Genomic DNA, 72,089 nt, shown 5'->3' on the forward strand with positions numbered 1-72,089 from the left:
CTTGTTCTGCAGTAATGGAGAATATGTTAGAGTTTTGGAGATGCTTTGTCTTCTGAATCTCTGCTTTCTCCCTGTCTTCTTCTTCACGCACGCAAGGTTCCTCCTATGGCAAGCTGTGTGTTGGTGGATCACCGTTGTCAATGGCTACCATCCGTCCTCTCAATGAAAAAGGTCTAGGTGCGCTGTCACCGCACGGCTAATTGGTATGCGAAATTGTTACTCAGGTTGTGAATTATTGTTCGAAATTGATTCCCTGGCGATGGCACCAAAAACGGATGCACAGAACCATGGTCTAAACATATCTTCACAACTTCGCATAACTAACCAGCAAGTGCACTGGGTCGTCCAAGTAATAAACCTTACGTGAGTAAGGGTCGATCCCACGGAGATTGTTGGTATGAAGCAAGCTATGGTCACCTTGTAAATCTCAGTCAGGCGGATATAAAATAGTTATGGAGTTTTCGAAATTAATACTAAAATAAAGATAGAAATACTTATGTAAATCATTGGTGAGAATTTCAGATAAGCGTATGGAGATGCATTCATTCCTCTGAACCTCTGCTTTCCTGCTGTCTTCATCCAATCAGTCTTACTCCTTTCTATGGCTGGCTTTATGTAAGGATGTCACCGGTGCCAATGGCTACTTTCAATCCTCTCGGGAAAATGGTCCAAATGCTCTGTCACAGCACGGCTAATCGTCTGGAGGCATCACCCTTGTCGTTGGTTGCATCCTATTCCTCTCTGTGAAAATGGTCCGATGCGCTGTCACTGCATGGCTAATCATCTTGGAGGTTCTCGATCATACTGGAATAGAATTTACTATCCTTTTGCGTCTGTCACTACGCCCAGCACTCGCGAGTTTGGAGTTCGTCACAGTCATTCAATCCCAGAGTCCTACTCGGAATACCACGGACAAGGTTTAGACTTTCCGGACTCTCATGAATGCCGCCATCAATCTAGCTTATACCACGAAGATTCTGATTAAGAGATCTAAGAGATACTCATTCAATCTAATGTAGAACGGAAGTGGTTGTCAGGCACGCGTTCATAGGGAATGATGATGATTGTCACGTTCATCACATTCAGGTTGAAGTGCGAACGAATATCTTAGAAGCGAAATAAGATAAATTGAATAGAAAACAGTAGTACTTTGCATTAATCTTTGAGGAACAGCAGAGCTCCACACCTTAATCTATGGAGTGCAGAAACTCTACCGTTGAAAATACATAAGTGATAATGGAGTTCATTGGTCTCGGCCCCAGAGGGGAACCGGAGTAACCAAGACTACGAATACAATGATAAAAAGTTCTATTTATAATAAACTAGTCACTAGGGTTTACAGAAGTAAGTAATTGATGCATAAATCCACTTCCAGGGCCCACTTGGTGTGTGCTTGGGCTGAGCTTGAAGTCTACACGTGGAGAGGTCATTCTTGGAGTTGAACGCCAGCTTTTGTGCCATTTTGGGCGTTGAACTCCACTTTGCAACTTGTTTCTGGCGCTGGACGCCAGAATTGGGCAGAGAGCTGGCGTTGAACGCCAGTTTGCGTCATCTAAACTCGGACAAAGTATGGACTATTATATATTGCTGAAAAGCCCTGGATGTCTACTTGTTAACGCAATTAGAAGCGCACCATTTTGAGTTCTGTAGCTCCAGAAAATCCATTTTGAGTGCAGGGAGGTCAGAATCCAACAGCATCAGCAGTCCTTCTTCAACCTCTGAATCTGATTTTTGCTCAGCTCCCTCAATTTCAGCCAGAAAATACCTGAAATCACAGAAAAATACATAAACTTGTAGTAAAGTCCAGAAATGTGATTTTTAATTAAAAACTAATAAAAATATAATAAGAAGTGACTAAAACATATTAAAAACTACCTAAAAACAATGCCAAAAAGTGTATAAATTATCCGCTCATCATTATCCAATCATACGCTTTTTTCAAATCAATAAACACCATATGTAGATCCCTTTTAAACTACGATATCTCTCTATCATCCTTCTTAACAGGTATATCACTTCAGTGGTGGATCTGCCTGCCATAAAACTAAATTAGTTCTCTGTTTCTTATGTAACACCCTCACTACCAGAATGTCACGCTTCCGGCTGTGCTACTCTGATAGCAAGAAGTATTACGACTATTTTATATACTTAATATTAAAATAGGAGCCTATGACTCGACACTGTATCACTGATTTCTTTGAAAACCGGAAATAAATACTTTATCTTAAAAAAACAAACAGGCATAGATTCATATACAAGATTTCTTACATAATAGCTTTTAATATAATATACATATAAAACACCAAACTCCTATCCCTCTTACAAAATTGTAATAACAAAGACGAGGGAAGAAAAATAATCTAATTAATACAACATCATATAAACCAAAACGCAGTATAACTCTTCATAATGCTTCTTCATTCGATTCCTGAAAAGGTTAACCTGTAGGGGGTGAGAACCTAACCCCACGGTCTCACCACGGAGTTTCAGAGTTGTCATAAGAAGATACTTAATGAGAAAACTGTTTTCAAACTCAGTGATTATCATTGCCTTATGAATCTTTTAAAATCAAAAGCTAATCATTTAAAACCTTTTCAAAGAAACAATATTTAATCTTTCAGAAATCCAAAATCTTTCTTCTCTTATAAGAAAATCTTAATCATAGACCAACCACGCAATCAATCAATAAAATCATCAATTCAGCACCAAAGCTCATTCCCAAAAGTAGCACACCAGGACAAACACAGGCAAAACAGACAAGAAAAGCACAGGTTTAGGTAGCAGTTACAGCAAATAGTTCAGGTAGCAGTTAAGAAAAGTTTAACAATTAGACACACCAAAACACGTTCAAACCCAAGCAAAGCATACAAATGCACATGATACATGCCTGTCGTCCTATGGCTAATGAGCTCATCTGTCGGTTATCCAACCAACCCGACAAGTCCGAAAACCTTAGACTGTCCTCCGACGCGCATCCCCATGAGTCTATGCATAGCTTTTTCTCATGTATATATATATATATATATATATATATATATATATATATCAAATCGCTCAATGGGGGTACCATTCCCGGGAATTTATAAGTGCCCGGTCACCCTTACGTCGTAGGGTCAACAGAGTATCGAGTTTCAACCTGGAGCAAGTGGTGGCAAGCCACTGCGTCTACCCAGGGAAACTCGTGTCTCAGATAATTCAAATTCATAAGCAATAGGAATAAATCATTCATCATTCATCAATATCTAAGTCATTCTCAATTTCATCATCATTCGTCAATCCATATCTCATTTCCAAATTCATTAAAAAATCACATTTCAAAGTCAATCCTCATTATCCTTCTTTCCATTCCATTAATCAACGATCCTAGTTCAAAACATAACTCTTTCTTTTTAAATAAATCAATCTTAAAACATATAATGTTTAAAACCAAATCTTTTTAAATAATTAAACGAAACTTCCAATTTTATAAAATTTCGGCAGCATCTCCTCTAAAACTCGGACCCTGCCTCCCTTTTCGGGTCCCATCCGAAACATTTCTCAAACCTTTCTCAACCATTTCAAAGTCTCAAATATTTTCCAAAATTCATCCATTTTCAATGTCAAATTATTTTCAAATTGAATCACTTCCATAAAAATCAAACCAGCTCCAAATTTAAGTAATTTATAAAATCAAACTAATTTAAAACCAAACTGCTTCCAAAAAATCCATCCATTTTCATATCTCAAACCATTTTAAAACTGACTCAGTTACGTTAACAAACTAACTTCAAGACCAGAAAAAAAAACCACATTTAATAACATTAAATCAAATAACTTTACAAACCACTCTTTTATCAATAACCACACATCACTGAAGCAATTAATAATTCAATACAGCAACAGCCACATCCATAGGACAAACATAATCACAGAAATATATTTTTCACATTGATATCTATTTATAACAACTCTGTAAGATGAAATTAAGTTTTAAGAAAAACCCTACCTCGATAAGTCGAAGCACATAGCCCAAACGCCTCACAGAGTTCCTTTCGCCTCAACCCGAATTGACGGCAACCAAAACCTCGGCTCTGCTTGCTCTCTCAAAAGCAGAATTAGCTTCAAATGCCACAAACAAACCCGAATTCTAACTCCTAAAACCATTAACATTGTAAATACTTTATTACACGGAACAAAATACTAACGCATGGACTTTTGACACATAAATACTTACTGAACTAGTGAAACAAAGCAGCTGCAAACTCCGAGCACGACATGCAAGCATCGATATACAACCCTATGACAGACAATGCCACAACACCTCAGCGTAAAATAACAGAATACTGACTGAAAGGCTTTTCGAAACAAAAATGCTTACCGCAACAAAGGAAGAGCGACTAAACCCAGTAGCGGCAGCTCCGATGGTGGTCCCAACAACACCCACGCCACACCTGGTGACCAGAACGGTGGCAACGATGGTGCAGTAGTTTAGAACAATAAGCAGTGGCGGCAGACGACTGAAATAAACATGCAGCAACGATAAAGGTTTCCGGAATCTAAAAGAACAGAAACCAAACTTTAAAACCCTTACCGACAGTGCGTTCTCCGGTGGCGGCAGCAAGGTTTCGAGCGGTAGAAGCGGCGGTGGCTGGTGCAGGTCTCTCTTTTCTCTCCTCTGCTCCCGTGCTTTCTCTCTCTCTCTCACTCTGTGCGATCCGACGGCTTCCCTCTCGACGACACGGTGGTGGCAAACACAGCTGGAGGATGCGACGACTGCGGCTGGCTTCGCGTTGGACGGCAGCGACGGGAATGGCGAGCAGCGGTGGTGAAGACGCAACGGCTCCAAGCCCGCGACCTCCCCTCACTCGCAAGCCATCTCTCTTCGCGATCTCAACGGCGACGGCTGTAAGGTCCCACATCGGTTGGGGAGGGGAACGAAGCATTCCTTCTAAGGGTGTGGATACCTCTTCCTAGCATGACGCGTTTTGACAAGTGAGTGTGGGGGCTTCGGCTATCATCCCTATCGTCAAAGGCAAAACCGTGAGGCCTTGCATGTCAAAGCGAACAATATCGTGCTAGCGGGTGGTCTGAGCCGTTACAGATGGTATCAGAGTCGGAGCCCGAATCGATGTGCCAGCGAGGGCGCTGGGCTCCCTTAGGGGGGTGGAATGTAAGGTCCCACATCGGTTGGGGAGGGGAACGAAGCATGCCTTATAAGGGTGTGGATACCTCTCCCTAGCATGACGCGTTTTGACGAGTGAGTGTGGGGGGCTTCGGCTATCATCCCTATCGTCAAAGGCAAAACCGTGAGGCCTTGTGTGCCAAAGCGGACAATATCGTGCTAGCGGGTGGTTTGGGCTGTTACAACGGCAACGTGGTGAGGACGAACGGCGATGGAAAACAGAAGCGGTAGCTTCTTAGATGGCGGCGGCGGCGCAAGTAGCAGGACGTAGCGGCAGCGGCGGTCCGCGATGATTGCACGACCTCCTCCACCGGTGCTCCCCTCTCTCGAATCTCCCTTCCTTGTTTCCCTCTTTCTTTCTTTTTCTTTCTTTTTCCTTGATTTCTTTGTTATGTTTACGTTTCTAGAATAGGAGAAAGGGGGAGCGTAATGGCGGTTGGGGAAAAGGGAAAAAAATTTTAAAACTAAGGTTTTGTTGTGTAAAAATTAAAATTTGTATAAAGTAAAAATATTAATAAGATAATAGGGTTAAGTAATAATTTAAATTAAAATTTAATATAAAATTATTATCTTTGAAATACCATTTTATCAACTTGAAATCTATTTTCGAATAAATACTAATTCAACGAAAATCGATGGTAATTAGATTAATTCTCCTTCATTTATAAAATAAGGTTAAGAATTTATATATTAAAATTAAGGCATATAAAATACTCATTATTTTTCAATTATAAGAACTCTAAATAATAAATAAGAGTTTACTCAATTTTTATATAAAAATATTTAAAATGTAGTCTTAAATAAATATAATAAATCATAATAATTTATTAATAACTTTTAAAAATTTAGGGGTCTTACACTTATGTCTCTTGTCTCAGCCTCTGTTCTATCACCCTTTTCCATAACTTCATGATATGGCTCATGAATTTAATCCCTCTATAGTTTTCGCAACTTTGTACATCCCCTTATTCTTTTAGATAGGTATCCAGGTATTCTTTCTCCACTCATCTGTCATCTTCTTTGACCTTAAAATCTCATTAAAAGGCTTGGTTAACCAACCGATACATTTCCTTCCAAGGCCCTTCGAAACTTCAATTAGAATATCGGGTCCTACTGTCCTGCTATTTTTTATCCTCTTTAGAGCCTCTTTTACCTCGAATTCTTCGATAGTAGTCGAAATTTTGATCTTCTTCCCTCGTGCATAACCGACCAATTCTCAGAAGAGTCTTCTATCCTTTATTAAATAACTCGTAGAAGTAGCTCTTCCACCTTTCATTGATCTTCTCCTCTTGAGCCAAAACATCTCCGTCTTTATCCTTTATGCACTTAACCTGATCCAAGTCTCTCGTTCTTCTTTCACGGCTCTTTGCAATTCTATATATACCTTTTCCTCCTTCTTTTATGCCTAAAGACTGGTAGAAACTCTCATATGCTCTTGTTCTTGCTTCACTTATAGCCATTAGTCTCTTTCTTAGCCGCCTTATATTTTTTTCAATTATCTGGATTGCAGCACAAAGACCACTCCTTAAAACACTCCTTTTTTGCCTTTATCTTTTCTTGTACACTCGCATTCCACCACCAAGACTCCTTGTCTCTTAGTCCTATCCCTCTAGATTCACCAAAACTTTTTTTTGCTGTTCTTCTAATAACTTATGCCATCTCCTTCCACATCTCCTCCGCGCTTCCATCCCCATTCCACATTACCTCTTCTCCTATCCATCTTAGGAAACTTCTTTGTTTCTCACCTTTCATCCACTACCACCTCGTCTGTAGATTCTTCATATGATGTCTTTTTCTCAACTTTTACTCAATGTGAAAATCCATGATAAGTATCCTATGTTGTGTTGTTAAACTCTCTCCGGAATAATTTTACAATTAATGCAAAATTTTCAATCGAATATTCTCAACAAGAAGAAGTCGATTTGAGAACTTGTCATGCTACTCCTATAGGTTATAAAATGTTTGTCTCTCTTTTTAAAACATGTATTTGCGATGAGAAGGTCAAATGTTGAGGAAAAGACTAAAATAGTTTTACCCTTGGTATTGACCATCCCAAAACCATGGCCTCCGTGAATACTTCCATACCCACTCACTTCCAATATGGCCATTTAAATCTCCTTTTAAGAAAAAATCTTATATCCCGAGGGTATGTCTTGGACCAAACTCTTTAGATCCTCCTAAAACCTTATCTTCTGTTTATAGCCCATAAAAGATGTGAGTTTGTTGATAGAGTTGAAGCTCTCAGTTCTCAAGTTTATTGTTCTTCTTTTTTCTTTTTTTCTCTGTGAAATTGGATTTTTAGTTGACATGATTAGTTTAAATTTCATTGTTAATTATATTGTCAGTTGAAAGATAAAGTGTCAATTTCAATAATCACGATGGTGTGAAAATTCTGAAATCTGAACTCTCCCTAGATTTTCCTTATGAACCAGATTCTAGTAGCAGTAACTATAACTGCCTAAGTGATCACAATATTAAACTTTGTAATCTTTTGAATTAGGTGCAATAATGAAAAAATGTGGGTATTAATTTAGAAAAATTTGTTGGAGCCGATAGAACTTTTACTGAATTTTCCTAAAAGTAGTGTTGGAATAAGGTTGAATTCATCTTTTTATTTTTGTATCATACAAGTGAAATTTAGGCACAGTAAAAGAGACCATTTGTTTAACTAGCCTCACTTTTAAAATTAGATGAGCTTAACATCACAGCTCATGGCCTATGCAATAGGTGTATGTGACCTATGGATATGATTCTCAGGAACTAAAGTTGTATCTTTGTCAAGAACTATAACTTTTGGCCTAATGATAAATGCTTGATCTAAATAAGATTTTTTTTGGGGGGATCTGAAATGGTTTTTGCGCCATTTTAAAGTAATTTTATTCGTTAATCCATGCCTCTAGAAAGTGGTTGAACCTTAACTTTTTTGTAGTAATGACTAATGAGGTAAAAATTTAGTACGTAAATGGGTCAATTAAGAGCTTTTTGTTGCAAGTCAAATGAGCACGGAGGCAAAGCGCCAAGTGCCAAACTCAAAATTCAATATTGAATTTTCAACTTAAAAACTTTAGGGTATATGAATTAATTGTGACTGCCGTGACCAACTTCATGTTCTTTAGAAGAAAAAAGGTTACAACACCGGTAGTTGGTTACCAAAATAGGACAAGGTAGTTGACTAGCTCTTGGGAGAGCCAACCTTCGGTTTTGCAAGTCAATAATCAGGTCCACGCTTGAGGTGCCAAGTCAAAACACTTTCTCTAGTTTATCTATTCCCAGAAAAGATTCACGGATTTTATTTACAATCAAAACTTTCACTTGTAATTTTGAGCAACCTTTTGGTGTCTAAAGAGTACATAGAAAGAAATGTTGGATTTCTAGTGAGATAGTTGAATACAGTGATAGAGGGAATAACTGACATTGATTCGTATGGGAGGCATATTAATTATACTATGCTCAAATTGGTCAAACTAAAGGGGCAATAAAATTAATATGACTGCAAACTCGGAGTATGATAATTGGCCAATAAACCAATCAGTGATTGAAAATATAGGTATGTTTTGTTTTTGTTTAAATTATATTTAGAATCCATAAACCTGCTAAATCTAGCTTCTGAATAGATAGGTAGTTGAACAAACACAGCATTGACATTTTGATCTGGTTCATGAAATCTATAAGCAACATTTCAAAACTGCAAAAAGTTAACTACAGAGCTAAAACTAAGCTGTAACTATTTTTCGCGGCCACTCTAATTGCCCGCGATCTTCTCTGTTCTGTGAAGTCACTGGTTGCAAACAGAACTTGAAGGGAGAAGATTCTTGTCCAAGTAAGTGACAAGGGGAGTATGGAAACTAATAATGAACAATGAACAATGTCTACAGTCTACGCCGACGATGCAATATAAATGACCAACAAATATGGTTGATTCAATATGGTGAAACAACAGGACAGTATCTGCACGAATTTGAATATCGATCCGTAGAAATGAAACCCAAGTGATCTCACTTTACAGCAGTAGCAAAAGGAAGAAGCTTCTTGAGCTTCTAGCAGAAATGACAGTAAGATTGAATGAAGGTGAAAACATGAACAAGTGTAGAGAATGAATAGAAGAAGTCATTCTGAAGAGAAGTACAATTACAGTTCTAACTTATGTTACAAACTAACCAGACTGATATGTGCCAGCTAAGCAAAACTTAACCAACTTAACAAACAGACTTTCTTTAGAAACAAAACAAGAGAAAGCTAATAAGTAACTATTTATAGCTGAGGGCTTGAGGCTGCTCTGGTGAGTCTGTATAACTGGGCTCGATAGTCTTGTGACCGTGTTAGTGTTACTATGCCTCCATTGGTTGAAACTTGAATCATGTACTGGCTAGTCTAGTAACAGCAGAGGTATAACTAATTAACAACAATTGAACAATCTACATTGATAAGTCAGCGGTTTCTATCGCAATTTCAATAATCCTTATAGGAAACAATCTCAATAACAGAATTCTTGACCGAACCAATAAACATATATGTTCAGTGGGCTAACATAACATCTTACCTTGGCAAGGCCTAAATAGAGTCAAAGGCATCAACAATTATAGTGATACATTAAAATGGAAAAAGAGTTTTTCCTAATTATTACAACGTTTGGTCTAATGTTAAGCACTTGACTAGTGTTATAGATATGGCCTGGGCACAGGATCCATTGCAGCATTCATCAACTAAATAGACATATTGTATATAACTGCTTCAAGTGTAAGAGATTGAGGTAGAAATCTATGCTATCTTTGGCAAACCGTTATTTCTAATTTATACAAAAACTGATAAACAAATACCTTGTTAGTGCTCAATGAATTTGACTGGTTTGTATTCGTCACTTTGGCACTCAGGTAACAGTTACACAAAACAGACGGAAATTCCTTCAGTAGCTGCTAGACCAACAATGCCACTCTTCTCTCCCTGTTACAAACTGATTTGAATGCCACTGATGCCAAAACAAGGTGAAGAAAATTGAAGCATGTATATTTAACAATATGGATCTAATTTATAGACAATTCAGTACAAACATCAGATATAAATGAAGTCATTGATCTTTTACAATTGCTTGGAGAAATTTATTTCAGCTAGAATAGACTACAGGGGAAATGCAGAACACATGAAAACAAGAATGAAGTAGCAACTGAAGCAGTCCAAAATGCAGTTAACTCTACTTCATACATTTTAAAACTATGGTAATGCGTGACGAAGAGCTTGAAATTTATCTAGCTTCATCGATTTTCAACTGAGAAAAAACTGAATCGTCTGCTGTATCAGACCGATCACCCATTGCAATGGACATGTCATCCACTTCGCTCAAGGTGGACAGAGAAGGAAGACGCCTAACATTGGGCAACTGAAGCGATGCAGAAGCACTGCTAGAACTATCCTCATGCGGCTCTCTGTGTATTGCGCCGCGCTGAAGCTGCAGTGCATACTCCAAGTCCCACAACACATCACCCATGGTTGGCCTATCAGAACCATCTTCTTGCAAGCATTTCTCTATCGTCTCGCTAAACTTCCTGAACGAGTTTTGATCTAATTGGCCTTTGATGGTGGGATCAATGATGTCTTCTAGAATCCCTTTGTTTTTGCAAAGGATTCCCCACTCAGCCAAGTTCACTTGCTCCCTTGGGAGCGAAGGTTCGATAGCCGGCCTGGCACATAACACTTCCAGAAGAACTACACCAAATGAATAGACATCAGATTTTTCTGTCAGCTGCTGCGACCGAAAATACTCCGGATCAAGATAACCAAAAGTTCCTTTAACACCTGTGCTGACATAGGAATGCTGGTCAAGAGGACCTGTTCTCGAAAGGCCGAAATCAGCAACTTTAGCCACAAGATTCTCATCAAGGAGAATGTTTGTGGATTTAACATCCCGGTGAATGATTCCCCCGGAAGCGCCTTTGTGAAGGTACTGAAGGCCTCTTGCGGCTCCAATGCAAATTTCAAGCCTTTGCTTCCAAGTCAAGCTTGGCAGTTTTGTATTGTACAAATGATCCCTTAATGTCCCTTTCTCCATGTATTCATAAACCAGTATCATCTCGTACCTTTCCTCGCAGTAGCCGATCAAGGAAACGAGGTGCCTGTGGCGAATTTTGGACAAAACCATGATCTCAGTCTGGAACTCCGGAAGGCCCTGACCGGACCCTGGCTCACTCCTCTTAACTGCTACTTTCATGCCGTTCTTGAGAACTCCCTTGTAGACAATTCCAAAACCGCCCTTGCCAATTATCTGCTTCTCGTCGAAGTTCTTGGTTGCCAATTGAAGATCCTGCAGAGGAACCTTCAGTCCTAGATTAATGTTGCGAAGCGGAGAGCCTTGAATGGTTCCATCAGTCAACCGGCTTGTTCTGCTGTGAGAACTTCCTCCTGCCGTGGCAGGAATTGGCAACCAATCTGAACCCTCCACCGGCTTTTGTTTGTTGGTCTTAAGACGCCAAACTAACACAATAACAACCAATGCAACCAGGACCAAACCTCCAATTACTGAGCCCAGCACCACCGGAAGAACACTAGCCTTTCCATTGGAATGGTCTTGCAAGTAACTCAAATCTGATGAATCAACCATTCGCATTATTTCTAGACCATTCAAAAAGGCTCTAGGAACCAAAGCAGAACTATTAGGCTCAACAGTGATCAGAAAAAGGCCAGAGTTATCAGATTGGACCACAAGATCATAATAAAAAGGCGCCGGCAATTGTGAAGACACATTCGTGTCGTTATTAATGACCAAAGCGGGCAGGTCATAAATGTACAGGCCAAATGTGGTAAGGTCACCCTGTATAGACCAAAGGTCACAGAAGTGAAACCGAATTAGGTGGTCTACATTCTTGTCTACAGGAAGACTCCAGGTTATGTTGGAATCATTAACCACTTTAGCTGTTCCATAAACATAATCTAATGGCGCAGTATACATATTAGCATTTGGACCATCAGAATCAGGAGTTACCTTGGACTTAATGCTCCCATTATATGTAAAATTTTTGGCATTTTGACTATTAACAAGGTAAGTATCATCAAAAGACCAGGTTCTCCACAAGGGATCTACGCCACTTGTGATATTAGTGCCACCGACGTTGAGCCTGTGTTTGGTCTCCAACGCTCGCGTGAGTACCCCACTATAACTAGACAAACTATTTTGTCCAATGGCAGGTTGTGGATCAAAACCTGAGACCTTATCAGCGATTAAGAAGCGGGGGAGTAGGAAGACTTCTATGGCATTCACAAAGGCAAACGAGGAAGGGAGAGGGTCGAAAGTGATTCTGAATTTACCAAGAGATATCTTCACGTAATACTCTTTAACCAGAGGAGATTTTGTATAGTTCTTGGGCGTGAAGTTTTGCAGCAGCATGAAATTAGGAACCGAGACATTGAACGTTGCAGAAGAGAGGTTGCTAGGCGAAGTGAAAGCAAGGAAATGAAGGCGTATTATGGAGGTGCCAGCGGTGTCAATTGGGAACTCATAGAAAGATTGACTTGGGAAGATTCTTGCGGATTGGTAGATAGGTGAAGGAACTGATGATTGGTTGGATTCTGTTTTGCTCCCCTTGCTATAACTGACCTGGCTTGAATCCCCAACGTAAGTTTTCCCACTCTCGGTGTCCTTAGCATTGCTGCTCGATCCGCAATTGATGAAGTACTTTGTTTGGGAATCATACCCATGGGAGTGGAACTGAAGTGATGAGAGCTGAATAACAAGTAGTAGCAGTAAAGGCAGAGAGTGTTGAATTGTGTAAAACTGATGATGAATTGCCATGGAAAATTGGTGCGTGTGATGAACAATTTCAGCTACAATCATGGCATCTGTGACTATGAACTATGGATAGTGTTAGCGAAGACGACTTCAGAAGAGGTCAAGTCGTCAGCTTTGATTTTTCTTCATTTTCATTTTTTTATTTCTATTTTGTATTTTCTGGTGTACATGTGATAGTTGATTTATCAACTACCCTGAGTCTCAAACTATTTGATTTGAGCCTTGAAAAATAATTAAGTCTTACTCACGGTGGAAAAATGATTGGTTGCATACTTTTGAAGTGCCCACCAAGTTGGCGTGCCACTTCAGATTCATTAATGTAATAATATAATAAAAAATAAATAATTGCTCCACGGAATGAATAATGAATTAAGAAGGCTGCAAGTAATAAATGGTCTAGTGGCATGACAGAGTAGAGGACAAATGTCTCAACATATCAAGATTTTAATAAGGTCGAAAGGCATATAATGACGGGAATTCTCTTTTTTTTTTTTTTTTTTTCATCTTTCTCCGGTACCCCGTACCCATATGTCTTAATATCTTATTGTAAGAGAATAGAACTGAAGTTATTTATTATTCAGACAAATATTTTGCATGAACTATAAATGTCACTCACTGCCAATTGGACGATATGTGAGTAAAACTAGCCTGATAGATCAAATTCACCAATTGAGAATAATTATATAGATGTTTCGGTTAGATTTTGATTTTTCGACTTTGACATGAGATATTAGCCAAACTTGTATCAAGATTTTAATTTAAAAAACAGATATCATTTCTTTTAGAATTCGACCTCAAAACTTATTGATTATGAATGTCAAAATAAATTTTGCAAATAGTGAAAAGAGAATATAAATATTAGGGTAAAATATTATAATAAGCCAAGGAAAACGAAATTTTAAGCAAAGAATCTAAATGGAAAACTGGTTCATGAATCCACCAATGCATGTTACTATATAATTCGAATCAGTATGTTTCGAACTAGAATTACATGTAATTCGAATCAATGTGATTCGAATTACTCACACACGCAGACACACTATAATTCAAATCAACCTGATTCGAATTACAACCACAGTAATTCGAATTACACTCACACACTCTGCATATAGTCATTCGAATTGGTCAGATTCGAATTACTCATTATTTAATTCTGCCCATTTTTTATTAAAAAATTAATAATTGATTAAAAAATTAATAATTTAAAAATTAAAAAAATATATATTTTATTTCATGCATTAAAAAAAAAGCTAACAAAATATTTAATTACGAGACTTTTTTAAAATATTAATGAGCTATCAATTCAAATTTCATAAAATACTCTTTTGCCCATTTTTAATAGCTCATGAAAATTTTTTTAATAAATTTATTTAAATTATACCACAAACAAATATTTCATTCTTTACAAAATAATTTTAAAAAATGGCTTAAAAAATGTTAGGAGTACTATAAAAATTTGTAATGTCCTAATGACTTAGGACATTAAAGAAATACTCTACATAGTCAATAATAATTTAAAAATTAAAATAAATATAGTTATAACCAGTATTTACCTAAGTTACTAGAATATTACAAACTTTTATAGTACTCCTAACATTTTTAAGTCATTTTTTTTAATATTATTTTGCATAAAAAATGGCTTAAAATGACTTAAAATGGCTTAAAATGCCCTTTATTCTATGCAAAATAATTAAAAAAAATGACTTAAAAAATGTTAGGAGTACTATAAAAGTTTGTAATATTCTAGTAATTTAGGTAAATACTGGTTATAACTATATTTATTTTAATTTTTAAATTATTATTGACTATGTAGAGTATTTCTTTAATGTCCTAAGTCATTAGGACATTACAAATTTTTATAATACTCCTAACATTTTTTAAACCATTTTTTAAAAATTGTTTTGCATAGAATAAAGGACATTTTAAGCTATTTTAAGCCATTTTCTATGCAAAATAATTTTAAAAAATGGCTTAAAAAATGTTAGGAGTACTATAAAAGTTTGTAATATTCCAATAATTTAGGTAAATACTGGTTATAACTATATTTATTTTAATTTTTAAATTATTATTGACTATGCAGAGTATTTCTTTAATATCCTAAGTCATGAGGACATTACAAATTTTTATAGTACTCCTAACATCTTTTAAGCCATTTTTTTAAATTATTTTGTATAGAATAAAATATTATTTTGTGGTATAATTTAAATAAATTTATTAAAAAAATTTATAAAAAAATATTCATGAGCTATTAAAAATGGGCAAAAGAGTATTGTATGAAATTCGAATTGATAATTCATTAATATTTTAAAGAAATCTCGTAATTAAATATTTTGTTAGCTTTTTTTTAATGCATGAAATAAAATATATATTTTTTAATTTTTAAATTATTAATTTTTTAATCAATTATTAATTTTTTAATAAAAGAATGGGCAGAATTAAATCATGAGTAATTCGAATATGGCCAATTCGAATTACTTTGTGCAGCGTGTGTGAGTGTAATTCGAATTACCCTTATTCGAATTACTGTGGGTGTAATTCGAATTAGGTTGATTCGAATTATAGTGTGTCTGCGTGGGTGAGTAATTCAAATCACATTGATTCGAATTACATGAAATTCTAGTTCGAAACATACTTATTCGAACTATATAATAACGTGCATTAGTGAATTCATGAATCAATTTTCCATTTGACTGATTTGTATAAAATTTCGTTCTCCTTGACTTATTATAATATTTTGCCCTAAATATTATATTACTGATTGAGTGAGATCTTATATATGAAAAAAAAAATTCAAAGTTGAACAATAAAAATCAAACATGTAACTTGAAGTGAAACTAAATCTAAAGTTAAACAAAATTTTTGGATACTAAAAAATAGATAAATAAATGAAGACAAAACTTAAAGAATTGAAAACAGACAAAGACTAAAAATAAAATAAAAACATAAGAAAATACTTCCAAACACTTATATACACCATTCTATTATTATTATTTTTGGTGTCTTCGTCAGAATCTTAGTGTATAGCTGAGTTGCAAAATTGAAAGTCTTCCTTTTAGACTCAAGAATTTTCTATCCATAGACAACTTTTATTCTATTTGTTAGATTCAAGGTTATGAGAATCGGATCGGTTATCAAACGGTTCTAATCATTAATTTATTAGTTTATTGGTCCAATCGATTCAATCGGTAGTTCAATAAAAAAATTGCTTTACAATAAAATAATAATTAAATTATAAATATGCAAGTATTAAATTGAGGGTATAAGATAGCATGAAGTTTTTTCAATGGAGTGGTGAATTACTCTTTTAGGATTTTCTTTTTTTTAATAGTAAATACAAAATTGCCAGATGAAAGCATGATACCAAGCAAGTACAATTCCTCATCAGTACACAAAATGTTAAAAGAAATATCTGACAAGAATAGGAAGAATATCAAATGAATTATCATAAATCCAACTGAAAAATATAAACATAGTACTTGGATAAACAAATTTGATAACATTATTAATAATAAAGTTGGCAGTGGACTAGTGCTAGAAAGGCTTCACTAAATAAAGGAGCATGCAGGCTTTAAGAGATAATAGACTTGGGTTTGTGCAGCAGCATTTTGGATGAGTTGCTTTGAAGACCATTTGGTGAAACTAAGTGCTCATAACAAACAGAAACAGTTTCTCAATATACATAAATAAGTGCTCATCATCTGAAAATAATCATCTGAATTGGTACAAAGCAGAAAAAATGACTATAGGTCTCTTTACCCCAATCAAAATAAACAACTATATCTGAACTCAACAATCAGCCTTCAGCACCAAACATTACAAAACATTAACTAATAATCACACTAAATCTGCAACCAGCAATTACAAAACAGCAACTACAAAATAGCAACAAACATTGTACATTATAAAACATTCCAAATCAGTGATGATACTAAACCTGCACCCAACAACCAGCAATTACAAAATAGCAACAAACATACAAAACATTACAAAACATTACAAGAAAATTTGAACAAAAATTTCAGAAATTAAAAGGAAGAAGAAGAACCGAGCATTCAGACATTAAACAAATAAGTAACTATTTCAACAAATCAGTAACTATTTCAACAACAAATTAAATACTAACAGCAGCAATGCAGTATAACAAATCACTGATCACAAATTTCAAATTCAAAACACTGATCACAAATTAATTAATTTCAGATTCAAAAATCACAAATCACTCATCAGACATTCAAAATCAAATTCATAACACTGAAACAGCTCAAAATAAAAAACAAATTCACTAACCTTCCACTAACAGCAGGACGACGACAGTGACACGACGGCACAGTACCTGGAAGCCTTGAACAGCGAAGTCACCGACAAAGACAGGACGACATGCCGAGCTAGAAAGCCTAGAAGAGAAGGCCTGGCCGTATGGATTTGGGACAGGGGAAGGAGGAGGCTGCAGAAACGCCAACAACCACGGACGACGGCTTTTAGGTTTGGCCATTTGGGGAACCTTAGGGTTGAGTGTGTGGGTGTTTGGTGTGTGTGGGGGGTGGGGGGTAAGCAAGTGAGGGACTTGCGTGGGGGGTGGGGTTTTTTTAATTTTTAAAAAAAAAATGAAAATGACATCGTTTCTTAAGAATCGGTCGGTTTCAGGTCCGATCCAACCGACCGGTTACCAGCCGGTTCAACGGTTTTCAAGCGATTTTGAGAATGACAGTTTTAGGAGGAGGACCGGACCATTTTTTATGCCAGTTCCCAATTGAACTGGTCCGACCGGCCGGTCCGGTCCGATTTTCATAACATTGGTTAGATTCACGTTCAAAGTTTAGCTTGACCCTCAAGGTGGCAATTGGCATTCCCACGTCCTATTTTAGCTTGGGGCCTAAGCAATTGTACTTAAAACATAAAGCAACATTTAAGTTTTAAAGACATTTTTTTGTCACATATAAAATCAGATGTACTCCGTCATTTTAACCAATCAGTTTAGACCCTATGATTTACATTCTGTTCAATCTCTCCATTATCCTGTATAATGCACCCAAGATACTTAAACCTTTTAACTTTTTGTAAGATGTTTTCTCCAATCTTCATCTCTGTATTAGGGTTTTTCCTTCGGCGACCAAACTTACATTCCATATATTCCATCTTGCTACGGCTTATGCATAGACTATACACTTCTAGAACTTCTCTCCATAAATCTAACTTCTTATTTAGGTCTTCCATTGACTCTCTCAAAAGGACGATATCATCAGCAAAAAGCATGCACCATGGCACAGGCTCTTGGATATGCTTTGTGAGTACTTCCAAAACTAATGTGAAAAGGTATGGACTTGAGGATGATCCCTAGTGTAATCTTATACCAATAAGAAATTTCTCTGTCACACCACCTTGAGTCTTCACACTAGTTGTAGCCTCATCATACATGTCTTTAATTACACGAATATATGCGATCCTTACTCTCTTTCTTTCTAAAACCTTCCATAAGACCTCCCTTGGCATCCTATCGTACGCTTTTTCCAAATCAATAAACACCATATGTAGATCCATTTTATTACTACAATACATCTCTATCATCCTTCTTAATAGGTATATCACTTCAGTAATGGATCTGCCTGACATAAAACCAAATTAGTTCTATGTTACTTGTGTCTCTTGTCTCATCCTCCATTCTATCACTCTTTTCCATAACATCATGGTATGGCTCATGAGCTTGATCCCTCTATAGTTTTCGCAACTTTGTATATCCCCCTTATTCTTGTAGATAGGTATCAAGATGTTCTTTCTCCACTCATCTGGCATCTTCTTTGAACTTAAAATCTCATTAAAAAGCTTGGTTAACCAATTGATGCATTTCTCTCCAAGGCCATTCCAAACTTCAATCAGAATATTGAGTCCTACTGTCTTACTATTTTTCATCTGCTTTAGAGCCTCTTTTATCTCGAAGTCTTTCGATAGTAGTCGAAGTTTTGATCTTCTCTCGTGCATAACTGACCAAGACTCAGAAGAGTCTTCTATCCTTTAATAAATAACTCGTAGAAGTAACTCTTTCACCTTTCACTGATCTTCTCCTCTTGAGCCAAAACCTCTCCGTCTTTATTCTTTATGCACTTAACATGATCCAAGTCTTTCGTTCTTCTTTCACGGCTCTTTGCGATTCTATATATACATTTTCCTCCTTTTTTGTGCCTAAAGACTGGTAGAGACCCTCATATGCTCTTGTTCTTACTTCACTTACAGCCACTTTTGTCTCTTTCTTAGCCGCCTTATATTTTTTTCAATTATCTGCATTGTGGCACAAAGACCACTCCTTAAAACACTTTTTTTTATTTTTATCTTTTCTTGTATACTCACATTCTACCACCAGGACTCCTTATCTCTTGGTCCTATCCTGCTAGATTTACCAAAACTTTCTTTTGCTATTCTTCTAATAACTTATGCCATCTCCCTCCACATCTCCTCTGCGCTTCCATCTCCATTCCACTTTGTCTCTTCTCCTGCCCGTCTTAGGAAGATTCTTTGTTTCTCACCTTTCATCCGCCACCACCTCGTCTGTTGATTCTTCGTATGATGTCTTTTCCTCAACTTTTGCTCAATGCAAAAATCCATGACGAGCATCCTATGTTGTATTGTTAAACTCTCTCCCGAAATAATTTTACAATTTATGCAAAACTTTTGATCGACTCTCCTCAACAAGAAGAAGTGGATTTAAGAGCTTGTCATGCCACTCCTATAGGTTATAAGATGTTTGTCTCTCTTTTTAAAACATGTATTTGCGATGAGAAGATCAAAGGTTGAGGAAAAGTCCAAAATAGTTTTACCTTTGGTATTAACCACTCTGAAACCATGGCCTCCGTAAATACTTTCATACCTACTCACTTCTCTTTTAATATTACCATTTAAATCTCCTCCTAAGAAAATTTTATCTCCTAATGGTATTTCTTGGACCAAACTCTTTAGATATTTCTAAAACCTTATCTTGGGTTGTTCGTCCAAATCCACTTGCGATGCATAGGCACTAATTACATGAAAAGTCACTACAATAGAGGCGCTACTTAGCGGCGATTTTTTTCTCTATTAGCGACCGCCGCAAAATCAAAGGCCAGCGGTTCAGTGGACTGCCATGGATATAGGCGCCGGGATTGTGTTTGGCGGCGGTTTCTAGCAACCGCTGGTATAACTGCCGCTGAATCAATTTTTTGCGGCAATTAATTTAGTGACGGTTTTAAACCGCCGCGATATACAAGTGTTATAATTTAGTCCATTTTCACCGGCGATTACGAACCGCCACAATGTTATTATGTTTTTTAATTTATGAATGTTTGCGGCGGTTATAAAACCGCCGCTAATTTCAATACAAATTAAAAAAAATTTCTTTTAAAAAACACTGATTTTTTTTTGTTTAATTTTAAAGATAAAATTTTTTGCCTTTTCTGGATTTTTTTAATGCCATAAATCTTAATATTTTTCATCTATTGAATATAACTTGTGGTAGAAATAACAAAATTAACTGATACATCCTTTGCACTAAACTTAAAAAATATACAAACCAAAATATAGAGCAACAGCTATGGGCACATATAGTACGCATTGAAAAGGTGTGTACAACAGGTGTCAATCAAGCTCTTAAATAACTATCAAGTTACATTAAAAGGAAACTAGCATACTATAAACCCTCTTAGATAACTATTAGGGACTGGCTGAATGATAAAGCAATCATCAACATTCGCAATGATTAATAGTCACCTTTCACAACAGACACCATGAAATTCTCTTGCTTACAGTAAGACTAGTATTAACAATATCAGCAATGAAGTGAATAAGTTACCGCCTTAGGATCTGAGATAACAGGATTTTCAGCAGGAACATTTTCAGCAATATCGGTAGATTTCTTAGGCTGATCAAGGTTAGGCTGGATTTGGGTGCTCCTTTCATAGCCACTGAACCCATTATTCTGGTTTTCACCAAAGAGTTGAGATGTTGTGTCACGAGCAAATCTTGTTACAAGAGAGAACTTCTCTAACACTTGAATAGAAAGGTCCCGAGGATCATGAGCTTTATGTTTTGGTCTACCATGGAATTGAAGAACACTGGCACTTAGATTATTGGCACCACTATCAGTCCTTTCTTGGTTCTCATTCAAATTTATTTCATCAACTAAAGGTCCACATGCAACAAAAACAGCCCTAGGCAGCTCCAAAGAAGACAAAGCCCTCTGGCAGTCAATCCAATAATTGGAACATTTAGCTAGCCAAATATTATGATATAAAATTGAATCTAATAAATCAAGGATACTTCAGACTCATAAGGCATCCAGATGTAAGCATCTACACTCTCGTTATCCATTTTCAAGAGAGTAGCCAAAAACCCATATATAATATGAGTGCCTATCCTAAGATTTATATATATCTCTATGCATATAATATCTTAGAAGCATTCTTTTGAATGTTGACATGTGGCACTCAACTAAAAACCTACAATTTTTCACTATCCAACTAAAGTCGGACAAGTTCCTGCTGATGAAAACTTTTCTCTTTATGTTTTAAGATATTCCTCCATGTAGATAAAAGTTATAGATATCATGCACCAATAATCCAGTTGCCAACCCCATATAAACATTAACAAAAAAAATCAAATAACACATACCTGCAGTGTATGTTGAGAATCATTCACAAGGAACACATTTGCATCTTCGGCGGATCTGAGAATTCATCATATAGCTAATCACTTACCTGTAAAAGATAATGACTTAAACATATTAAATAAAAAGGAATGCTAGATGCTAACCTCAGAAGAAGAACATGTTGCTTAATTGTAGCAAGGAATTCTTTGACTCCTCCACTATAGAAGTACAGTAGAGGATAAGCAAGTCCTGCACGAAGATTTTATTCACACCAGATAGAATTGTCAAAAACAGAAGGGTATAGAAAGCCACAAATATTTAAACCTACTCAAGATGAAAGCAAGTCTCCATTGATGAGAGAATCATATACATTTTATTTACATAATCAATGCTACCGAAAATGTTACCCCAGAAAAAATCCATTTAGATTCATCACAAGAGCTTCACCTGATGATAGAACAACAATGATATATTGCCATCCAAGTGCAGGCGACTGCCTCCGGATGGACCTAATGTCAGTGAAGGGCACCACTCTTTGGTAACTTATTCACTTTATTGCTGATATTGTTAATACTAGGCAGTGTCCGTTGCTGGTTGAGTCACTCCAAAATTCACCAATAGTTTATTCAATGCCTCAGGGGAGCAAACTTCATACTTGACCTTTCTAGAAGGTGAGAATTATTAGCAATCTGCATGATTTTACATTATTTTGGCTTGTGCATATTAAAAGAGAAGAAGAACATGCCTGGCGTTGCGGCGACAATATTTCACAGAGATACCGGTGCGTCTTGCAAGTCAAGATTTTGCTTCACCCCCTTTTGTCCTCTGTTCATGGCAAGACCAAAACCAAAATAAAAGACTAAATTGAAACCAAATCAAGAAGAAAAGGTATAATGTGAACCAAAATTGAAATCTGAGACCAAATTGAAAGGCAAAATTTTTTAAATCCCAACAATTTGAACCAAGAGTATGGGCATACCTAGGATCGGGACCAGAGGGAGGAGAGAGCAGATCGGCGGTGGACCCACCAGCAGGGGGAAGCACCACGCAACTGGTATCTGACGAGCGAGGCTACACGGCGGCAAGGATTCACGATTGGAGATTTGTTTCGCGCCTCTGTTCCCGTTCTTGTTCGCACCAAGAAAATAGGAAAGAAAAAAATACAACTGAAGAATTAGGGATGAGAACTTACCAGAGACGAGAAGATGAGCCAGCAGCAAGTACAAACCGACGACGACGAGGAGGAGGTCTGGGCTTGACGAAGAGGGAAGAGACGTCATCGTGACCAGCAACTCCGAATGACCTTCTGGCGACGCGAGGAGATGCCAGACCTTCGACGGCGAGAGCTGCTACAGGCGAGGGCTGCTTAAGGTGAGAGCTTCCAGAGGCGAGTGCTTCACGGCTGGAAGGCATAGGGAGTCCGGGCTGAGGGTTAGGGCTGGTGGGGAATGTATAACGAAGGAGAAGAGCGCGATGAGTGTTTTTGGAAGGGGGGAGTAGTATATCTGATGGTGTTAGTACTTTATTAGTAATAATAATAATAATAATAATAATAATAATAATAATAATAATAATAATAATAATAGGATCAAGGTCCTGATTAGCGGTGGTTGTTCAAGAAATAGCCGCTAATCAATCAGACTCTGTGGCACATGATGTCAATTGCTGTAATTTTTGATATTTGCGGTGGTTAGATAAATGGCTAGAATTTTTTTGTCGCTATCCTCCGCCTATCTTGTAGTGAGTACATCTTTCCACTGCAAGTTTGATAGAGATGATCCAATCTCCCATCCTCTTGACATCCTCTACGTCTCTCTTCCACTGCTTATCCACGATAATACCTACCCAATTCCTATTCTTCACATTTCCTGTATATCAAAGTTTGAACGCGAAAGCATCCAACTCTCTAGCCTTCACACCGACCTATTTTGTTTCTTGTAGGCACATGATGTTAATCTTCCTCTTTGTCATGGTATCCACCACCTCCATGGATTTTCCTGTTAGAGTGCCAATGTTCTATATCCCAAATCTCAACCTTATGTAGCTCCGATCTTTTACCTTTACCTTTTTCTTTGTGAACTAACTTATTTACCCTCGTCCGTTCACGAAAATGCGGAAACCCTTAATCATTTAACACTACACCCAGGTACCAATGCAACGGCTCTTGCTCATTTGACACTGTACGCAAGCCATACAGCGCGTTGCTTTCGAGCAACGATCTAACTTTAGCACAATAACGTCTTTGATCTATGTCATGAAGATTCGACTAAGTCTTTATGTTGGCTGTCGAAGGCCTAACACAACCCTTCTCTTTTATTCGGACTTGGGACCGACTATGTACCGCAGATGTAGTATAGATGGAATTCTTATCTAAAATCCAAAATTACTCAAAATTCCGCAGCTTGTTCTGCTTTTTCTATTTGTATATGTTTATATTGGCAAACTTTTTTTTTTTTTTTTGTCGATTTGAATTTGAATATCCTTAAAATAAGGAAAAATCATTTAGAGTGTCTAAAATCCTCTTTGCCAAAGCTCCTCGTGATAGCTAACTAAATAAAGTTGGCAAGTTGCCAACCCTTTTTGCTTACTTAAATACAAATAGCGTTTTCAGTACTAGATAACCGAGTAGCACGTTTTATTATGCCTAGTTTAGTTCTTCACATAACTACTTACATAATTATTTTACTATATAATACAACAAAAGTGATGAAATATTATAAGATTTAAACAAAGCATAGCAAATTCTTTCCATTAGTCTAAGATTTTCTTTTCCTTACCAGCTCCTTAAAAAACCTTGTCAATGATACTTGAATCTGCTTTACATAAGGCCTCCAAAGGAATCAACTTTGGGGTGGTGGCTCCTCTTCCTTCACTCATATCAATTTCGTCTTCACTTATTCGCTTCCATTCAAAACATTGAATCAATAAACCCAAAGTTAAACTCACTGTACGGTTCCCCAAGTTTGCTCCAGGACATGCCCTTCTTCCAAGCCCAAACGGAATCAACTTTTCTGCTTCTCCTTCTTTCTCAAATCTCTCAGGCTTGAACTCAGTAGGGTTGCTCCATAGTTCAGGATCTCTATGAATAGCCCAAGCATTTACCAACAGAATAGTATTCTTTGGGAAGTTGTATCCTCCTACGGTGCAATCTTTTGAAGAATAATGTGGCGCCAATAATGGAAGTGCAGGGTGCAACCGAAATGTCTCGTGGATAACATTTTGTAGGTAAGGGAGTTTCGAAATGTCGGATTCTACTATTAAGCGATCTTGTCCTATTTGAGTATCTATTTCTTCCTTGGCCTTCTTTAACACTTCTGGATGGTTTAGTAATGCAGCCATAGCCCATTCTAAAGAAGTTGCTGATGTTTCTGTTCCTCCAAGAAGCATAACCTGCGAGTTCAAGTCAAATTCGACACCATGAGAAGAGTAAAATCTTTGTTTCGTTTTCATAAAACTAGTAACTTTCTTCATATTCAAAAGTTGGTGAATGGAGACAAAACTTAGAAAGTTTGGAAAATCTGAGTACTATTGATTTTCGCGGAGAATAAAATGAAGATTAAAAAACCAGCAGTGATAGCTGAGATTTGAGATTGGGAGTAGGATAATCGGGTGCACCACTATGCACTCTAGAAGTTCTCATCTATCAAACTCTAACGTAAATAGTCGTCAGACTAACGACTAATTGCTAACAGTAAAGGACACACTCTTTACTCTGCACTGTTTTATTCCTCTTTAATTGGTAATTTACTCTCTGATTAAAGCTCAGTTCGAAATTTCCAGCACCACCTTATTCGGTGAATACTTCCTACTTCAGGCAATTTTTGTACATTATATGCTTTTGTATACTCGTTCTGTTTTAAAATAACCGTCACCTTTTAGGTTCATTAAAAAGTTAATGTATCTAAACAATTCAGTGAATTAAAAGAGTAAAAGCGACAGCTATTTTGATAAAGAAGGCCATGGCCCATGTATTTATTATATAGTTGTAAGACCTCTTTCTGTTATATAACACAAGAAGCAGCAGCTAAAAGAGAGTGAAAGCAACAATCACCAGAACAATGCCTTTGATGATTTGATCCGTGTAGTACTCGGGCTGCGACTGTTGCAAGCTCAATAAATGGTCAATCATAGTATTTTTATCTCCACCCTGTTTCATTCTGTGCTGATCAATAAGCCCCTGCAAGAATACATCGCTTCTCCTAGCAATACCTTTGAGCCTCTTCTCTAGGTTCCCAAAATCGAACCACCGAAGAACCTTCACGAATTCAAAAGGGTTACTAGACCCTCCCAACGATAAAAGTTCCTTGATGAGCTCCCTGAACTGCTTCGCTTCCTCTGTGTCCGCGACGTCACAGTCATCACCATAGTACCTTTCATGGATAAATACAAAAATGTAAGGAAAACAGTAGAAATCACTAAAATAATTGTGTATTTTTAATATAATAAATATATAATATAATTATAATTACAATTATATTAAATATACACTAAATTAATTATTAAAATAAAATATTAATATAAATTAATATATATTAAAATATAAAATATAAGAAATTGTTAATTTAGTTTAATTTTCAAAACATACCTCTTCCCCGAGATCATCCTCATGATGGTGTTGAACGTCATCTCCGTGAGCTTCGACTTCAGCTCAACCTTGGCAAAATCTTCACCATTTTGCGATGGAGCCGCAAGGCTTTGTACCAGCCTCAGGATCTCGTCCCTTCGTATTCCCAAGAACGAGTTGAGGCGGTGCGTGGAGAGGACATCAAGCGAGATAATGCGGCGGACATTGCGCCAGTGGTCGCCATAAGGTGCGACCGTGACGGTGGTGAAGTTGTAGCCGACGTGTTTCGCGGAACGGAGCGGCGGCCGGTTGGCCAAGATGATGTCGTTCTTTGTGAAGCATTCTTGAACGAGAGAGGGCGATGAGACGACGATGACGGGTTGGGAACCGAACCAGAGGGAGAAGACTTGGCCGTACTTTTGAGAGAAGGCGTGAAGGGTTCGGTGCAAGGGGAAGTTGAGTTGGCGGAGGTTGCCCAAGATGGGAAGAGGTGGTGGACCTGGTGGAAGGTTCTTGAACCTTCTTGTTGAGAAGAGGAACTTGAGCGTTATGACGAGGAAGAGAATAGAAAGGAAGGTGTAGGAGATTAATGGTGTCATTTTATTTTTAGCTATGTTGCAGTGCTTGTGTTAATTATTGTGATACAGTATGTTCTTTTGTTGAATGTGAATACATGATGCAAGGTTCGGGGCCATATGTAGACTATATAAAGAGACGTGTTTTGCAGAAAAAGGTTTAGAGAGAAGTTTCATCACTTGATAACTAGTCAACTACGTTGGGAAATGAAAATTGGACACCGGTTTTTAAAAGTAAGATAGAAATAAAAGTCAGAAGCTACGACAAATCAACAATCCGTAGTGAAGTAATTGTTTTAGAGGAGTGCTACACATACAAGTCTTTTTGACTTACAAGTCTTATAAGTTATTAGACCTTTTAATGCGTTATTCAACGTTTTCTATTTTCAAAGCGCTACATTCAGAACGGTTCTTCTTCTTCTTCCTCTTCCTCTTCTTCTTCCTCTTCCTCTTCCTCTTCCTCTTCTTCTTCGTTTTTTTTTTTTTTCGATTTTCATAATTTCTGAAATCAAGCTTTGAAATCATTTTGAAGAAGAAGAAGCAGTAGAAGATGAGGAGAAAGAGAAAGAGAAAGAGTTCTGAATTATGCAACGAATTTTGGGTGTATTTCTTAAATACTTTGGGTGTATTTTTCGTAATCCTTTGGTGTATTTCTGTAATCCTTTTGAAGATAATGGAACTTCAGAAATACACCCAAACGATTACAGAAGTACACTCAAAATGATTACAGAAATACACCTAAACGGTTACAAGAATTTACCCAAACGATTATAGAAATACACCAAAGGATTACAGAAAATACACTCAAAGGATTTAAAGAAATACACCCAAAATTTGTTAAAATACATCTTATGCATAATTCAAAACTCTTTCTCTTTCTCCTCCTCATCTTCTACTGCGTCTTCTTCTTCAAAAATGATTTCACCATGAAAAATCGAAAAAAAAAAAGATAAAACAGAGAGAAAGAACGTAAATGAAGAAGAAGAGGAAGACGATGAAGAAAAACGTGCAGAAACAAAAGAAAAGGAGAAGAAGAAGAGTAAGAGGAAGGAGAACGTGCAGCAAGAAGAAGAAGAAGAAGAAGAAAGAGAAAGAGAAGGCAAGAAACGAAAGAAAAGAAGAAAGAGAAGACGAAGAGGAAGAAGAATGGTTCGAAGCGTGTTTTGAGCGTTAGTTTTAATTGAACTTGTAAGGCTTACAAGCCTTAATCGCTTGTATGCCAAAAATTACTCCATTATTGTTTGAAGAAATTTCTTTTCTTCGTTGACAGATAATTGTTTATTGATAAAAATTTAATAGTATATTATTTTTTGTTCGGATTTTTTATTTTCATAAATTAAATAAATGTAATAATTATTAAAATAAATAATTTTAAAAATATTTACCAAAATAAATATTCTTATCTTATTTCGTTTACACTATAAACGAGATAATTTTACATGTATCTCTTTTACAGTGTAATCGATATATATATATATTTTAAAAATTTGAAAATAACAAAATATTAATAATATCAATAATCTAAATTTTTGTCATGCAATTAGTACATAAAAAGATTGGTAAAAGAAATTAAAATGGATATGTTTAATCAATTTTAGTCCATTTTAAATGATTAACACATTTAGTTGGAAACCATTAAACTTACCTTTTTTTTTAATTATTCACTGTTTAAAAATTTAAAATATAATTTAAATACACGTGATTTATTGAATGACTCGGCATGTCACTATATATAATATAAAATTTTTTATACTTAAATTATATTTCAAATTTTGATGTACTCCCATATAACAAATAAAATTTATAAATATTCTCATGTAACAAACAAAAAAAATAAATAAATATGTAAGAAACAAATATATTAATAATGTACAATTAAAAATATATTTATAATTATCTATTATTATTAATAATACGGTGAAAATATATTTGTAATTATTTATTATCTATAGTGAACTGTCCATTATTAACAATATACTGAAAATATATTTGTTACTATCCATTGGCTATAATAAATAAAGTGTGGGATGGTCTATCAATTTAATTTCTAATTAAGTATGCATGCATATTAATTATAGATATGTTATTCTCTCTATCTCTTCTCCTTTTGATATGCCATGCTCTTGGTTCTATATACATTATTACATCACATTAATTTCCCCTATTGGGCTGCAATGAATAAAGTGTAAAATGATCTATCAATTTAATTTCTAATTAAGTATGCATGCATATTAATTATTGATATGCTCTTATTTTCTATCTCTCTTCTCCCTCTGATCTGTCGATACTCTTGGTTTTATATACATTATTATATCACATCAATGTCCATATATATATATATAGAGAGAGAGAGAGAGAGAGAGTTATAGTGTGTTCCAAGTTATAGTAATAATAGAAATCATGCAATGATAGTAGGGTAACACCCCAATTCATACACCTCTTCAATTTATTAATTCTTGAAACTTGAAAGAATGGTGAAATTAAAACAATTTGAGTGAAATAAAGGTAAAGAAATTAGTAATACTGACAAAAAAACCGAAAGCTATGAGGAAGAGTGCAAAACACAAGCAGCATTTACGAATAGTTATAAATATATTTCCAACACATTATTAATAATAGACAGTTCACTATAGATAATGAATAGTTATAAATATATTTACAACATACTATTAATAATAATGGACAGTTATAAATATATTTTTAATGGTATATTATTAATATATTTGTTTCTTCTATATTTATTTATTTTTTTTGTTGTACGGTAATACATATAAATTTTATTTGTTGCATGGAAGTACATCAAAATTTGAAATATAATTTAAGTAAAAAAAGGTTTCATATTATATACCAATAGAGTAGTGACATATATTAACTGGATCATTAAATAAATTACGTGTATTTAAATTATATTTTAAATTTTTAAACAGTTAGAAAAGAGATATCTGTATTAATAGTGGACAGTCTAATGGTTTCTAAGTAAATGTGTTAATCCCTATCATTTAAAATGGACTAAAATTAATCAAACATATCCATTTTAATCTTTTCTACCAACTTTTTTATGTACTAATTGCATTGCAAAAGTTTAGATTATTGATATTATTAATATTTTTTATTATTTTTAATTTTTTTTAAAAAAATACATGTAAACGAGATAAACACATGTCGTATATCCTTCTCTTATCTCGTTTACACTGGAAACGAGATAAGAGAAAATTATTTATTTCGGTAAATATTTTTAAAATTATTTATTTTAATAATTATTATATTTATTTAATTTATAAAAATAAAAAATTCTTTTTTGTTCCTATTATTAAAAAATACAAAATAATAGAAAGAGTAATAAAATTTATGAAAAAAATTTTATCAAGAAAATAATCTTGCAAAACATTTTATATATATATATATATATATATATATACGCCAACGAACTATAACTCAAATAGCATAGTCTCTTCATACTCATTTAGAGGTCGTAGGTTCGAGTCTCATTCTTGACTCTATATATATATAACTAAAACTTATGATGTGTAATTGACCGCAGGATAATATTGAATTACTTTTACAAACGTTAGAAATACAAATAGGACAATTTAAACGTTAGGGATACATATAGGACTTACTCCAAATGTTGGAGACAAAAATAATACTTTACTCTTGTTTCACTCGTTTTTTGGTCAACTTCGACAAGCAGTGTCAAAACGAGCTTGTATCAAGATCTCAAATATCGGGGAGCAAATACAACGACTCTGAAAAAAGAGTGAGCTCGACCTAGGAATTACTTAATTAATGTCGAGGCGATTTATATTAGAGTCGCTAGTGATAAATTTATGACAGATGACGAGGGAATGAATAAATAATATGATGAAAGTGTAAAATGTTGATTAAAACAAACTAATAATAACATGCAAAGAAAACAAATAACAATGAATACGATGAGCAAAAGCAAATAAATTAAAGATTGACTTCTGACACTCACATGCACTTGCACTCTATGTTCTTCCGTTGCGTCGTAGAGACTGAGAATTTTATGAGTTTAAGTGATGATCTAATATTTTTGAGTGAAGTCCTGAACTTCTTTTGAATTTCTACTATTTATAGACCATATGAATTTGACTGATCTTGGAGCATGTCGTTTACGATCTCATTTCCTCTTTTTTCTCAATTATGACCTTACCTTGACTATAAAGAACTTTTATCTCCAAGTTTTGACAACCATATCATTTTTAGTCTTCAAGTACTAACTTGTTTCTCAATTTTCGCTCCCATGTTCTCATTTCTAGTTTTAAAGATCGGATGAAGCTTTTAATACTTCAAAAGAGGTCACCCATTACCTTTCGGTTTTTACATTTTTTGTAACTTTTTAGTTGACTCCAACTTGCCTAATTTTGTTTTTCCAGTCAAAATACGGTTTCAATGGCCAAAGTTACTGATAATAAAAAAATTTATTTTTTACCAATAATTTTTTATTTAATTATAATTTATACTTTTATACTATATGTTCCTTGTGAGATAAAACTCCCAAAGTTTGATCGGCTACAGGATCCGTCAGGGGCTCGGAAGTATTCTCCTTGGAACTGGTGACCTCGGCGTGGAACCTGCAAAAAGGACTCCGACGCTCAAGTTAGTGCTGGATTATATAAACTTCAACGAGTAAAAGTAAAAATAAAGGATTTGCAGGGTTGATGCTATGGAGTGATTTTCTCAGTAGCTTATGATTTTCCTTCTCGCTTGCCCTAGACGAGGTTTGCTCGTCTGTTTAAATAGACCACGCGGTAGGGAAAGGTGAACGTTTGAGTAATGTTCGGTTTTTCAGGGTTTGTTACCGAAAATCATCGTATGAGTTTGGTTAGTGCGAGATTCTTGGTGCTTGTGACCTGTTTGACTTGTTCTCGGTTGTGAGTTTGTTAGCCGAGGATATCGGGAAGGTATACAGCCCCCAAGCTCGGCATGGAGAACATGTTGAGCTTTCTATATCCTCGGCTCCTGAAATTGGTTTGTTTGATAGAAATGGATTTAGTGCCGGGGTAGTCCCCAAGCTCAACATGTTTCTCTGGCTGGGCTTGCGCGGTATGGGCTTTGGATATTGGGCTTGCCACAATGTTTGTAGGTGTTGTGCGTGTTGTTTTTTTTTCCGGGGAGTGGGGTTACGTGAGTGGTATAGTTAATGGAAAATAGAGGGGCTTCGTAGGATACTGTGTCTTAGTAACTCGTTGTCCCCTGTCTGTTAGGCTTCTTGGGAGTTTGATTTTTGAGTAACAGAATGAGCAGAAAAGGTAAGTACTTTAAATTTTTTGTTTTCTCCTACCTGTTCTTCGTTTGTCCTCTTCTCTCTATGGGAAAGAAAGGAGTTGTTGTTGATGAAAACGACTCCTATGGCTAGGTTGATAGCGATGTTAAGTCACCGGTGTCTGTGTTTAATACTGTTGAAATGTTGTCTCAACTGAATGATGCTAGGTGGGTCAGGGGTGGTGATAGTTTGAGAGTGAAGTTCTTACCTTGTGGTAAAAATGATAGGGTGTATGAAAAGAGGAATGATTGGTCTTACTTTTATATTTATACATGCATTTTGACTGAGCTTGGGGTTCGCTTTCCATTTACTGACTTTGAGTGTGGTCTACTGTCGCTGTTAAATTGCGCCCCCACGCAGCTGCATCCTAATTCATGGGCCTTTGTTCGTGCCTTTGAATGTTTAATGGATTATTTGGAGTGCTACCCCTCATTGGGGGTTTTCTTTTCGTTGTTCCAGGCAAAGGGGGTATGGAAGGGGGTTAGGTTAACTTAAGTAGTCACCCAGGTCGAGCTATCTTTAGTTTGTACAAGTCCTCTTTTAAGGATTTTAAGGAAATGTTTGTTAAAGTTCAGGTATGTGAGGATTATTACCCATTCTATCTTGATTCCCTAATGGAGGAGAGGTTTCCCGTGTTTTGGTCAGCTGAGCCTAGGCAGGTGTTAGAGTGTGAGGAGAGGGTAAAAAGTGAGGATTATATCATTGGGTTCCTGATTTCGGTGATGTCTTCGTCTGAGCTGCTTTCTATTCCTACTCTGTTGAGACTTGAAGGGGATAGGGAGGCTTTAGATGAGTATTTAGGTATATCTTGTTTGTTTGTGTCTCTAGGTTCTTGCTGTACTAAGTTTTTGACTGAGTTTTGTTATTTTGTTAGGTGAAAAGGTGTCAACTTTGACGACTGCAAATCTTAAGGCTTTTGTTAATAAGGCTAAGAAGAAGGAGAAAGAGGGGTCATCTACTAACGTGGTGAAGGAAGGAGGTGGTTCAGTTGAGCAAGAGATTCCATTAAAAAGGAAAAGGGGGTGGGGGTCCTTCGAAGATCGTGGATTTGACTGAACAACAGGAGGATGAAGCTGTGTTCACAACCGAGGAAATTAAGTCGACGCATTAGAGCCAACTTGTTTTGCACCGGTATAAGGATGGGCCGAAGAATTCCATATGGTCAGCCTCTTATCCCTTCATGGCAGTGGCTGATGAAGTGGCTCAAGTTGATGCTGATGTGAAAACGATTCATGAGGCTGGAAAGATAGGGGTTGCTCATTATCTACAGGTTAGTTGGTAGTTGTGTTTATTTGCATTTTGTTTTTGTATTCTAATGTTTTTCGTCTGTAGGTTATTGGTACTCGTTTGTTGTCTATTGGGCGGACGTCTAAACTTGATGCCATTCTGGATGCGGATAATGTTGTTGCTATAAAGAAACTTAAAGAGTCGTTGCAGGAGAGGGATTTGAAGTTGGAAAAGCTGAGAGATGAGTTGAAGAGTTTGAGGGAAATAGCGAAGGCTTCCGAAACCGAGGTTAAGAGAGTTAAGGGAGATCTGGAGGCAAGCCTTGCCGAGAATGAAGGATTGAAGGCAAGGGTTCCTGAACTTGAGGAAAAGGTATTGGCTGCATTTACGATGGGTTTCGATTGTGCTGTTGCCCAGATCGGTGTTGTTGCTCCTGAGGTTGATGTCAGTTTTCTTGATGTGACAAAAATTGTTAGTGATGGTCGCCTTATGGATGATGGGACATTGGCCGAGAATCAAGATGAGAGCGTGTCGGTTGAGAAAAGGGGAGATTAGAGAATCTGTTCGTATTTTGAATGTTTAATTTGTAGTTTTTGAATTGGGAACTTGTTTGGATAGGATTTTGTACCCTCTGAGGGATTTATATTTGAATGTTATTTTGTATCTGCGGAGGGTTTTATATTTGAATGCGCGCATATGTATTGTAAGGTATTGGCTTATTGCACTTGGATTGATATACATAGATATGATACGGGGTGGGGGACCTCATTAAAACCTCTCCAAGAAAAACCCAGCTAACCTTGTGAGTAGGAAAAAGAGTGTCTCCTCGTGCCCATATCATTTTAAGATAAGTAAGACTTTAATGAAGATACATTCCAGATTCCAGGGACATTGGTCCCTTGTAGTGTTTGGAGCTTGTATGCTCCTTTGCCGAGTATTTTTGTAACTCGGTAGGGTCCTTCCCATGCTGCGGCGAGCTATCCATGGGCTTGTGATTTCCTTGCCTCTTCGGTTCGTCGTAGGACGAGATCGTGTTCGGCGAACAATCTGGGCTTGACCATTTTGTTGTACTTTCACTGCGTTATATTTTGCATAGCTTTATGTCTTAGCTCGGCTTTGTTTCTGTCTTCCTCTATTGTGTCCAACTCTATTTGTCTAATGCTGGTATTGTTGGTTGTTGATGTGAGTCCTGCCCCTTTTGATGTTATGGAAATTTCGACTGGGATCATCGCGACTGCTCCGTAGACAAGTCAGTAGGGAGTTTCTTGTGTTGTGGTTTGCTTTTTTGTATTGTAACTCCATAGAATTTCTGGTATTAGATCGGCCCATTCACCTTTGGCATCGCCGGGCTTCTTTTTGAGTGCAGTTAAGATTACTTTGTTTGCGGCTTCGGCGAGTCCATTTGTTTGTGGGTGCTCCACTGATGAGAAATGATGTTTAACTTGAAAATCCTGTAAAAATTCTGCCAGACTTTGGTCAGTAAACTGCCTACCATTGTCAGTTATGATGGCCTGAGATAGGCCGAAGCGGCAAATAATATTTTTCCAAATAAAAGATCGGACCTTATCAGCCCCTATTTTTGCTAAAGGCATGACCTCGATCCATTTCGAGAAATAATCAATTGCTACAATTAAATATTTTACCTGCCCAGGGGCTCTAAGGAACGGACCGAGGATGTCGAGCTCCCATTTGTCAAATGGCCAGCTTACCTCCGAGGTGTGCAATAGCTCGGCCGGGTTGTGTATTAGTGGTGTGTGCTTTTGGCAACTATCACATCTTCTGACTTTGTTTATTCAATCTTTCCTCATCGTCGGCCAATAATATCCAGCTCGGGCTATTTTTGATGCTAAGCTCATTCCTCCTGTGTGGTTGCTGCATACTCCTTCATGGGCTTCGTCCATAGCGACTTTTGCTTCGTCTGCGTCTAGGCATCGTAAGAGCGGTTGTGAGAAGCCTCTTTTGTATAGGTCGGTCCCTATGAGTGTGAAAGATGCTGCCCTTCTTTTGAATGCTCTAGGGTCCTTGGTTGTTGTTGGTATGCTTCCCGTTTGTAGGTAGTTTTTGTATGGTGTCCTCCAGTCCTGATCCTGTGATATGAATAATATTGTTTTGTTGCTGAAACTTGGTTCAGCGAGGGTTAATTGAGAGATAACAGATTTTTGCATGTATTTCCGAGTTGTCGCTAGTTTTGATAATGCATCTGCTCGGGTGTTTTGTTCCCGAGCTATATGTGTGATTTGTATTGAATGGAATTGGGGGATGAGGTCTTTTACCAGTGTATGATATTTTTCCAATAATTGATCTTTTACCTAAAAATGTCCTCTTACTTGCTGTACGACGAGCTGTGAGTCACAATAGACCTGGAGGTGTGTTATATTTAGTAATTGTGCTAGTCGTAACCCGGTGAGCAATGCCTCGTACTCGGCCTGGTTATTGCTTGTTTGGAATGAGAATCTGATTGATTGCTCGGTTTGAAGATCGTGTTTGTTGGTGAGGTATACACCTGCTCCTGATCCTTCCGCATTTAAGGCGCCGTCTACATATAGTTCCCAGGTATAGTCTTGGTTTGGCTGATCTGTAAGTTCTGCTAGGAAATCTGCTAAGAACTGAGCTTTGATAGCTGACCTTGGTTCGTAGATGATGTCAAATTCAGAAAGCTCTATGGACCATTTGGTGAGTCTTCCTGAGACCTCGGGTCTTGTGAGGATCTATCGCAGGGGCTAATTTGTTTTGACGATGATTTGGTTACTTTGAAAATAGTGCCTTAATCTCCTTGCTGTGAGTATTAATGTGTAAGCTAGCTTCTCCATTGGTGGGTACCTCAGTTCCATGTTTTGCAGTGATTTGCTGACGAAGTAAACTGGCTCTTTCTTTTCTTTGATTTCTGTCACAAGTACTGAGCTAACAGCATTAGAAGATACTAATAAATATAGGAGTAGGGGTTTACCTGAGCTTGGTTTCTGTAGGATCGGGGGAAAGGATAACATCGTCTTCAACTTTTGAAAAGCCGTTTCACATTATGTATTCCAATTAAATCATGTTTGCTTCTTGAGTGTGTTGAAGAAGTGTTGGGAGTGCGTGGATATTGCTGGTATGAATCGGGATAGTGCGGCTAGTCTCCCATTTAATTGATGTACTTCCTTTATTGACCGAGGACTCCTCATGTTGATAATCATCTCGCATTTCTCGGGGTTTGCCTCAATGCCTCTTGCTATTAGCATGAAGACTAGGAATTTTCCCCCCTTGACTCCGAAAGCACATTTCTCTGGGTTGAGTCTCATATTGTGTTCTCTTATCTATTTGAATACTTCTTCTAAGTCAGCGTCATGGATGTGGTCTTGTTGAGACTTGACGACCATGTCGTCAACGTATACCTCCAAATTCCTCCCTATTTTCTTGCTAAAAACCTTGTCCATTAGCCGTTGATAAGTAGCACCTGCATTCTTAAGTCCAAAAGGCATAACTTTATAACAATAGTTTCCTAGTTCGGTTATGAAAGCTCTTTTGTCCTTATCTTTTGGGTGCATTAGAATCTGGTTGTATCCAGAGTATGCATCTAGGAAACTCAAAATATTGTATCCTGATGCATTATCTACCAGTTTATCTATGCATGGGAGTGGGTAAGCATCCTTAGGACATGCTTTGTTTAGGTCAATGAAGTCTACACACATTCGTCACTTACCCGATGTTTTTCTTACCATGACCACGTTTGAGAGCCATGTTGTAAATCGTAGCTCCTCTATGAACATTGCTCGTAAGAGTTTTTGGGTTTCTTCCAAACACGCCGCTCTTTTCTCGTTACCCATGTTTCGCTTCTTTTGGGATACTGGCCGAGCTTTAGGATCAATTTGTAGTTTGTGGCATATGAGGCCTAGGTCAATTCCGGGCATATCCGCGGGTGTCCAAGCAAACAGGTCAGCATTGGCCCGAAGTAGTTTGATGATTTGTTATTTAGTTCCTGAAAGAAGAGAACAACTTATATAAGTAAAATGGTCGTTGTTGTTATCTAATTGTACCTTTTCAAGGTCGTCTGTTGGTGCGGGCCTGTCTTGAAGATCCTCTCTGGGATCGAGGTCGGTGACGCCGACGACGTTGGTGATATCATATATTCCCTTGTTGGGATTGGCTTTCTGATTGTTTTCCAATCTTATCTTCAGGCTCTCGTTGTAACATTGTCGGGCTTTGATGTGGTCGGAGTGTATAGTGGCTATCTCATCTCCTTGTACCTGAAATTTAACACAAAGATGAATGGTTGAAACAATAGCCCCAAAAGAATTTAAAAAAGGCCTGCCTAAGATGATATTATAGGGGTTGTTGCAGTTGACAACTGAGAACTGCACATCCTTAGTTTTGCTGAGGGGATGGTCTCCAATGGTTATTTGTAACCAAACGCTGCCGAGGATAGATACACGTTCTCCCAAAAATCCGACTAGCTCTCCGGAGGATGGTAGCATGGCTTGTTCGCTGAGCTTCATTTTCTTGAAAGTGGAGTAAAAAAGTATGTCGGCACTGCTGCCGGGGTCGAGTAGAACTTTCTTCACGAGGATATCTCCTGCTTGGATAGAGATTACGACCGGATCGTCTAGGTTATCCGTCCTCACTTGGTAGTCGGATTGTTTGAAAGATATGTTCGGTGTTTGTGGTTTGTGGGTTGTTGCCTCGTTTGTTTGTTGCATTGTTAGCATTTCTCGGAATCTGCGTTTGCATGCCGAGTTGGTTTGACCACCACTCGCAAATCCCCCTGAAATATAATTTATAACTCCCCTTGGCGGCGGAGGTTGTGTTCTGAGCTTGTCTGGTATATTGGGAGTTCGCTCTTGGTGTCGGTCACTTTGATTTTCTGAAGTTGGTCTTGCTTTGTCGCTTATGTATTTATCTAGGTGTCCTTGTCTCGCCAGTCTTTCCAGGAGGTCCTTGGCAATTACGCATTCATCGGTTGTATGCCCAAACTTTTGGTAAAAAATACAATGCTCTGATTTGTCAACAAACCTCTGGTCTTGGTATGAGCCGGCTCTGCTTGGTGGCTTTATTAGCTTGTTATGTAGTATTTCTTTTAGAATGTCTTCTCTTTTTGTATTGAATCTTGTGTATGAGTCAAACTTCGTAGTTAACCTGAAAGGTCTCTTAGAGTCCCTTGTCTGAGGTTTGTCCTCTTCCTTTCGGAGTGGTTGTTTCTCGTTCCTCCGAGTTTCATGCAGCTCTTCGATTTCGATATGCCCGATTGCTTTGTCTCGAAATTCCTCCAATGTCTTTGGTTTTGCGACGGCTATGGCCTCCTGGAACTTCCCTGGTCGGAGACCGCTCTTGATGGCATACAACTGTACCTCGGGATTGAGGTCGGGGATCTCCATGGCGGCTGTTGTAAAGCGTGTCATGTAATCTTCAAGCTTTCATATTGTCCTTGTCTAATCATGCTAAGGTAGTCCGAGTCTCGCACATAGATCTTAGAGGCTGCAAACTGATTGATGAACAACTTAGAGAAGTCGTCGAAGCTGGTTATTGACCCTGCAGGTAAATTAGAGAACCATAATAACGCAGCACCATCTAAAAAAGTGGGAAAAGACCGCCATAGAATAGGATCGGAGTCACTATTGAGGAACATCATAGATTCAAATTTTGTGACATGGACTTTAGGATCTTCGATCCCTTTGTACAGTGCCAAAGTCATAGGAAGTGTGAAGTTTTTAGGCATCTTAAAACTCCTAATTTCTTCAGAAAAAGGGTTAGTTCGTCGTCTCCCTGTTTTCGGGGGCGTTTTCCCTGTTTTCGCATTGGATTCTGATTGGTGCTCCTCATGTTGTTCGGTATTTGCTTCTTTGTTGACATTCTTCCTTTCGCCACCATTTGGTAGCATGGCTAACAATTCGGCCATGCGCTGATTCTCTGTGAGCAAAACAGCGTTGGCCGCCATAAGATTGGCATTGGTGCGAGGATGTGGTTGAGTATCCGACTGGTCCGTCATGCTTTGATTTCTGAAAAGAAAAATAGAGCACGAGGCATGTGAAACAGTGTTATTACTAGAAAGAGAAATGAGGGGGGTGGTCTCACGGTGGGCGCCAAATGTTCCTTGTGAGATAAAACTCCCGAAGTTTGATCGGCTACAGGATCTGTCAGGGGCTCGGAAGTATTCTCCTTGGAACTGGTGACCTCGGCGTGGAACCTGCAAAAAGGACTCCGACGCTCAAGTTAGTGCTGGATGAAGAACGAAACTCTCGCGCGATCTAGAATTTTTGCAAATAAATTTCCGTTGTAAGTATAGCTTCTAGATCGACAAGAATTCCTTTCTTACAAAAACTTTGGTTGTCACAAGTAACAAAACCCAATAAAATTTATAACCGAAGTATTTAAACCTCGGGTCGTCTCTCAAGGAATTGCAGGGCAGTATGATTTATTATTGGTTATGGAAAATTGTATGTTTTTGGGTTTTCGAAATAAGGAGCAGGTAATTTAAATGACAAGAAAATAAATTAATAATTATAAAAATCTCTTGGCAAGGTGTAAGAAATTGAGGTCCTATCCTAACTATCCTTATCAGGTGTGATGAGAATTGGATTTTGCTCCCACTTTAATTAACCCTTGCTAAACAAAGGAAAGTCAAGTGAACAAATTAATTTGATCCTCAGGTCCTAGTCAACTCCTATGGAATGACTAGAGTTATTGGAGTACAAATTAATCAGCAAAGAATTCCAATATCAATCAACAGCTGAGTTTGATAACTCAAGTGTTACTAATTACTTAACCAAGGTCAAAAGGGAAAAATATCTTAAATTAAATTAAAATCATTCATAAATAAATTAAAGTAAAATCAAATCTGAAATACCTCAAATTGCATTTAAACATAAATTCAAATCCTAACATGGAAAGTTTGTAAATCAATAATGAAAAGATAAATGACAATTAAAGTAATGGAATAAATAAAAGTAGAAAATAAATTTAAGGAATATTGAACCTGTGATTGAAGAGATTATAGCTTAAACATAATAGAAATCCTAAATCCTAATCCTAAGAGAGAGGAGAGAGCCTCTCTCTCTAAAACTACATCTAATCCTAAAAATATCGATATTGTATCTATCACTCAGTTGTTAAGTTGTTTGATTCCTTCATTCTCTCGTTTATATCCTGTGTTTCTGACTTGGATTTGGGCTGAAAAAGGGTCCAGAAATCACTGGGGGCGTTTTCTGCAGATTCTTGTACGTGGCGTCAGTCACGCGTTCGCGTGGGTCACGCGTTCGCGTCATCTGGGAGTTTTTCTTGTCACGCATACGCGTCGATGCCATTTCGCGCTAGGCATGCGTTGCGTCGCTGGCTTTTCTTCAAAACTCCATTTTTGTGTTTTTCTTCCATTTTTGTATGTTTTCTTTCTGTCCTTTAAGCCATTCCTGCCTTATGAGACCTGAAAATACTTAACACACAAATCACGACATCGAATGGTAATAAAAGGTAATTAAAATTAATATTTTTAAAGCATAGGAAACATGTTTTTAACATATATCATAAAATAAGGAAGGAATAGTAAAACCATGCAATTTATATGAATAAGTGGGTGAAGAATTGATAGAAACACTCAATTTGAGCACAAATTATATCATAAAATATGGGTTTATCACTGGATTATATAAACTTTAACCAGTAAAAGTAAAAATAAAGGATTTGCAGGGTTGATGCTATGGAGTGATTTTCTCAGTAGCTTATGGTTTTCCTTCTCGCTTGCCCTAGACGAGGTTTGCTCGTCTGTTTAAATAGACTGCGTGGTAGGGGAAGCTGAACGTTTGAGTAATGTTTAGTTTTTCAGGGTTTGTTACCGGAAATCATCGTATGAGTTTGGTTAGTGCGAGATTCTTGGTGCCTGTGATGTGTTTGACTTGTTCTTGGTTATGAGTTTGTCAGCCGAGGATATCGGAAAGGTACACTATACATGACAGGGATACGGGAGAGTAGAATTGTTTTACAAATTTTCTTTCCAAAGTACCTTTCATCATGAATAAGCCATAAAAAAATTATTTTGTTAACTACAAAAATTAAACACATAATCTTTTGGTTTTAATATAGAATTCTGACCCAACGTGATATATTCGACTAACGAAAGTAAGTGGGCCAAAAATAAACGGGCATGTGAATGGCCATTGCGAAAAATACATATATATAAGAGACTCTGAAATCAAAATTAGCATGTATATGTGTAAAGTGTAAGTTACGTAAATTGAAAATGTTACCTGAGGAGTATTTATAAATAGTTTGTGGTTTGATGTTAATTTGTTGGAACTGTCCCGTTATTAGGTCATACAATAATTGCCGTTATTGGCAGCATAGTCAATCGTGTAGTGGGAGGTTAGAATCCCATTTGATGCTTAGGATCATCTCGTGATTAGAGAGATACGAATGCGTTCCCAAAATCGTAGGGGTGATCACGGATCGATTTGGTTCGAGTTTAAGGTGAAACTAAAACTGAACTGATCAAAATATAATTAGTTCGGTTTAGTTCGGATTTATATTTTTTTGTGTATGTACCCGAACTAAACCAAATCGATTAAGAACGGATTAGTTCGGTTTGGGTAATTGGGTACTCGATGACTTTGAAATTCATAAAAAAACCAAATTTTTATCTTAAAAATTCAACAAGTACAATAAATATGGAACATTAATATAAATAATCTAAACATCTTAAACACCAAATACATTAAAAACTAAACTCATTAAAATCCAAACATATTAATAGTGAATAATCTCACTAAAAGCCGCTAAAAGTCATATATATATTTTTATTTTTTTATTTAATTAATATATGATTGGGTTCACAGGTTGGTTCGGATTTCGCACCCCCAGAACCGATACCCAAACCAATCACTAACAAAGGCCATTGGTTTGGTTCGGGTTGGACCCGATTACCCGTTGGTTCCAGAACTAATTTAATTGGTTCGATTCGGGTTCGGATAGGTAATTGGGTACCCGCTACCCGTGCTCACCCCTACAAAATTGGGTCAAATGACGAGTCGACCATCTCCGAATGATACTTTGATAAGAAAAAGGAAAGATAAACAAAAACATGAATTGAAACTAAATAAAAAGAGTAATTACTCAAATCAATTTTTAAAAGTTCCAAAAATTTTAAAACACGATGGAGGGGCTGATGGGATACAAGGAGTTGTGGGCGCGGAACACTATTTAAAAAACGGACACAGTGATGTTGATGAATCTAAACAAAATAGTGAAGATAATGAAAAAATTGTTAAGTCAGGGTTGGGAATGGAAACAATTGTTGACAGAAATATTCCAATTCTTAATGACGGAGATGGATATGACGATGATGAAGACAACTTGGAGGATGCAGGTCAAACCAATGGTGATGAAGCCAGTGACAATGAGGGTTTAACATTGGAGGAGTAGCGTTTAGAAAACAAAAGAACTTGGGACTTAGCAAAGGAGTCTGGAGCAGTGCTGTATAATGAGGAAGACGATATTATGGCTATCCTCTAACAACAGAATGAAAAAATTACTCAGAAAAGAAGATTGGCGAAACAGAAGGCAAAAGCAAGGCAGAGCAAACCTAAAACTCTTAAAAAGGTGTGCAATAATTTATTGAAATAATTTTTAGTTATTGGAATGTAAAGGTGTCGAGGGGTGACGGGAAGTTGAGAATGGTAAAGGACCTGAAGAGAAAATATAGACTAAACATGTTAGGCTTGGTAGAAACTAAAAGACAGTTAGTGACTAAGTTTGATATATCAAAAATTTGGGGGAATAGTTGTGCAGGGTGGGACTATGTTGAGTCTGATGGTGCATCTGGTGGGTTGTTGTTAATCTAGGATGATAATTTTTTAAAAATAACAAATAGTTATAAAGGGGAGAGATGGTTGTGTGTTGAAGGGGAGTTGTTGAAGAATAATTTTAATTGTGCCTTTATTTTGGTCTATGGTACACATGCTAGAGATGAGAAACTTGTTGTGTGGGAGGAGTTGAGCTATATAGCTGGGTTATGCCAGGTTCCCTGTTGTTTCATGGGGGACTTTAATGAGATTGTACAAGTGGAAGAAAGACGCGGCACTGATAGTTTATCCTTGTCAGCTGAAGACTTCAAGAATTGGATACATGACATGGGGGTGGTAGACTTGCCGATTACTGACCACAAGTTTACATGGTTCAGAGGTCGATCCTGCAGCTCTATCGATAGGGTTCTAGTTAGCCTGGAATGGCTTGAGAAGTTTCCAGAGACTCGGTTACGAGGTGGTCCAAGGGGCTTGTCTGATCACTGTCCTATTATAGTGAAAGATAAGAGGCAGAGAGATGGGCCGAGGCCGTTCCGAAGTCTTGACTCGTGGTTTACACATGACGGTTTCCTCAGGATGGTCAAGGAGGAATGGAGAGGACTAGGTAACACGCAATTCACAGATAAATTGAAAGCCTTGTCAGTAGCCCTGGGAAGATGGCATAAAGATTATTTTGGTGATATGGACAAGAAAATCATGAAGTTTGAGGAAGAGATTAAGAAGACTGATGACATGGTGGGTGAGGGTGTTTATGATGGAACAATAGAGGCAAGAAGAAAGGCACTTGTGGTTTGCTGTGAGAAATGGTATGTAAGAAAGGAACTACATTGGAAGCAGATGTTGCGCTATAGACATGCGAAGGACATTGATAAGAACACGAGGTACTTCCACAACTTAGCTTTTGCGAGAAGGAGAAACAATAGGATTGATGCGCTGCTGATTAATGGAAGTTTGATAAGGAATCAAGGTAGAATTAAGATTGCGATTAGGGACTTTTATAAGAACTTGTATCATCAGGAAGAGTCTCCTTTGGTGGGGTTCAGGGACGGTCTGGTGGAAATGATTGGTGAAGAGGATGCTTTGGTTTTGGAGGTACAACCGACTCCTGAGGAGGTTAGAGAAGTAGTGTGGGATTGCGAATCATCCAAGGATCCAAGAAGTGATGGGTACAACATGAACTTCATAAAGAGGTGTTGGGCCAAAATTGGCGGTGAACTTACAACAGCAGTGTTGGATTTTTTTCCTCACTTCCAAGTTACTAGCGGATGCTAATCTCACTTGGGTGGCGCTGGCCCCTAAGTTCACTGGTGCAAAGGAAATCAAAGACTTGAGGCCAATCAGCATGGTAAGTTGCGTGTATAAAGTCATTTCGAAAGTGCTGGTTAGGAGGATGCGAGCAATTATGCCACGACTAGTAGGCGAGACACAGAGTGCTTTTGTGAAGGGGCGAAAGATTCATGACAGGGCTCGTATCGCATGTGAAACGGTTCAATGTATTAAAATGAGGAAGAAGGAAGCGGTGATAATAAAGCTAGACTTCCAGAAAGCATATGATAGAGTCAAGTGGAGCTTTGTATACCTTGTGTTGGAAAAGATGGGTTTTGGGCGAAGATGGAGGAGTTGGGTTATGGAGTGTGTAAGTACGTGTTCTATGTCAGTGCTGATAATCGGCTCACCATCTAAGGCATTTAAGATGGAAAGGGGTTTGCGACAGGGTGATCCACTGTCTCCATTTCTATTTGTACTTATCGTTGATGTTCTACATAGGTTGTTTGGGGAGGTAGTAAGAAATAGGCGCATCTCGCCGTTACTGGTGGGTAGAGATCATATTGAGTTGTTACATCTTCAGTTTGTGGATGATACTGTTCTTCTGCCCCTCAGAGGAAGAGACCATTAAGAACTACAGGAGGATCCTTCGTTGTTTTGAGTTAATGTCGGGGCTGAATATTAATTTTGATAAATCTAGCTTGATTCCAATTAAGTGTGATGATCAGTGGGTATATCGTATGTGTAGTGTGTTGGGCTATAAGGTAGCGTCTCTTCCTGTGAGATACTTGGGGATCCCCCTAGGAGCGAACCCGAGGCTGGTGAAGACTTCGAAACCCATTATAAAAAAAGTGTAGGAAAAGCTGAGCATATGGAAAGTCAAGGTTCTCAATAAAGCCGGTAAATTGGTGCTCATTAAATCTGTATTGACTAGCCTCCCTGTCTATTATTTAAGTTTATATAAAATGCCAAAGGCTGTTGCAGAGAAACTGATTTCTTTACAAAGAAGATTTTTGTGGAGTAAGGAGGATGGTAGGAATGGTATGGCAATGGTCAGGTAGGAGGTGGTACAGAATCCCAAAAAGTTTGGTGGATTGGGCGTTGGGGATGCTATGGTGTGTAACACAGCTCTCCTATTTAAGTGGTGGTGGCGATTTTCGAAGGAGGATTGTCCCCTATGGAAGAAGGTGGTTTGCTCTTGTAACAACCTGAACCCAAATGTGATGCTGTCATCCCAGGTGTTATCTCCCCGGGAGGGGGGGGGGAGGGGATGGAAGGATATTTGCCATATACAGTTCAGGGACCAACAAGCAAGATAGGAGGTAATTAATGGGCTGTCTATGGAGATTGGTGACGGGAGAGGGACTCGGTTCTGGGAGGATGTATGGCTGCGTGGTGGTTCTCTGAAGGATCAATTTTTGAGGCTCTTCTTAGTTTCAAACCAAAGAGGATCTGTTATAGGGGATTGTGGGTTCTGGGATAGGTTAGAGTGGAGATGGACCTTCCAATGGAGGCAAGAGCTATTCCAATGGGAGTTGGACTTAGTAAACCAATTCCATGAAACTTTAAGACTGGTCAAACTTGTTTATGATAGAGAGGATAGAATTGTGTGAAAATTTGATAAACAAGGTATATTTTCTACTAACTCCTTTGTGTAGGTGATGCAGGTGGAAATCATTCCGGAGGATATAACAAGTTATAGCTTTACTAGGACAGTTTGGAAATGACTAGTGCCACCAAGAGTTGAACTGTTTGTCTGGTTTGTTTTGTCTGGAAGAGTCAATACGAAGGAGAGACTGAGTCAATTTAGGGTGGTTAGCTAGGAAGATGTTGTATGTGTGTTATGTAATAAAGGTGTTAAATATGGTTACCACTTGTTTCTTGGCTGTGATTTTTCTTGGCAGGTTTGGTGTGCATAGTTGTCTTTTGTTGGAAGGCAATGGTCGTGCCCAGGGACGCTAAATGAACATTTTCAAAGTTGGACTGAGCTATCAACTAGTAAGGAGGGGCGAAAGAGGTGGATGGTGCGTTTCTGTGCGATTATCTAGAACATTTGGCTAGAAAGGAATAGAAGGATTTTTCAGAATATAGGAAAAGGGGTTGAAGATATTGTTCATCAATCCTTTATGAACTATAAGGAATGGTTAGGTGTGGATCCTTTCTGTTGTTGATGGCAATGCCGAAGATGACAGGGGATATCTATCAGTGTTCTTTGCGTTGGTTGCTTTCTTTTAATTTGTTTGTTTGATTCAGTTTGTTGTCTTCTTATGCTCCACTTGTTGTGTTGAGCTTCTCCTTTCCAAAAAAAAAAAAAATTTAAAAGTAGATATTTTAGTCTTTAAAAAGAATTAATACACAAAAACATTTTTAAGATTTTATTCTGGTAGACAAATTAGTTTTCAGTTCATTTTTTGGTAGAATAATTATCCAAATCAATCATCAAGAATTTTAAAAATGAACATTTTAGTCCCCAAGAAAAATTAATACATAGATCAATCTCAAACATTTTTTTATCATTCTCAGGTCTATTTTCCAGTATGGCCCACTAAATTTTACAAATATTTATTAGAAAAAGAATATTAGTAGATATTATAATCAAATTAAATTTTAAGATTAGTGTTTTGGACAGATAGTAACATAACGGATGGCGACTAAAAGAGAACACTTTATGAATACACATTAAACACACCACAACGGCAACATTGCTAAGCATGAAACCATCGAGTCACGACATTAATGAAGAGTGAAGAGAACCATGGTGGTGACACACACACACACACACACACACACACACACACACACACACACACACACACACACACACACAGAGAGAGAGAGAGAGAGAGAGAGAGAGAGAGAGAGAGAGAGAGAGAGAGAGAGAGAGAGAGAGAGAGAGAGAGAGAGAGAGAGAGAGAGAGAGAGAGAGAGAGAGGTTGGACTGATGGTGAATGAAGACCAGCGACTGACTGTTGGAGAGAGGTTGGACTGATGGTGAATGAAGAGAGGGGTTGGACTGTTGGAAACTTCCATGTTCCACCACAATGAACAAACCAAGACAGTTGTGCCTGAGCGCAACGGCTAACGGCAGAAGAATGGCTGAGCAGAGGACGACCAATAACTCACGGCATGCTCGAGAAAGATGCACCGATTATTGAATGAGGAAGAAGTGCGGAGCTATGAACGTAGGCTTGTTGAACAAAAGGCAGCTCTAAGTCTCTCCTTGTGACGGTGGAGGAGACTGTAACCTAGGGTCAAGAGTTGAGAGAGGAGAGACTGAAGATTGGGGGAATGGCTCAAGAGAGATTGAGCGGGGAGGATGAGGATCCGATTTTTTTATCCCTAAACATAAAACGAGTAAATGATGACGTTTCATAAGAACCAGCCGGATCCCATTCGATTTGACGATCGGTTCAACAGTTTAGAAGCAGTTTTGAGTTGGACGGTTTTTTATGTTAAACCAAACCGTATTGGCATCTAATTTGTAATTGAATTGGTCCGATCGGCCAGTTTAGTCCTATTTTCAAAACCATGACTAAAAGTCAATCATCAAAGTAGTTGTTATGTATTTTTATAAGTATATTTATATACGAGAAAAGGACAAATAGGTCCCTGATCTTTTGTCCCGCAGACATTTTCATCTCTGACCTTTGAAAAATACTTTTAAGTCCCTGACCTTCACAAAACATGGACAGATCAGTCCCTGACTGAGGCATTTGGACGGATCAGTCCCTGACGGAGGCATTTGGACGGAGGGACTGATCCGTCCAAGTTTTGTGAAGGTCAAAGACTTAAAAGTATTTTTCAATGGTCAGGAACAAAAATTTCATATATATTCAACAAAATAATTAATTATCAAAATAATTAAATATTTTAGGATAAAATAATTAAATCTTTTTATTGTAGTATAATTAAATGTTTTATAATTATTAAATATGTATTTTTATGCCGTAATTATTTTTTATGTTTATGGTTGTTATTTTATAGATAAATTCTATCCTATGCTCTTAATTATAAAAAGTAAGTTACCTCTTATAATATGTCATATTATTATTGAATAAAATAAGTTGACTTATCATAATTAATTTTAACTTTTTATCTGACTTAAATTTTGATAACTTAACCAATTAATCATGGTATATTTTTTTTTTTTTTACAATTTATAAAAATATTTAGAGAAGTCCCATTTTTCTTAAATCACATATCTATTAATCACATTTTCAACCATTTGAAAAGATTAAAAAAAAAGCAAATAAAAAATTTAAGAGAACCAAAAAATAAAAAATTCTCTTTCTTGATAATTCTCTCTCTTCATTTTTTCAAAAAAAAAAAAAAATTCATTCATCCCGGAAAATCTTTGTTATCATTTTAGCTATCCTTTCTTTTTTTTTCTCCGTGTGAAGAATTTATGTGTTGCATGAAGAAAAGCTATAAAATCTCATATAGCTGCCACTGAAAATATAAAATTTTCATTACATAGAGCCTATCGTATAACATCCTTTTTTTTTACTTTTTTTTCTTCTACTATTCATTTAATCTCTTTTTAATTCAATATGCATAATTTCTGTCTTATTATTGCGATAATATAAGGGTTTACCAAGTTATGATTTGTGCATTGATTTCTATTTAATTTATGTCTTATACCATGTTATTCTTCAAATTCCAAAAGAACTATACCATAGTTAATTAGTTAGGTTATTAAAATTTAAATTTGATAAAAGGTTAAAATTAAATATGATAAATTAATCCATTTCATTTAATAATAATGTGCCATGTTACAAAGAATAATTTATCTTTTAAATTGAAAAAGTTTGGTAGAATTTATCTATTTTATATGATAAGGTTTATAAATTAATTATTAAGCAAAATTAATGTAAAAGGTTGTAGTATGTATAATTTGAATTGAACTTTCGGTCTTATCTTTGCTGGCGTTGCCAATGTATAATTCAACTATTGATGGCAATGTAGTATTCTAGAGATATCACATGTAACGATGTAAGCAGAATTCTGGATATCTCAGCAAATAAAATGTCGATGTCAATTCCAATATTTTCCGTGTTGTTGTTCTTAATTGTTCATCTTTTAGTTTGAACTTTGAAGGTTGACTTGTCAACTACGAAATTTATTATAATAAGGAAAATTGAAGAGTTTTTTTTTTTTTTTTTTGTCAAATAGATTCAGCACAATTTTTAATTTTAAGTACCACAATACACTCACACTATATACAAGTATACAACACTAAAGGACTCATATTTAACACCATTCGCCAAAGTTTAAATAAACTACTCAGGTGCAGCATATTTCGAGACATGATTTTATCAAATTGATCTAGGTATATCACGTTAAAAGATGACCGTGGTAACGCGTATCAATTTAGGCCCAAGCATCTAAGGAATTAAGCTCAGGAGAAAAAAGAGTCAAAGTTCCATCAACCTCGAATCCCATTCCCACCTGATAAAGTGACAATCACTGAATCACGCGTTGGAGATCATGAGACCTCAGATTCTATTTAATTAAGGAATTTACGCAAGCTAATAAAGGCAAAATGTTATGTCACAAATATAATGCACCAAATTAAGATACCAATAAGACATTAAAAAAAGGTGTTTGTTCCGGTACGATCATAAATTTATACGTACCGATACGTTTAAAATATAGACAAATAACAATAAGTTATGTGAAATTTATTTTCCACATCAACATCTATTTTTTTTAATATATATATATATATATATATATATATATATATATATATATATATATATATATATATATATATATATATATCACTAATTTTACTAAAATATCCTTATAATTTAATAAAAATAAAAAATATTTTTTATTTAATTTTTTAAAAGACTTAAATACCCTTTTTTAAATAATTATCTTTTTAAATTAATTAAATTGAATTAAATTGTTTAATTTTATAGTTTTAAAATTTAAATAATTTAAAAAACAAAAACAAAAACACATTTAATTATTTATCTATACTAAAAAAAATTATTTCAATCTTATTAACATCTTTCATAAACCTTAATCATTCGTTCGTACCAAAAAAAAAAAAAAATTTAAAAAATACAAAAAAAATATCACTTTGTTCTTTCTTTTTCTGGGTTTCTCACCGAACCTTCGTATATCTTCTCTGTCTCCCTCTCTTCTCTTCACACTCTCTCTTCTCTCCAGTAAAAAAGACGAAGAAGCTTCCTCCACGGCGCCCTGTCACCACAGCATTCGTCGCGCGCCTCACCCAACCGAGGAGAACGTTGTCATGTCAGAGGACGTCGCCATCTTCCTGGTTCCAGAGAGCGTCTCCATCTTCCTCGTTCATCATCACCGTCGTCAGCCTCTCCCTTCCGGTAACATCCTCTCAGTAAGAAAGACTTTGACTTCAGAATTTGTGGCATGCATGAGTTGGCCCTCTTGTCTCTTTACAAATAATTTTGCATCGTTTGAGCTAAAAAAGACAAATACAATGCATAGTATGAACTAAAGTGTGTGATTGCATTATTATTATTCTTGTTTCTGAACAATCTAATTGACAAGGATGTATTTAGATATAAAGGTTGAATCTTAAGATACCGATGCCTAATTGGTGGTTAAAAATATGGAAGATGTTTTGTTTATTCTTTAAATTTGTTAACATCAATCAATTTCAAATAATCAAATATTGTTGACGATTTTATGATGTATGTGCAACAAGTTTCAGGTTCTAGTTCATGTAATTTTTCATGTTTATATAGTCTTTTAAACACTTTAATTTCTCTCGTTGTTGGATTAAGTAGAAAATAGAAGAAAAAGCATTCCCAAATTTGATGTGTTCTTGTTGCCTTTGAAGAAGGGGGTGGTGTAACTAGAAATTGAAACCATTATATTATGGATTTGGATACCTATAGACAAACTTCCTATGATGGTCTTGGCTTTGGTTAGATCTCTGATTCATTCTTTTTATTTATTTGTTGAGTGTGTAGAGGCTGAAAAGGGAGAAACTTTAAACCCTGACAATGCCAAACTTAACTACTCAAGGATGGCAGATAAGAAGAGCTCAGTTATTATTTTTGACTTTCAATTATTATAGGCCGCAACAAACAACTTTAGTAAAAATTAAATGGCTTTGTTGTTTAAATCCAACACGAAGTTTAGGTCTTGTGAAGAATTCTACATAAGTTGTGGTGGGTTTGGTTATTTGGATAGTGATTTTGCCACTTTCTGTATCTATAATATAAAATTACTGTAGACATATGCAAGACTTGCTAAGGGTGTTTTAGTAAAATTAGTGATATAATATATATATTTTTTTAAAAAATTAAATGTTGATGTGGAAAATAAATTTCACATAGCTTATTGTTATTTGTCCATATTTTAAACATATCGGTACGTATAAATTTATGATCGTACCGTAGCAAACACCTTAAAAAAAAAATGAAAAATTAAGATACGGATAATAGCAAATAAAGTTGCTACATAACTAAAAACTCTCAAAATAGTATAAAAGGAGAAATTTTACAAAAGGGTAAGAATAGTTTTTGCACAAAATTTTAAGATACTATTTGATCCTTGATGATTTAGGCATTGAAATGTTTTTCCAAATTATTTTTTCGACCTGATTTGCATTGGAGAAAGGAAGAAGTTTTTCGTTGTCACGTAAGTTTGGCAACGCAGCATGGCTTTCAAACAGGATGCGATCTTCTTTATTACGTTGGAGCACTGAATTTTCTTTTTCAAAAAGTTAGAAGCAAATTGTTTTATATTTATTTTATTTTTCTTTATTTAAAATTTGTTTGGACTAAGACTCTTTTGGTCTGTTTTGGTTCTATTTTATTTTGGAATTAATATCGAATTATTATAAAATTATTAAATTATTACTAAAACAAAAGAAAGTTTAAAAAATTTGGAAGTAATTTTAAAAAGACAAAAGTAGTCTTTTTGAAATTAATTTTGTTTACTTGTACTAGAAGTTAGAAATTAGAAATTTTAAATTTAATTTTAAAAAGACTAATTGTTAGGTACCAGACAAATAACACAGCAAAATATAGAGATGAAAAATTAGAAATTTGTATAAAACATATAAACAATTGAATAACTTTCATTGAGAATTACAACTCCTCTCTATCATAAGGAGATTACAATAACATTTTCTCTCAACAAAAGGAGAACACATTTCTCTCTCTATATATAGGAAAAAACTACTCAAAGAAATATTATGTTATTCTATCTAGATGACTTGATTGAAATGAATTAAAGAAAAAACTCAATTTATAGGTGAGTCTCTTCAATATGAACCATCTGTCAATTAGAGGTATATAATTCTTCTCTTTTTCAACCATTAAAATTCTAATGTTATAAATTAGGATTATTTATTACCTTTCATTTTATTTAATTATTATTTATTTATTTATTTTCTAAAATTAACTTTACTAATTTTCACAATCTCCCACTTAAAGCTCATTTTGATAAATTTTAAAATTCATGTTGCTCATGTATTCGACAGGCCATATGAGGATCTACACCATTCAAACTTTTCTATGTTAATTGGTTTTGTCATGGCATCTGCTAGTGTTCATACCCTGGGTCGAGCTATCCGACCTAGGTAGATCGAAGACAAAGCAACCGACCTCTTCAGGTCAGGACCCCGACCTCTTCTTTAAAAGAGTTCGGTCAAATCGACATGAGGGGTCCAAACAGGCCCAAATTAAGGGAGACAGCCCAATCTAAAGGCAGTTAAAGCCTAGAAAGATAAGGGCGGTTCCCCAGAAGATAAGATGACCTCGCTTAAAGATAAAAATAAGATAACTAACTTATCTTATCTAGAAAGGTCAGCCTACACTACTATAAATACACTAGAGCACCCAGGTATAACTCATACTCTGATTCTACTAAAAATCTGCTTAAAGCCCATGCTAACTTAAGCATCGAAGTGACTTGCAGGTACCACCATCCTCCGGTGACGAAGGATCAGCAGCACCATCAAGTCCAACAAGTCAGACACGACAGCTCCGGCCACCACAGCAGATCTCATCCGAGATCGACCTTCAGTTTCAGGTAACCCTCGGAACATTGGCGTCGTTGCCGGGAAACCTGGAAGTCATCCCCTCACCATGGCGGATGACCATAACAACGACCACGACTCTGGTTTGGTGGACAGAACACCAAACAAAAACGCGGACGCCACATCGAAAGAGGTGCCTTGGTGCACGAAATTGTGATCATCAACAATGGCGCCAAAGGACTTGGAGCTCTCAAACGTGAATCACACTTTGTCAAAATTCCGCACAACTAACCAGCAAGTGCACTAGGTCGTCCAAGTAATACCTTACGTGAGTAAGGGTCGATCCCACGGAGACTGTCGGCTTGAAGCAAGCTATGGTCACCTTGTAAATCTCAGTCAGGCGAATTCAGATGGTGATGGAGAATTGATAATTAAAATTTAAATAAAACATAAAATAAAGATAGAGATACTTATGTAATTCTTCAGTTGGAATTTCAGATAAGCGTATGAAGATGCTTTGTTCCCCTGAACCTCTGTTTTCCTATTGCCTTCTTCCAATCATTCATACTCCTTTCCATGGCAAGCTTTATGTTGGGCATCACCGTTGTCAATGGCTACTTCCCGTCCTCTCAGTGAAAACATTCCAAATGCGCTGTCACCGCACGGCTAATCATCTGTCGGTTCTCGATCATGTCGGAATAGGATTCATTGATCCTTTTGCGTCTGTCACACGCCCTATAATCGCGAGTTTGAAGCTCGTCACAGTCATCCCTTCCTAGATCCTACTCAGAATACCACAGACAAGGTTTAGACATTCCGGATCTCAGGAATGGCCGCCAATAATTCTAGCCTATACCACGAAGGTTCCAATCTTAGATTAGAAGCCCAAGAGATACGCATTCAAGCCATTGCTAGTAGAACAGAGGTGGTTGTCAGATACATGTTCATAGGTGAGAATGATGATGAGTGTCACGGATCATCACATTCATCAAGTTGAAGAACGAATGAATATCTTGGAGAAGAAATAGACTTGAGTTGAATAGAAAAATAATAGTACTTTGTATTAATTCATGAAGAACAGCAGAGCTCCACACCTTAATCTATGGTGTGTAGAAACTCTACCGTTGAGAATACATAAGAACAAGGTCTAGGCATGGCCGAATGGCCAGCCTTCAAACGTGTCTAAGATAGCATAAGACTTATCAAAGATGAAAATACAATAGTATAAGGTCCTATTTATAGAGAACTAGTAGCCTAGAGTTTACAGAAATCAGTAATTAATGCAGAAATCTTCTTCCGGGCCCACTTGGTGTGTGCTTGGGCTGAGCATTGAAGCTTTCATGTGTAGAGACTTTTCTTGGAGTTAAACGCTAGCTTTTGTGCCAGTTTTGGAGTTAAACGCCAGAATTCTTGAGCTGACTTGGAACGCCGGTTTGGGCCATCAAATCTCGGGAAAAATATGGACTATTATATATTGATGGAAAGCCCAGGATGTCTAATTTCCAATGCAATTGAGAGCGCGCCAATTGAGTTTTTGTAGCTCCAGAAAATCCACTTTGAGTGCAGGGAGGTCAGAATCCAACAGCATCTGCAGTCCTTTTTGAGCCTCTGAATCAGATTTTTGCTCAGGTCCCTCAATTTCAGCCAGAAAATACCTGAAATCACAAAAAAACACACAAACTCATAGTAAAGTCCATAAGAGTGATTTTTATTTAAAAACTAATAAAAATATAATAAAAACTAATTAAAATATACTAAAAACATACTAAAAACAATGCCAAAAAGCGTATAAATTATCCGCTCATCACAACACCAAACTTAAATTGTTGCTTGTCTCCAAGCAACTGAAAATCAAATAGGATAAAAAGAAGAGAATATACAATGAATTCCAAAAACATCTATGAAGATCAGTATTAATTATATGAGCGGGGCTTTTAGCTTTTTGCTTCTGAACAGTTTTGGCATCTCACTTTATTCCTTGAAGTTCAAAATGATTGGCATCTATAGGAACTCAGAATCCGAATAGTGTTATTGATTCTCCTAGTTAAGTATGTTGATTCTTGAACACAGCTACTTTATGAGTCTTGGCCGTGACCCTAAGCACTTTGTTTTCCAGTATTACCACTGGATACATAAATGCCACAGACACATAACTGGGTGAACCTTTTCAGATTGTGACTCAGCTTTGCTAGAGTCCCCAATTAGAGGTGTCCAGAGCTCTTAAGCACACTCTTTTTGCTTTTGGACCACGACTTTAACCGCTCAGTCTCAAGTTTTCACTTGACACCTTCACACCACAAGCACATGGTTAGGGACAGCTTGGTTTAGCCGCTTAGGCCAGGATTCTATTCCTGTGGGCCCTCCTATCCACTGATGCTCAAAGACTTGGATCCCCTTTTTTATTTTACCCTTGCCTTTTGGTTTAAAGGGCTATTGACTTTTTCTGCTTGCTTTTTCTTTTTCTTTCTTTTTCTCTTCCTTTTTTTTCCTGCAAGCTTTTCACTGCTTTTTCTTGCTTCAAGAATCAATTTTATGATTTTTCAGATCATCAGATAACATTTTTCCTTTTTCCATCATTCTTTCAAGAGCCAACATTTTTAACATTCTTTAAACAACAAATTCAAAAATATGCACTGTTCAAGCATTCATTCAGAAGAACAATAGTATTGCCACCACATCAAAATAATTAAACTGTTTTAAAATTTGAAATTCATGTACTTCTTTTTCTTTTTCAATTAAAAACATTTTTTATTTAAGAAAGGTGATGGATTCATTTTCATAGCTTTAAGGCATAGACACTTAGACACTAATGATCATGTAATAAAGACATAAACATAAATAACATAAGCATAAAAATTCAAAAAACAGGAAAATAAAGAACGGGTCCACCTTAGTGATGGATGCTTGTTCTTCCTCTTGAAGATCTTATGGAGTGCTTGAGCTCCTGATGCGGGCAGAAATTAGCGAATTAAAAATTATTAAAATATATACGTTGCGAGTATAGTTCTTAATTCACCAGAAATCCGCCTATCAATTTAGAAAAGTGTCACAGAAAATTGAATTTAAAATACTGGGAGTATGAATCCCAGGTCGTCTCCCAACGAGTTGCAGAAAAGTGTGCTATTCTATTAATCAGAGGTTTTCAAAAAGATTTGAATTGGGCAAACAGGAAATTAAATTGATGAATTTGAATAATGTGAATAAAAGCCTTGACTAGGAATTGATTAGTTGGAATCCCTATTATTGTTGGAATGCTCTCAGGATTAATTGACAATTAAAGGTTATCCTGTTTAGTTATCCTTCACTAGGTGAGGAAAAGTCAAACGAGTTGGAATGCTACGTCCGTTCACAAGTTGCAATCCACTTAATTAAAAGGGATTGGTGTTAATGAATAGGAAGCAATCCAACTATAAACCCAATTACAATTTTTCTTTCAAGCCTTCCAACTCAAGGGTTCCTTTCAATCAATTCCCCATCAAGTTAGGGAACTACTCACTCATTGTAAAGGTAAAATTCATAGCATATGAAAAGGAATTAAAGAAAGACATTGTAAATAAAAATTAAAATAGTCAATTAAAAATAAAAGTGATCCTTGTATTAAATAATCCTAAGAGTATTCCAATGGTAAAATTAACAAAGCAAAGAACATGGAAGAGTAAACCAAGTAAAGAAAATGAACTAGAATGACGAAGTCTTGATGATGTAATAACTCTTCTCAGTGTTCCAATGCCAAAAAAAAAAGAGAAACTAAAATCCTAAGAACTATGAATGTGTAGAGTGAAAACCTAGAGGAAGAGTAAAACTAGATCTAAAAACTAAAACTATGTAGAATGAATGTTGTCTTTGGTTTCTGCATGTTCTCTGGCTCTAGTCTGCTGTTCTGGGCCAAAACTTGGGTCAAAAATAGGGTCCAAAATCGCCCCCAGCGATTCTGCAAATTATGCAGATCGCGCATGCCACGCGATCGCGTCGCTCATGCAGACGCGTCATTCGCGTTTCGCTTCACCACGCGGGCGCGTCGTCCACGCCTCTGCGTCGCTCGTGCTTTTCCATTTTGTGCGGTCACGTCATCCATGCGGCCGCGTCACTGCGATTTGATCTTCTCCGTGCGGTCGCGTCGTCCATGTGGCCGCGTCGCTTCTCGCTGGTCATCTCCTCAATTTCTTGTGTTCCTTCTATTTTTGCTAGCTTCCTTTCCAATCTCCAACTCATTCTTGCCCTATAAAGCCTGAAATGCTTAACACACAGATCACGGCATCGAATGGAATAAAGGAGATGTAAAATGTATAATTAATTGTCTCTAGGAAGCAGTTTTCACTCATGTAATAATTTCAGGAAGGAAATATAAATGCATGCTATTTTAATGAATAAGTGGGTCAGGATCACGATAAAACCACACAATTAAACACAATATAAACCATAAAATAGTGGTTTATCAACCTCCCCACACTTAAACATTAGCATGTCCTCATGTTTAATTGAAGGAGATAAAGTAAATAGGTATGAACATGCAGAAATTCATGCAATGCAATGCAATGCAATCCTATATATATGAATGCAACTATATGATTCTTGCCCACTTGATCAAAAGTAAATAAGCTCTTCAAAACAATTACAAATCAAATTCCACTAATTCTATCATTATACAGTAAGATAGATAAAAGTGCAAGAAGATAGCTTATGAAAGCAGGGAACATGAAAATTCAAGCATTGAACCCTCACTGATGATATATATACGCTCTAATCTCTCTAGTGTATAGGGTAATCACTCTATCCTTCTCTAATCATGCTCTCTAACTTTTGTTCTTCTCCTAACCAATCAACAACAGTTAATATACCAATGCAAATATCATGAGGTCTTTTCAAGGTTGTAATGGGGCCAAGGTAGGTAGGGATACATGTATGGTCAAGTGAGCTTATAAATTGAATCTTTAATTAACCCAAGCTTCAACCTAACCTGTATAACTTGCATAACCTTAGAATTCATACCTAGCTACCCATAATTCCCCTTTTACATTCCATACTCATGTATCAACTTTTTATTTTAATTTTTATCATATGTGCATTGATATTTGAATTCTCAATTCAGCATTGGGGTAATTTTGTCCCCTTATTTATTTATTAAAAATAATTTTTTTTAATTTTTTTATGGAAGCAAAAATAAACATAGCTTATCAATGCACCTAGATTTTTAATTCTTATAGTTTCACATGAGTAGGTATCCAAATTCCCATTAAATTATCACGACACATTCCCTTAATAACTTTTGTTCCCACAATTTTCCATATTTAATTGGCACACACAATTCTATCTCAAGCTAACCAAAGATTCAATTTGGGACATACAATTGTTTTTCCGCTTAAGGCTAGTGATGTGGTGAAATATAGAACAAATGGGAATTAAAGGGTCAAAGTGGTTAAGAAAGGTAGTTGAAAAAGGGTAGGCTTAATTTGGGTAAGTGAGTTTAAACAAATAATGGCCTCAATCATATGCAAGCATACAAATATAATAAATATTAGACATATAAGATAAAACAAAATATAGATTACAATCATAGAGAAGTAAACACACAAGAATAAAATAATTATAGTTAAATAATGTAACCATGCATAAAGGCTCAAATCTTTACAGGTTATGTATTCTTTAGCTCAAACATCATGTTCCAAATACAACTTCAAGCAAATTTATCATAAAAATTTTAAAAATTAGTGAAATTTTGTTCCAAAGATAGAGTCTTAGAAGAAACTTATTGTCTTTTCAATCAAGTAGAGCATGCATGCAACTAACCTATTACTATGCAATTTATCCTATTCTATAAAAGAAAGAAAAACTAACTAAAATATCCTAATTTATTGGTGCTAGGGAAGAGAAAATTACCTCCGGAAATCAGGTACTGACCGACCTCCCCACACTTAAGGCTTTGCACCGTCCTCGGTGCCATCTGTCAGGAACAGGGGTGGGCTGGTAGCAGTATCTCCACAGTTAGGACCATCATGGCTCCTTGTGCTGGTAAAAGAAGTGGAGTCCGGGGTGTCTGAGTCCTTGAAGTGTCCCTTGAGTAGCTCCTTGAGGTGTTTGAATCGGCGCTCGTTACGGCGCTCTCTTAACTTCGCTTTCTGTTCTTGCCGATCTAATCTTTTGATTATCTGCTGGAGCAATTCATCTGTTGTAGGTGCTTGTGATGTTGAAGAAGGGATATCTTCAACCGGAGCAGTAGGAAGGCTTGTAGTGGCTGCTGAAAGTCTGAGGTACTTCCCATTGGGGACCATACTGATCATCCCGTGGAAGCATGACTTTGGTGTCTCCAGCTCTGTAGGAAACACCGGCTGCTGAGACAAGATCTGAGACCAAGGCGGGAAAAGGTAAGTTCCCACAATTTGTACGTGTCCCATGGCATTCCGGATATGTCTTGGTAGATTCAGAGGCTGGTCTGTAAGGATGCACCATAGTAGAACGGCCATGTCTGCAGTGAAGGAGGACTCGTGAGTGCTCGGAAAGACGTAATGGGACATGATCTGTGCCCAAACATGAGCCTCCAAGGTAAGTGCGGAAGCTGATATTCCCTTAGGGTGGGTACGATGGTATCCGTAGATCCAACGGCTGCCAGGTAGTGCGATAACTCTGAGAACAGCTTCCCAGTCAAATTGGTACATCTGGCGCTTGAGTGCAGCTTCTTGAAAAGCGTCCAATCCTTCTGGAATAGGGGGAAGACTCAAAGCTTGTTGAATAGCCTCTTCTGTAATGGGGACTTACTTCTGACGAACAAAGACAGATTGCAGGATAGGCAGGTAGAAGTTAGAGTAGAACTCGACTACCCAAGAAAGATTGACCTGCTTCTGTTGTCGCTGTAGGAAACCCCATTGTCTTCGTTCAATTTGCGGCTCAACAAAAGTAGCAATATTAGGCGGGAGGATAAGAAGGTGATCGTTGTTGTAACTCCTTTCAGCCAGGATGGGGAACATATGCTCACAGTAGCGATTTGGAAATCGCGCAGTGTCCTTTGCTAGAAAGGCTTTCTCCTTTTCATCAACCTTGATAATCCTCTTAACCCTTTTTGTTGAGGGCTTGACTGCAGTTGAAGAAGGCTCTGCCACTAGTGCTCTTTTAGTTCCTCTTCTTGCTGGTGGTTTGGGAGTAGCTTTCTCTTTTCCTTTCTTGGTGGCCATCCTGAAAAGGGAAGAGAGAGTAGATTGAATTCAAAGAGATATATAGCAATGAAGAGAACGAAAAAGGATGGTCGTAAACACACATTAAAAGGTAAATGATGTCAACACACGCTCATGAGTACATGTGAAAGATCATTAATGGAAAATAGTTAGTGCATATGATGACAAGTGAATGCAAGGTGTTTATTGGCATGCCGGCAAAGGGCATGAGTAGCATAGACCAAGCATTACTTTGTAACAAACCATCACGTTTGTATTGACAATTAAATTCAATTAATATAATAGTAAAGGGAAGTTGTGAAAAGCAAGCATTGAATAGTAGAATAACATAGAGAAGTGCATAATGCCATATGGGCTTTTTCACAAACACATAGCATGCATGGGGAAGAAGGTATAGAAAGTATTAAAGTGAACATGCAAGCAACCCTTTAAAGAAAATAATATATAATTGTCAAACAATTTGCAACAATTCACAAGCATATAATAAAAAATAATGACTCAAATAAAATTCTAACACCATGTAAAAAGGAAAGAAGAAGGAAGAAAATATGAATAATGAAAAGAAAATAACATAAAAAAATAAGAATGATAGAAAAGAGAAGGATGAAGAAGAAAATAAAACCTTGTTAATAGAGGTGAGGGAGAGAGAGTGAAAGGTGAGATAGAAGGAAGCGGGGAGGAGGAAGAGATAAGGAGGGAAAAGAAAAAGTAGGATTTGGAGAAGAAAAAGATATGATAATTGGCAAAATTAGGTTGAGCTGTGCGGTGCAAGCGACGCAATCGCATGGGGCACGCGGTCGCGCGACTTGCGCTTAAGGTGAGGGACGCGGTCGCGTCGGTCACACAGTCGCGTGACCCAGTTTGTGCCAGTGGCGCGAGGGTTGCCTCGCACTCGCACAACTCTCTGTTCAAAATCATTAAATGCCAACTTTTAGGTGACGCGATCGCATGGGGCATGCGATCGCGTGAGTGGGAAGTTTATGGGGTACGACGTGGCCGCGTGGGGCACGCGGTCGCGTGAGGGGGACTGCGCGTCCAGCGCCAGTCCAGCACCACTCTAGCACAACTTTCAGCTGTGCACTCTTTCTACGTCAAAAATCAGGGCACGCGGTCGCGTGAGAGGTCATTATGCCCATACGACTCGGACGCATCGGCGACGTGGTCGTGTAGGCTGATTTGTGCCACTGGCACTCCTCCAGCCACGCTCCAGCATGACTCTCTATTCGTTTTTAATTTTTCTCTCCTCTCCTTGCCACGCGGACGCGTCACATGGCACCTTCCCCCTTTTTTTTTTTTAAATATACAGATGCAGATGCACGAAAGTACTGATAAAGAGAAGAGTTATTGAATATGAAAAACTAAAAATAAAGAAAAGAACGATCATACCATGGTGGGTTGTCTCCCACCTAGCACTTTGCTTTAACGTCCGTAAGTTGGACGCTCCACTAGCTCAATCTTCTGCTATGTGGGGATCTTCCAAGAGGAAGATCTCAAGCTCCTTGTTTTTCTGCATCTTCTCGCCATGGTATAGCTTTAGGCGTTGTCCATTAACTTTGATAAGTTCAGAACTTGAAGGATGACTTAGGTGATAAACTCCGTACGATTCGGCCTTCTCTACTCTGTATGGACCTTCCCATCTGGATCTCAACTTGCCTGGCATGAGCCTCAGATGAGATTTGTAAAGGAGGACTAAATCCCCAGGTTGGAACTCTTTCCTCTTGATGTGTTGATCATGTGCAGCCTTCATCTTTTCCTTGTATAGTCTTGAGTTCTCATAAGCTTCTAGGCGAAGGCTTTCTAGTTCTTGCAGTTGCAACTTCTTTTCAGCTCCGGCGTTCTCCATCCCCATGTTGCACTCCTTGACTGCCCAAAAGGCTTTGTGCTCTACCTCAACAGGGAGATGACAAGCTTTTCCATAAACTAAGCAGAACGGACTCATCCCAATGGGTGTTTTGTATGCTGTTCTGTACGCCCAGAGTGCATCTTGTAGCCTGGTGCTCTAGTCTTTTCTATGAGGTTTGACTATCTTCTGCAAGATACGCTTTATCTCTCTGTTTGATACCTCGGCTTGCCCATTGGTTTGAGGATGGTATGCTGTTGCAACCTTATGAATTATCCCATGCCTCTTCATTAATCCTGTTAGTCTCCTGTTACAAAAATGGGTGCCTTGATCGCTCACGATTGCTCGTGGTGATCCAAAGCGACAAATAACGTGGTTTCTCACAAAGGAAACAACAGTGTTAGCATCATCAGTGCGGGTAGGAATTGCTTCCACCCATTTGGAAACATAGTCCACAGCTAATAATATGTAAAAATAACCATTTGAATTTGGAAATGGACCCATGAAGTCAATGCCCCAAACATAAAAAATTTCACAGAAAAGCATAATTTGTTGAGGCATCTCATCCCTCCTGGATATATTACCAAATTTTTGGCATGGGGGGCAAGATTTACAAAATTCAGCAGCGTCTCTAAAAAGAGTAGGCCACCAGAATCCACAGTCCAAGATTTTTCTAGCAGTTCTTTGAGGGCCAAAATGTCTTCCACTCTCAGATGAATGACATTCCTCTAAGATGGACTGGAATTCTGATTGAGGCACACACCGTCTAATTACCTGATCAGTGCCACATCTCCATAAATATGGGTCATCCCATATATAATATTTAGACTCGCTTTTCAGCTTGTCTCTTTGATGCTTAGAAAAGTTAGGAGGAAATGTGTGGCTAACTAGATAATTAGCTACAGATGCATACCAGGGAGATACCTCAGATACTGCTTGCAGGTTATCAAATGGAAAATTATCATCTATAGGAGTAGAATCATCCTTAATGTGCTCAAGGCGACTCAAGTGGTCTGCCACTAAATTCTGGTTACCACTCATATCCTTTATTTCTAAATCAAATTCTTGTAATAGTAGTATCCAACGTATGAGCCTTGGTTTGTGTTCCTTTTTAGATAATAAATACTTTAAAGCTGCATGGTCCGAATACACTACTACTCTAGTACCAAGTAAATAAGCTCGGAATTTATCCAGAGCAAAAACAATAGCAAGAAGCTCTTTTTCAGTAGTAGTATAATTGGACTGGGCAGCGTCTAAAGTCTTAGACGCGTAAGCAATAACAAAAGGATCCTTACCTTCGCGCTGAGCCAGCGCTGCTCCTACTGCATGGTTGGAAGCATCGCACATGATTTCAAACGGCTGGCTCCAGTCTGGTCCTCTCACAATTGGAGCTTAAGTCAGGGCGGCCTTCAGCTTATCAAATGCTTGCTTGTAATCTTCACTGAACTTGAACTCAATATCCTTCTGTAGTAATCTGGATAAGGGAAGTGCTACCTTACTAAAGTCCTTAATAAATCTCCTGTAAAAACCTGCATGGCCAAGGAACGAACGGACTTCCCTCACAGAAGAGGGGTAAGGTAAACTAGAAATAATATTCACCTTTGCTGGGTCTACAGAAATGCCAGTATTAGATACCACATGTCCTAATACAATCCCTTGTTTCACCATAAAATGACAGTTTTCAAAATTCAATACAAGGTTTGTATTAACACATCTATCTAATACTCTAGATAATCCATCTAAGCAAATGCTAAAAGAATTACCATAAATGCTAAAATCATCCATAAAAACCTCCATACAGTCCTCAATAAGATCAGAGAAAAGACTCATCATACACCTTTGAAAAGTAGTTGGTGCATTGCACAAGCCAAAGGGCATTCTCTTGTAAGCATAAGTCCCAAAAGGACATGTAAAAGTGGTCTTTTCCTGATCCTCAGGAGCTATATGAATCTGGAAATAACCTGTGTAACCATCTAAAAGGCAATAATGTGATTTACCTGACAGGCGATCCAGCATTTGATCAATAAATGGAAGTGGGTAGTGATCCTTACGGGTAGCTTGGTTGAGACGCCTGTAATCAATGCAAACTCTCCAAGCATTCTGAACTCTAGTTGCTATGAGCTCTCCATGCTCATTCTTCACTGTAGTGACTCCAGACTTCTTGGGAACCACTTGTACTGGGCTAACCCATTCACTGTCTGAAATGGGATAGATGATACCTGCTTCCAATAGTCTGGTCACTTCCTTTTTGACAACCTCCAAGATAGTGGGATCCAATCTTCTTTGGGGTTGACGGACAGGTCTTGCTCCCTCTTCTAAAAATATTCTGTGCTCACATACTTGAGGGTTGATGCCTACTATGTCTGCCAAACTCCACCAATTGCCTTCTTGTGCCTCCTCAGTACATCAAGTAACTGCTCTTCTTGTTGAGAAGTAAGTTCCCTTGCAATGATAACCGGAAACTGATGCCAAGGCATCTTAGGCTAGTTTCACTAGCATTTTTCTGTTAGTTTTAGTTGTTTTATGCATTTTCTTGAGCTTAAAGTAACCAAGAATGGTTAAATGAATAACAAAGCAATGAACCATCCAAACAGTATGATTTTGATGCAAATTCCATGAGTTTTTAGTTATATTACTTGAATGCTATGAATGGAAGATTTCTCATGAAATTTTGCAAGACTTTGATGCAATTGTTTGGATGATTTCAGGGAAGAAGAGGCTAGGCAAGGAAGCAACAAAATCAATAAAGGAAGCTTGAATATCACATGTGGAGTTTAAGTTCCAGTTTAAGCTTAAACTGGAACTTAAACTACCAAACCATATAATGCTGGAAATGGCGTTTAAGTTCCAGTTTAAGCCTAAACTGGAGCTTAAACGCCAGAATCATGAAGGCTAAGAAATGCTGGAACTGGCGTTTAACCTCCAGTTTAACCTTAAACTGGAAGTTAAACGCCAGAATGAGAATTTCACCAAGGGAGCATTTCCACGTTTAAGCTCCAGTTTAACCTTAAACTGGAGCTTAAACGTGTTCGACACATTTCTCACCAGGAAGCATTTCCACGTTTAACCTCCAGTTTAACCTTAAACTGGAGGTTAAACGCCAGAAGTAAGAAAGGCACCAGGAGCATTTCCACGTTTAAGCTCCAGTTTAAGGTTAAACTGGAGCTTAAACGTGTTCGACTATTTCTCTCCTCCAGGGTTGCTTTCTCATTTCCACGTTTAAGCTTCAGTTTAACCTTAAACTGAAGCTTAAACGTGTTCGACATTTCACACTCCTGGGTTGCTTTCTTCCATTTCCACGTTTAAGTTTCAGTTTAACCTTAAACTAAAACTTAAACTTCAACTTAAACGCCACTTTTTGAAAGGATTTCTGGGCCAAATATATTGAAGTTTAAGTTAGCATTTGAGCACAAACATTAACTTAAACGTATTATGGTATGAAACCCAATTGAATATCATGGTTATGGGATTGGGCCTGAAGAATTGATGAGTCTGGAGCTTCAATTTGTTGAGTCTTGTGTCATTACTTGTTTATCACTATGTTTGCTCAATGAATGTTACAGAAGTGGATCACAGCCTCATCAGGATTATGGACCATAAACCCAAAGCAAAAGGAAATCAGGGAAAGGCCTCAAAGCCCAAGAAACACAACAGAAGCTCAATTTAGAAAGTGTATAAATAGGATAGAATTTAAGTTAGTTGACACTTTTTTGAGGGGGGAGAACTTGGATGATTTTCTTTTAGTTTTGTAATTGAATTCAGAGCTATGACTCACTAAACCCCTTTCATTGGGTTAGGGAGCTCTATTGTAATTCAATGAATCAATAATAGTTTTATCTTCTTCTTCAATCTTTTCTCTTGAATTTTGTTAGGAAGCTTCTCGATCTAATTCCATTGGGTAGTTGTCTTGGGAAAGAAACTACTCATAATTGGAATCCTTCGGAACCTTGGGAAAGGAATGAAGGATTCATGCTAGAGAAGCTTTCTCACAGTGAATTGGATTGGGGTTTGGATGGATATTGTGACATGTAATCCTACCAAATTGTGGTTCATGAAACTGTGTGGTATAATCAGTGATCGAGCATCATCTCTTCTTATGAACATTTAAACCAAGGGATTGGGAATTTGTTTGTTTTTAGAGAGAATTGGTGAGCCAAGGGATTGGGATCCAATCATCTAAGATTGCCAAGCAAAATTCAATGAATGCATTGGTTGAGGAAGGGATAAAAGTTGTTTTGATTCGGAGATCTCAATATCTCCTAACACCAATGAACTCCCCATTTCTGATTTACCACTTTCTCTTTACATTCTGCAATTAAATTCCTGCAATCACCCCCATCCCTTTTAATTTCAGCAATTTAGCTTCTCGCTCTTTAATTCATGCAATTTTACATTCCGCAATTCTCATCTAAATCTTGATTCCGCTCAACTAGAACATACTTCTAATCCGAATTGCTCACTCAACCAATCCTTGTGGGATTCGACCTCACTCTATTGTGAGTTTTTACTTGACGATAACCGGTGCACTTGCCGGAAGGAATTTTGCCGATCGTGCAATTTCCTAAATCGTAGCATATCAAGTTTATGCACATCAGAAACTTCTGCTCATCTTTAAGATAAGCATATTTGAGATGTGGAGGGAGGGGTTTCAACTCTAACTTCTGATCATGGGCAGGCTCTGGATTATCTGGAGCTTGTGAAAATGGCGAAGTGCCCTCATTGTCAGTTAAGAGGGTCCCCACACTTGGACCTTGTCCAATGTGCTTCTCTTCTAACTCTTCCTTGTGAACTTCAGCTACATTTTCATCTATGACATCACACTAGAAGATAGAATGATCTTCTGGAGGGTTGTTTATGACTCCATTCAGATTGAAGATTACTATTCGGCCATCTATTTCAAAAGAGTATGTTCCTGAAAAAACATCCAATTTGAATTTTGATGTCTTCAGGAATGGTCTTCCAAGTAGGATTGATGATGGCTTATCTGAGTCATTATGGGGCATCTCCAAGATATAAAAATCAGTGGGAAATGTAAGCCCTTTAATGTTCACTAAAACATCTTCAGCAACTCCAGCCACTGTAATAATGCTTTTATCTGCTAACACAAAACGAGCTACCGACCTTTTTAAGGGAGGGAGCCTCAAAATATCATATATAGACAAGGCATTATACTAACACAGGCTCCTAAATCACACATGCAATCATAAATTACTACTCCACCAATAGTACAACTAACTATACAAGGACCTGGGTCACTACACTTCTCAGGTAATCCTCCCATTAAAGCAGATATGGAACTACCTAAAGGAATAGTTTCTAATCATGAATTTTGTCCTTATGTATACATAAATCTTTTAGAAACTTTGCATATTTAGGTACTTGTTGAATAACATAAAAAAGAGGAACGATTACCTCAACCTTTTTGAATATTTCTACCATTTTGGGATCGTGTTCCAGTTGCTTCCTGGGCTTCCTTGCAAGTTGTGAAAATGGAATGGGAGTGGTGTTTTCTGCAGTGTCTGCACCTCTTGGTACTTCCTCCTGTGGTTGGGTTTCTTCTTTTTCAGTTATGTCCTGTATGTCCTCTTCCTCTTCAACATCTTCTATTTCTACGACCTCTTCATCTGAGGCGTGTTCTGGTGGGCTTGGCTCCTCCTGATTCCTCTCCTGCAGTGTGGTTCCGGACCTTAGGGTGACGACATTAATGCCCCCTTTCGGATTGGGTAATGGTTGAGAGGGAATTCCAGTGGAACTTGAAGATTGGTTATTGGAATTTTGCATTGATCCAATCTGTGAGACAAGAGCTTGCAAAGTAGCGGTCAGACCATTCAGACTGGCATTAATGTTATTTTCCATGGTCTGTTGACTTCGCACAAAAAATTTTAGTAACTCTTCATTAGGAGATGAAGAAGGGTGAGTAAATTAAGAGGTCTGCTGTTGGGTATTCTGTGGTCCTTGGGACTGCCTCAGGTGAGGTGCTCTGTAAGGTTGGTTCTGCTGCCTGTTGTTATTATTATTCCACCTCTGATTTCCCTGATTATCTCTGCCTCCTCTATTATTGTTGTCCCTCCAATTCTGGTTAGAATTGTCCTGCCATCCATGGTTATTATTTCCACCTTGATTGTACCCTTGGTTGGGGCGGTCATAGAAGTTATGAGTGGATGCCACCATGTTGTCTTCCTGCTGGAGTTGCGAGCATTCATCAGTATAATGGCTATAATCAGCACAAATTTCGCAAACTCTCTGTGGGACTAACTGTTGGTTTTGCTGTGGTGAAGGAGGTTGAGCTTGCTGAACTTATTGTTGATTCAATTGCATCTGCTTCAGCAAGTTGGTCATTTCACAGATACTTTGGGTTAGAGCAGCAGTCTCTCTGCTAGAGGATACTTCTGCAACAGCTTTTGAACGGCCTTGCTTCTGTCTGTGGTTCCTAGTAGATTCAGCTAAGTCGCTGATCAATTGACATGCCTCATCAGTGGTCTTGTACTTTTTCATAGACCCATTGCTAGCACTTTCCAATGTGGTCTTATCTTGGGGCCTCATACCCTGTGTGATATAGCTGAGTAACACTATCTTGTCGATCATGTGGTGGGGGCATGCTTCCAGAAGACTATTGAAGCGCTCCCAGTATTCAAAGAGAGTCTCGTTGTCATCTTGAACAATTGCGGAAATGTCTTTCCTTAGTTTATCAGTAACTTCAGATGGAAAGAATTTCTCCAAAAACTCTTTTTTGAGCGTATCCCAGTTGGATACATTTGCTAGGGGTTGAGTGTAGTACCACTCTCTTGCTTTTCCCTCAAGAGAAAACGGGAAAGCTTTTAGCAGAATTGAAGTTTCATCTGTACCATCTCGCTTGACAGTAGAACAGGCTGCCTGGAAATCTCTCAGGTGCTTGATAGGCTCTTGAGCAGGTAAGCCATGAAACTTGGGTATCAAATTGAGCAGTGCGGTCTTTATTTCGAAATTTGTAGCCACTGTTGAGTGATGCACTTGAAAAGGTTGCATTGTAAAATTAGGGGCTCCTTCTTCCTGGATGGTAACTCTCCTAGGTTCTGCCATGTCTTCTACATGTGAATCAACCGAATCAATAGAACGGGAGCTGGTTTCTTCCTCAAGTTCACTTTCAGATCCGCCCTCAGAGCGGACTAACCGATGCCAAGCTCGCCTTATTCGTGAAATAGTCCTTTCTATTTCAGGATCGAATATTAGCAAGCATGGATCAGGAAGTGAACGCGTCATTTGACGAAAGAAACAGGAAGCTCATAGTAGCAAAATAAAATAAAATGCAAATAAATAAATTCTAATTAATAACTTTAGCACTCTATTGCAACGCCCCGGCAACGGCGCCAAAAATTGATGCGGGCAGAAATTAGCGAATTAAAAATTATTAAAATATATATGTTGCGAGTATAGTTCTTAATTCGCCAGAAATCCGCCTATCAATTTAGAAAGGTATCACAGAAAATTGAATTTAAAATACTGAGAGTATGAATCACAGGTCGTCTCCCAACGAGTTGCAGAAAAGTGTGCTATTCTATTAATCAGAGGTTTTCAAAAAGATTTGAATTGGGCAAACAGGAAATTAAATTGATGAATTTGAATAATGTGAATAAAAGCCTTGACTGGGAATTGATTAGTTGGAATCCCTATTATTGTTGGAATGCTCTCAGGATTAATTGACAATTAAAGGTTATCCTGTTTAGTTATCCTTCACTAGGTGAGGGAAAGTCAAACGAGTTGGAATGCTACGTCCGTTCACAAGTTGCAATCCACTTAATTAAAAGGGATTGGTGTTAATGATTAGGAAGCAATCCAACCATAAACCCAATTACAATTTTTCTTTCAAGCCTTCCAACTCAAGGGTTCCTTTCAATCAATTTCCCATCAAGTTAGGGAACTACTCACTCATTGTAAAGGTAAAATTCATAGCATATGAAAAGGAATTAAAGAAAGACATTGTAAATAAAAATTAAAATAGTCAATTAAAAATAAAAGTGATCCTTGTATTAAATAATCCTAAGAGTATTCCAATGGTAAAATTAACAAAGCAAAGAACATGGAAGAGTAAACCAAGTAAAGAAAACGAACTAGAATGACGAAGTCTTGATGAGGTAATAACTCTTCTCAGTGTTCCAATGCCAAAAAAAAAAGAGAAACTAAAATCCTAAGAACTATGAATGTGTAGAGAGAAAACCTAGAGGAAGAGTAAAACTAGATCTAAAAGCTAAAACTATGTAGAATGAATGTTGTCTTTGGTTTCTGCATGTTCTCTGGCTCTAGTCTGCTGTTCTGGGCCAAAACTTGGGTCAAAAATAGGGTCCAAAATCGCCCCCAGCGATTCTGCAAATTATGCAGATCGCGCATGCCACGCGATCGCGTCGCTCATGCAGACGCGTCATTCGCGTTTCGCTTCACCACGTGGGCGCGTCGTCCACGCCTCCGCGTCGCTCGTGCTTTTCCATTTCGCGCGGTCGCGTCATCCATGCGGCCGCATCACTGCGATTTGATCTTCTCCACGCGGTCGCGTCGTCCATGCGGCCGCGTCGCTTCTCGCTGGTCATCTCCTCAATTTCTTGTGTTCCTTCCATTTTTGCTAGCTTCCTTTCCAATCTCCAACTCATTCTTACCCTATAAAGCCTGAAACGCTTAACACACAGATCACGGCATCGAATGGAATAAAGAAGATGTAAAATGTCTAATTAATCATCTCTAGGAAGCAGTTTTCACTCATGTAATAATTTCAGGAAGGAAATATAAATGCATGCTATTTTAATGAATAAGTGGGTCAGGATCATGATAAAATCACACAATTAAACATAATATAAACCATAAAATAGTGGTTTACCAGCTCCTCAATGTCTCCTCCTTGCCTTTGTTGCTCCTCTCTCATGGTTCTTTGGTCTTCTCTAATTTCATGGAGGAGGATGGAATGCTCTTGTTGCTCCACCCTTAGTTGTCCCATGTTGGAACTTAATTCTCCTAGGGAGGTATTGATTTGCTCCCAATAGTTTTGTGGAGGAAAATGCATCCCTTGAGGCATCTCAGGGATTTCATGATGAGGAGTTTCCTCATGCTCTTGGTGAGGTTCTCTCACTTGCTCCATCCTTTTCTTAGTGATAGGCTTTTCCTCATCAATGAGGATGTCTTCCTCTATGTCAATTCCAGCTGAATTGCAGAGGTGACAAATGAGATGAGGGAAGGCTAACCTTACCACAGTGGAGGACTTGTCCGCCACCTTGTAGAGTTCTTGGGATATAACCTCATGAACTTCTACTTCCTCTCTAATCATGATGCTATGAATCATGATAGCCCGGTCTATAGTAACTTCAGACCGGTTGCTAGTAGGAATGATTGAGCGTTGGATGAACTCCAACCATCCCCTAGCCACGGGCTTGAGGTCATGCCTTCTTAGTTGAACCGGCTTCCGTCTTGAATCTTTCTTCCATTGAGCGCCCTCTTCACAGATGTCCATGAGGACTTGGTCCAACCTTTGATCAAAGTTGACCCTTCTAGTGTATGGGTGTGCATCTCCTTGCATCATAGGCAAGTTGAATGCCAACCTTACATTTTCCGGACTAAAATCTAAGTATTTTCCTAGGACCATTTTAAGCCAATTCTTAGGATCCGGGTTCACACTTTGATCATGGTTCTTGGTGATCCATGCATTGGCATAGAACTCTTGAACCATTAAGATTCCGACTTGTTGAATGGGGTTGGTGAGAAATTCCCAACCTCTTCTTCGGATCTGATGTCGGATCTCCGGATATTCGCCCTTTTTGAGCTTAAAAGGGACCTCGGGGATCACCTTCTTCTTGTCCACAACTTCATAGAAGTGGTCTTGATGCACCCTTGAGAGGAATCTCTCCAT

The 72,089-nt window shown here is 37.5% G+C and overlaps 4 protein-coding genes and 1 long non-coding RNA gene across 5 annotated transcripts; 1 reads left to right on the top strand and 4 right to left on the bottom strand.

The window, feature by feature from the left end:
* Positions 1 to 10,144: 10,144 nt before the first annotated feature.
* LOC112720544 (probable receptor-like protein kinase At2g23200) lies at positions 10,145 to 13,367 on the bottom strand. The gene has a single exon (XM_029290147.2). It carries the CDS (start codon positions 12,981 to 12,983, stop codon positions 10,401 to 10,403), a length of 2,583 nt encoding a protein of 860 aa, XP_029145980.1. The 5' UTR covers positions 12,984 to 13,367; the 3' UTR covers positions 10,145 to 10,400.
* Positions 13,368 to 20,510: 7,143 nt separating this feature from the next.
* Positions 20,511 to 22,357, bottom strand: LOC112720546 (uncharacterized). Its single transcript, XR_011867389.1, has 4 exons — positions 21,997 to 22,357; positions 21,714 to 21,798; positions 21,573 to 21,627; positions 20,511 to 21,141 (listed from the first exon to the last, which is right to left on the bottom strand). It is a non-coding gene; the product is annotated as an uncharacterized lncRNA (long non-coding RNA).
* A 1,796-nt stretch (positions 22,358 to 24,153) lies between these two features.
* LOC112720547 (cytochrome P450 81E8) lies at positions 24,154 to 26,902 on the bottom strand. Its single transcript, XM_025771512.3, has 3 exons — positions 26,135 to 26,902; positions 25,601 to 25,919; positions 24,154 to 24,939 (listed from the first exon to the last, which is right to left on the bottom strand). The coding sequence occupies exons 1-3, from the start codon at positions 26,710 to 26,712 to the stop codon at positions 24,334 to 24,336; spliced, it is 1,503 nt and encodes a 500-aa protein (XP_025627297.1). The 5' UTR covers positions 26,713 to 26,902; the 3' UTR covers positions 24,154 to 24,333.
* Positions 26,903 to 37,149: 10,247 nt separating this feature from the next.
* LOC112721143 (uncharacterized) lies at positions 37,150 to 38,577 on the bottom strand. Its single transcript, XM_025772210.1, has one exon. The coding sequence runs from the start codon at positions 38,575 to 38,577 to the stop codon at positions 37,150 to 37,152; it is 1,428 nt and encodes a 475-aa protein (XP_025627995.1).
* Positions 38,578 to 43,197: 4,620 nt separating this feature from the next.
* On the top strand, positions 43,198 to 44,238 carry LOC112721144 (uncharacterized). Its single transcript, XM_025772211.1, has one exon. The coding sequence runs from the start codon at positions 43,198 to 43,200 to the stop codon at positions 44,236 to 44,238; it is 1,041 nt and encodes a 346-aa protein (XP_025627996.1).
* The last annotated feature ends 27,851 nt before the right edge of the window (positions 44,239 to 72,089 follow it).

The sequence above is a fragment of the Arachis hypogaea genome, chromosome 11 (assembly GCF_003086295.3).
Source record: "Arachis hypogaea cultivar Tifrunner chromosome 11, arahy.Tifrunner.gnm2.J5K5, whole genome shotgun sequence".
NCBI classification, from domain to species: domain Eukaryota; kingdom Viridiplantae; phylum Streptophyta; class Magnoliopsida; order Fabales; family Fabaceae; genus Arachis; species Arachis hypogaea.

Excerpts from the sequence above, each read along its gene's own strand:
- LOC112721144 (XM_025772211.1), top strand. The coding sequence starts at position 43,198 with ATGGGGGACTTTAATGAGATTGTACAAGTGGAAGAAAGACGCGGCACT.
- LOC112721143 (XM_025772210.1), bottom strand. The coding sequence starts at position 38,577 with ATGACACGCTTTACAACAGCCGCCATGGAGATCCCCGACCTCAATCCC.
- LOC112720544 (XM_029290147.2), bottom strand. The coding sequence starts at position 12,983 with ATGATTGTAGCTGAAATTGTTCATCACACGCACCAATTTTCCATGGCA.
- LOC112720547 (XM_025771512.3), bottom strand. The coding sequence starts at position 26,712 with ATGACACCATTAATCTCCTACACCTTCCTTTCTATTCTCTTCCTCGTC. Across the intron at positions 25,920-26,134 it reads AGGATGATCTCGGGGAAGAG|GTACTATGGTGATGACTGTG; the intron begins GTATGTTTTGAA and ends TATCCATGAAAG. Across the intron at positions 24,940-25,600 it reads TCATCAAAGGCATTGTTCTG|GTTATGCTTCTTGGAGGAAC; the intron begins GTGATTGTTGCT and ends TTGAACTCGCAG.